Source organism: Papaver somniferum, chromosome 6 (assembly GCF_003573695.1).
Source record: "Papaver somniferum cultivar HN1 chromosome 6, ASM357369v1, whole genome shotgun sequence".
Lineage (NCBI taxonomy): Eukaryota > Viridiplantae > Streptophyta > Magnoliopsida > Ranunculales > Papaveraceae > Papaver > Papaver somniferum.
In genome coordinates, this window is record NC_039363.1 from 10,622,273 (window position 1) to 10,694,361 (window position 72,089).

The window sequence follows — 72,089 nt, forward strand, 5'->3', positions numbered from 1 at the left end:
CCTCCCTTCCACTGTCTGCTGCTGCTCCAAAGCTCACTTCAACACTGAGCCCAATTCACAGTTGAACTGTTGAGCCCAAAGCTCAAATCAGTTCACTGAAACCAAGCCCAGTTCATTGCTTGGCTATAGGTCCAGTTCAATACCAAGCCCAGGTTTGAACCAAAAGTTGAAGCCCATTTCATCATTGGGTGAAGTTAAGCCCAGTCTACTGTGTACATAACTGAGGCCTAGCTCCCAAAAGCCTTTGAGGCCCAGTTCAGCCCAAGCCTAAGTTTAAGGCCAAAGCCTAGTTCACAGTTCATTCCCAAAGAACCCAAAGGCCCAGTTCACATCAAAATACTACCAAGCCCAGATCATTTCAGTATCCAGCCAACTGAGCACAAGGCTCAGTTCATTCCAAAGGCCAAAGGTCAAGCCCATCTTACTTTTACTTTGAAAGCAAAGGCTTAACCAAAAGCCTATTGTTATCAAACCCATTAGTACTCAAAGCCCATTGACTATTCAAAGCCCAATAGCAAATTATAACCCAAAATAGCTAGAACACTTCAAACACACCCAGTCTCTGTGGATCGACCTGTACTTGAACGAGCTACAACTGACGACCGTGCACTTGCGGTATTACTGTAGGCCCGCGTTTTATTACGCTTAATTTCACACACTCCTCCGGGCCCACCAGTTTCTAATTATTTGGGTTTTGGGTTCGTATAAAATTTCATCTCATAAGTTCCAAACTTATATGAGTCACATGTTTATTGTCATAGAAAATAATTCTCAATATCTTGTTTCCTTAAAATTTATTCTAAGATTGAAAAATCAATTTATTCAATTTAGAATGTGATGTAGTTTGGAAAGTGGTAAATAAAGTTCGTTCAACTCGGAGTTGTGTAGATTCAATTTCAGACTTAATAATAGAAAACAATTAAAATAAAGAAAATATATACACAAGGTTTGTCACAATGTCGAGAGATTACTGAGACTCAGGGATTCCACCAAACCTCATACCATGTGGTTCAAAAATCAATTCTTAGACAATTATAGCTCTTGTTTATTGACTCTAATTCTTTGCCATGGTAGATTTTAAAAAGATTAAATGTAAATCACTAGCATGATGCATCAAAAGCACTTAAACCAAGCATACATCATCATATGACTTCACAACTAATTAATAAAAATCATAATACGATTAAATTAATGCAAAAAGTCATAAAAAGAATTAAATATAATTACCACACGTATGAAATATGGCTTCCTCCGTCATCCCAGTGTTGGGGTTTATCTCCTCATATTAATCATGATCTCAAAATATGTATTTGTTGCTCAAAAGATGATTAAAAGAGTGAAAAGTAATAACACAAACTGTTTGCAACAGTGTATTGGTGTTGCAAAACAGCTGTTACAATGGAACTGTTACAGGAAAACTGTTGCTTTGTCGCTGATTTAAGACTGCCCTAAAATAAGACTTCCCTGAACAACTTAACATTCTTCAGCTGTTATACATCGACACTTTTCTGCGACTGTCTACCGAGGGTCAATGTTCTTCAGTTGTTCTTCTTCTTCAACAGCAGCAGCAGCAGCAGAAACAGAGTTTGGTAAAGCTCTGATTTCTTCTTCTCTGGCTCTCCTTAGGTTCCCAAACTCTCGACACCTCTTCTATATGACCCAAGACATCTATTTATATCAAAAATACCGATTAAATCTCTCCCAAATCTTCCAAAATCTCTTTCCTTCTCTTCACGGACAAGTTGCGATAATTTCTTGTTTTAGGATTTCTACGCGTTTCTGAGCTTTCCTTTTTATTCTAAACTCTTCCTTAGATAGATACAAATCTTTGGGAAGGTTTACAGCGTTTTAATCACTCTAAAATTCCCTAAAACGGGTCACACACGTGACTTTCCATATTTTCTTGTTGTGAGAAAACTCCGTCGTTTGAGCCCAATCTAATCGATTTAAACACCCATATCAGATTCCTAGACCCATAAGGAGTCTATCCTATGAAAATCAGAGGTTTAATCGACCTCAAACTCCTCCAAATCATGATTGCCAAAACTGCTCTTTAACTACACTTTTTTCCTCGCCAAAACCTGATTTTTGAATGTTGAAGATGGTTGCCCCTTATCCAGAGTAGGGGTGCGATTAGCAGATGCCTGGAAATGGGATGCCCCTTAGTAATTAGGTTACCCCTTATCCAAAGTGAGGGTCTGAATAGCAAATGTCCTCCCATGAACGCAAAAAACACTTTTCGAGTCAATTTCGCCGCAAAATCTTATTTTTCCAAAAACACCTACAAAGACATAAAAAGCCAAAATAAATACAAAATCGAGCACTAACAATATATACAATTGAGATTATATCAGACACAAAAATGTGTCTATCAAATACCGCCAAACCTATTATTTGCTAGTCCTCGAGCAAAAATAAAATAGAAATAAAATCCTAACTCACTGTCGCAGGCATCGTCGATTGCATTTAGCGTATGCAATAAACATTTAAACCCCTAGGTGTCCCTAGTGGCGGAGTGTTGTCTCCGGAGGGCTTACCAGAGGTATACCCACAAAACCTTTTTACTCCTGACCCTAGCTATCTACACAGAACCTTGGAAGGCACTAAAGAATCTCCTTGGTTGGCATACTTATTGACTACAGGAGGAAGTACCCTGATGCGAAATTCCAATTGCTGTACACGAGTTCGCACTCAAGCATACTAAAATTCATATGAAGTGACAGAGCTCTACTCAAATAGTCGCACTATGGACATCAATATCCGGAGTCAAAACTAATCACATGGATAGATTAAGAAGATGGATATAGAGAAAACAGAGATGGTTTTGATGTTTACTAGGTGAACGGTGTTTCTCATATCTGTCTGAAGGCCTCCGCTAAAATGAACCTATCCTAATGGACTGAGATACTAGTCTGACTAATATCAACACACTGGCATATACAAGGGAACCAATGATTGATAATCCTAACTCTAGGTCAACACAACTGGCATATACAAGGGTTCCAGTGGTCGACTTTATTGAATTTATTCCAGTTGGTCTGATGGCCTGGTCTCTTTTTTTTTTTTTTTTTACTTTTTCAACTCTTTTTTTTTTTGTATCTCAATCACTCTAATTCACCCTAGCATTGGTAACAACTTGAATCGTGAGCCCCACCTAATCACTTAGAGAAACATAGTTTAAAAAACAAAATAAAATAAAAACAGAAGTGAAAAGGACTCAACGAGATATGGTGAAACTATCATGTTATTTCTAACACCTAAGCTCTGTGCTTTTATGAATAGACTCCTTAGATGTTGTCATCTAGTCAGATTGGTTCCTCAACTCCTACAACCAAAATGCTTCCATCCACATAGATTGGTTAGTGCTATCCTTAATAAGCATAAATTTCTAGGCTCTGGAGTTTAATTGTGCAACTAAAAAGTTTCTCCTATACCCCCAAACTTAAATCTAACATTGTCCTCAATGTTGTAAAGATCAAATTAAAAACATGAACAAGGAGAAACTGTTACCATTTGAAGCAAAAGAGATAAGGAAAGATATTACCATGTTGCATGAGAATGGGTTACCTCCCAAGAAGTGCTAAGTTTAATGTCTTCAGCCAGACTAAGAAAGGATTAGTCACCTTATAAAATCATAAAGTAATAGCCGAAATATTTGTGGGTCATCAAAACCAAATAGAGCTATCACAAGTAAAAGGACTCTGCAACATGCCAAGAAAATGAACAAATAAATCACACCCTTGTCTAGTTTCCTGTTTAAGACAGCTACATCTAGTTGTGGTTCAGGTTCAGGATCTATAACTGGGTCCAAATAAAATATTTTCATGGGTTGCATTTCCTCATAGGTTAGATCCAAATGTTCAGGTTTTAGAGTCTGGAAAAACTCAAATAAAAACTTAGAAGCACATAATAATAACCTGAATAATTGAGGATCCTCTAAGTCAATCAGATTTGACTTACACAGCTGACCACAATGAGAGTGGTGATCTTCCTTAAACAAGTATGTCGACCCTAATCTCCTAAAGTACTTAGGTTTAGTCTCAAAACTTAATATTCGACACATTTGAAAATCAAACATTCCCACATTTGGAAGAAAAATATTTGGTGGGAAAACAAAGTCAATCTGGGTATCATAGCCTGGGTAAACCACATCAACCAGAGGATGGGTTTCTAATAACTGAAATTTCTTCTGGACATCACTAGGTTCAGGAAAAAGTGTATGAAGATAATCTTGTAAAATGGTTGAGGCACATATGTCAAGTCCCAAGTGAGGGACCTTTCTAAGAGTTAAATCACATGGAGAATGATAATCACCCCCAAACTTAGAGTTTTCAGTGTCTCTAGAAAGACTAGTCACAACTTCCCTAATTTCAAGGTCATCTAATTCATGAAAATGGTCAATTGATTCTTCTAAGTCGGGTACATCCTCACTCATCTCGACGAGTTCATTTTCTTTTTCTAAGTCTATTATTTCTAAATCGCTAGACTCAAAATATATTCGTTCCTCTAAACCATTATTAACTTCGTAATCAAAAGGAAATACAACATCGTCTAAAACGGGGGTATCTCTAGTCAAATCCTCGTCCTTTTGAATAGGTGAATAATTATTAAAATTATTTTGATTTGAACTAGAAATAATATTATTATTAAGCTCAGTTGGAGTAGCAAATTCCTGATCACTATGCCTATTTATTTCAAGTTCTTCATCAACACTATCCTCATCATAATCATTATAATAACATGAAAATGGTTGAACCTCATTTAAACAAGTAGTGTAACCAATTTATCCTCATTTTCAAGGGTATTATTGGAGACACTATATTGAAAATTAAGATTATTTCGAGCAATTCTTTCGTTCGTCTCAGCTATCAGCTTGAGGGATTCCTCTATAGAAAGTTTTCTTTCGTCATAAACTAAGTTATTCATCTCAGCTATCCTACGTGTCGACTCTTCTAATTTCCTGAGAGACTCTTCTAAACGAGAAATATAAGAATTTTGCTCATATGACCGGTGCGTATGTGGATAGTAATTGGGCTCACCATGGTATGGACCATAATCTTCAAAAGGCTGATGTTCCCAACAACTATTCACACTATGGTCAAAGTAGTAACGTCCATTTTGAAACTCAGTCGGATATTCGTTGTATTGGCTATTGTAATACCAGTTCGACATTCTACTGCAGGGGTGTGAGTTGTCACACAAAATAAAACCCACTGACATGGGATTCGTGGGTGGATAGAGTCTTACCTCCCGTACCATACGGGTGATGAACCGTTGAAGTCGACTCAGGCCACCGACTCCTATGTCAGTGTACGAACCCGAGGGGCCGAGACAGTATCGTAGCTGTCGTCCTTCCCCGCAAACAGTTTATATTTAATTTTTTAACCCTTTCTTAGGGTTTCAAAATAATAATAATGTACAGTCCAAAAATAAAAATGTCCAAAAAGGAAAAGAAAAATTAAAAAAATAAAATCCTATTTACAGTTTCTAAAAATAAACAAAATAACTATATAAAAAATCTTCTTCTTCACTCCTTTCAGATTCCTCTTTTCTTTCCTTCTTTGGCAATGCTTTCCTTTTATAGCAATTTTTCTTTCCTTGTAGCTTCGCTCCAAATCTGAAAAGAATCGAAAAATACCAAAACGCGTAAAAAAGAACAAAAAATAATAGAAATAAAAATAAACCTAAAACAGATCTAAATACAAATCCGCGTCGGCGGCGCCAAAAATTGATGTTTGAATGTTGAAGATGGTTTCCCCTTATCCAGAGAAGGGGTGCGATTAGCAGATGCCTGGAAATGGGATGCCCCTTAATAATTAGGTTACCCCTTATCCAAAGTGAGGGTCTGAATAGCAAATGTCCTCCCATGAACGCAAAAAACACTTTTCGAGCCAATTTCGCCGCAAAATCTTATTTTTCCAAAAACATCTACAAAGACATAAAAAGCCAAAATAAATACAAAATCGAGCACTAACAATATATACAATTGAGATTATATCAGACACAAAAATGTGTCTATCAGAATGCCATTATTTGATAACTACAATAACCACAAATAGTTCATCAAACATACCTCAATTGCTTTTAAAGCTCAATTGGTTATAAACCATTGTTCATTTTTGTGCACCAACAAAGAAATCATCAACCCCATTGCTCATCACATCGTTTAATCTCCCGCAATTTTTATTTCATTGGAAAATAAAAACTTGCTCAAGCAAGTGAATTTTCACCTGTCACAATCATTTACATGTGAGCATTTGAAACCAAAAATAAGCAAAGTATGCACTTACATAATTACTTAAAAATCAACTAAAAAATCAGTACTTCAAGTTTCTCAAATGCATCAATTAAAGATTCAAAATTTATATAGTTATAACATCACATATTTATAACTTTCCATCAAGCATATTATCAAACATATGTAGTGCATTAGTTTGATTGCTAACAATGATATTATTTTTCATTACCAAAACAAGAATATGAAGTACTAGAACCAAAGCATGATTATTTATGTAATTTCTTATATCTATATTCTCTAAACTCAAGTATCACTTCAAATATTTAGACATACATACCTAACGATTTTGGTATCACCACATCTCTCAAACTAAAACTCCAAATGGAAATTTTCAAAAATGGATTTTGTAGATAAGATCCTGATCTAAAAGTTTCATGTTATATGAATTCATATTATCTACAAAAACATTTGAAAAAACGTATTCAATCAGGATTAAATTTCTGCCTGCCAGAATTTTTTCAGATACGTTGTTCAGTTTTCTAAAATCCTTTAAAAAATACTTTTCAGATTCCAAAAATTCTGAAATTTTACGTGGAGAATCCTCATGATATCTAATACACTCGGTTAAAATTTCAAGACCTAATTCAATTTTACGTAGGAGATAAAAATAAAACTCTACAACATGTTATAAATATTCGTTTCACATCAATATTATTTTTCTACGTTAGATATTCATGATATAAAAAATATTATCCATATTACATTCCTCATCAAGATTAGACATAAAATTAACTTTAGGTACTAGGTTACCTAAAATCTCAAGCATCATGTTTAATCGCTAAATAAAAATTTTACCGGTTAGAATTTGTAGAACAAAATAAAACAAAGATATTTATCGCGTTTCAGCAATCGTTTTCATTTTGATTTCCGTAGCAGAATAAAACGTCTTTAAATTGTTGGAGCAATTGCTGAATTATGTCTGCAAAATAATCACAAAAAACAAACTAAACATTCTTATGGCTGAGTCGCGGACTAGGTCGCTTTCTCTAAGACGTTTCGCTGCTCTGCCTAAGATTGTGCAAGTGGTTCTTCAATGTCGCGTCGTCCCCAAGATAAAACAGCCAAGTTCAATCTCTTACACAATCACTCTTGCACGATGAGAGGATGTGAAACTTCTACACCTCATTCTTGCACGTAAACACTTTTAGAAAAATCAAGGATGATCACACACTTGTTTATAAAAATTGAAGAAACACAAATGAAAACTCTTTATAAGAAAAAGGCTCCTAAAACTCTTCTTTTTCTTTTTTTATTTTGTTTTTCCAACAAAAATTCTGATTTATACTAAGAGTTTCAAAGCATTTAAGTGCCATATGAAAATGTTATTATGGTGGAGTTAACACCATTAAAACGGTAAGGACCCTCAAGCTCGTCAACGCTATTAGACTAGTCAAGAGACATTTTAGCCGCTAATGACTCGATTAGTTTAACACGAACACTAATTTATAGGAATTAATCTAACAGAGATATGGATACGAAAATAGTACCCTTGAATAGATCTCGAAAAGTTACGCAGAATAGACTACTCGAACGTGTCAATCGAACACTGGACGAAGAAGATATCGATGGATAAATATGAAGGGCGAAATAGTCTTTTATCCTTTGGACCGACCTTGGCTTCCCTTATCAAACGTGGTTCGTTCCTTAGTGTTTTCCTTGGTCTTATCACCCAAAATCGATCGAAGAAAATCATTTCCTTTTCTTTCTTTCTCTTTCTTCTTCTTCCTTCTGTTTCTTCTTTTCTCTTATTCTTCTCCTTCTGCGAGTGATTTGAGAGTTGTTTGTGAAAGTGATTTGAGAGAATCATTTGATGATTATGAGTAGATGATGAAGGGGATGTTGTAGCTGTGAATTATGATGAAGAACAGTTAGGGTTTGAATCTGGGAAGATCAAAATTAGGATTATAGATTCGATTATTGCTTTGAAGATTTAGAAGATAAGATACAGAGCTATGGATTGATGAAGAATCACGGGTTGGTGTTCAATTAAAGTATTGAAGTGGATCCGGCGATGAAAAGAAGAATTAGGGTTTCTCAAGATGAACTGGAAGTTCGATTTAGTGATGTTTAAGAAGGATTGAAGTTGGGTTTTGAGGAACGGGGTGGAGTTAATTAGATGTTAGAGCTTTAATTTCAGTTTAATTGTGAATTTGAGAATTAGGGTTCTTGAGTTCGATCTCAGAGAAGCTACGGAAGATGAAATTGAGAGTTTAAAGAGAAGATTTGAGATGGGTTTTGATCAGGTATGAAGTATAATTGTTAGTATGAGTTTAATTTTGATTTCAAAACAAATTAAGGTTTCTGTTCTTCCCATAATTAGCAAATTAGGGTTTTGTTATTCATATTTGATATATGTTGAGTCGGTTGGTATTTGAGTTGTTAATAGTTAAAGAATGATGGGGTTGTTATCAGTTGAAATTGTCGATTTGATTTGAATAAAGATAAATTCAATGGTAAGGTTCTAACAAGAAGCAGAGTTCTGAGGTTTGGCTAAGTTATTGGTGTTGGAGTTAAATTAGTGGGGAATTGATTATGAACTGCAGGTGGGTATAGTTGGTTGTTTGAAGTGGTTGAGTTATGGAAGCTGTCTGGTAGTTGTTTGGCTAAGTTACTGCTGTTGGAGTTGTTTTAATTGCAGATGTGTGTGAAATGGTTAGTTGTCATTGTAGTTTAGGTCATATTGAGATACAAAGGAAATGAAGTTACAAAAATAATGGAGGTAGTGACTTGGGTAGCTATGAGATGAATGTTGGGTTGAACACAAGTGGAAATTATGAAGAGATTGTGTTTAGAAACTGAGTTGAATTGTTGTGGAAAATGGAGGTGAGGTCTGTTTGGGGTTTTTATAGCTGTTAGTGTTTAGAGGATATATGAACTCTTACAGGCGAGGTGTGATTGGACTGCAGTGTATAGCTAATGGGTTAAGTTGATATTGTAGGTGGTATGGTTTACTGAATGATAATGGTTGCTTGAATTAATATGGGTGTTACTGTTTAGAAGATAAGGAAGAGGTCATGGTGGTGAGTGAGATGAACTGATGTTGATGTTGTGGGAGAGTTAGCTATGGCAGTGGTGTTGAAGAGAATTGATTGTGTTGAATTGAACCTCTCTAGTGAAAGCTTAAAGCTGCAACTGCAGGTAGGCTTAATCTTTGATTGTAATTGGAATTTGTAGTTAAATTATGAAGTTCCTTTAAATTGAATGTATACTAGTTCTGTAATGGGAGTTTTAGATGTTGTTAGATTAAATTGAAATAGTAATGGAGTAGAAGTTGTAATCGAGTTTAGGTGTGTTGCACAATGAATGTGCTGTAATTGAGTTGACCAGTCTTAAATCGGTTTGACACAGTGGACCTTGACTGAGTTATCTTCTTTGACCGAGTTGACCATTTGACCAGGACATTGACCTTTGACTATATGTTGACTGTTGGTTGACCCTTTAACTGTTATTGACCGTTTGTTGACTTAGGTAGACTGGGCCTTAAGTTAATGGACTTGTTTAGTGGACTTGGGCTTAGGTTTAGTTTTTCCTATTTTGATGTATCGGACCCTAATGGTCTGATTTAGACTTCGATTCTTTCTACATGGTTACAGATTGGAAAATTTGTTGTTTGGTCCTAGGCCCATATAGTTATTTATAGTAGGGTCCAACCGGATTTTATCTTTACCCTAAGGTCCAAAGTTTTTTAAATCAAGAAAATGACTACTATACCTTACAAATAAACACGTGTGAAGCAACAGATTTCTCAGTATTCCATATATGTACTGCTGATCTATAATCTAAAAAACAAATGGATGTTAAATCAAGTAATAAGTCTATGAAAAACAGAATCGATCATTTTTATTTCAGTATTTCAGTATTCCATATACATACACTTGTGGATCAATTTTTTTTTATATAACTATAAAGAATAACAAAATCAAAGCAGTATGTTTCAGTATTCCATATATGTACTGCTGATTCATAATCTAAAAATCACCTGCATGTCAAAAACAAGTAATGAATCTATAAAATTACAGTACTGAAACACTTTTATTTTAGTATTTCATATACGTACTTCTGGATTATACAAAAAAATGATAAAACTATTTAAAAAAAACAAACAAACTAGCAATAAACTTGTATCCCACACTCTCATTTCTCCTTTAATTTCCCATACAAACACCACCTGCAAAAAAAGGTTCAATATTTATTAGGCTATAACATTCGGAAATCGATTTCAGAGAATCCAAAACCAAATCAAAGCAGTATTTTTCAGTATGTCATATATGTACTACTGCATTCATAATCTAAAAATCAACTGCATGTCAAAGAAAAGTCATGAATCTATGAAAAAGCAGAATTGAAACACTTTTGTTTCAGTATTCCATATATGTACTTCCGAATTAAAAAGGAGAAGAAGAAGATATAACTATAAAAATAGCAAAATCAAAGCAGTGATTTTCAGTATACCATATACGTACTGCTGATTCATAACTTAAAAATCAATTTCATGTCAAAAATAAGTAATGAATCTGTTCAAACAGAATTGCACACTTTTATTTCAGTATTCCATATATGTACTTCTGGATCAAACAAAAAAGTAATAAAACTATAAAAAAATAAAAAAATCAAATCAATATTCTTCGGTATGCCATATATGTACTGCAATATTTTTCAATATGTTATATATGTACTTTTGAAACTCTTGTATTTCAGTATTCCATATACGTACTTCTGGATAAAACAAGAAAAAGGCAACAAAATCATAAAAATTAACAAAATTTTCAGTATGCCATCTATATACTTCAGTATTTTTCAGTATGCCATATATGTACTTCTGAAAAGTGAGAAAATCAAAAGCAATATTTTCCAGTATGACGTATATGTACTTCTGAAAAGCTTTTATCTCAGTATTCCATATATGTACTCCTGGATTAAACAATAAAAGTGATAAAATTCTATAAAAAATAATAACAAACCAAAGCAGTAATGAATGTATATATGAAAAATCAGAATCTGAACACTTTTAGTTCAGTATTTCATATATATACTTCTGGATCAGACAAAAAAAAGTGATAATACTATAAAAAAACTAACAAAATCAAAGCACTATTATTCAGTATGTCATATATGTACTGCTGATTCATAATCTAAAAATCAGTTATATGTCAAAAACAACTAAAGAATCTATGGAAAAACAGAATTGAAACACTTTTATTTATGTATTTTGTATGTAATTGTGAATCAAATAAAAAAAGTTTGTAAAGCTAGGTTTTTGTCACTAGTGCAGATACGTACTATCGATTCATACACAAAAACAAACTCAAACAAATCTAAAACCAACAAGATGAAACTGATATAATCAAATCTACTGAAGAAATGAACAAAAAACGTGATTATTCATCTAGATCTGAACTATTTTCATAAAAATAAAATAAACAACCAAGCATTCATAAAACGATTAGATATTAAAAACCCTAAAAGAACAATCAAGCATCCATTATACGAAGATGAAAACGTCAGGAACTCGATCAGATCTTCATGTTTCAGTTGAGAAACAAAAAAAAATGGAGAGAAGATTACTTGGAAACCACGAAAGATATTCGTAAGCAATCTTCATAGAAAAATGAATTGGAGAGAAGATTTCGTAAGAGGCAGTAGCAGAGAAGATGAGAAGGAGAGAATAACGGATCTGAGCATGAAAAGAAAAATGAAAATACCTAGATTATATTTGTGTTATAGTAGAAGGCTATTTCGGGAAATCTGAATATCTACTTAATAGGTTCTGCACGTCTACAGGACCTGGGCTTAACAAATTGGGCTTAACAAATTATGGACCTCCGGTTACTGGGCTTTAGTGGGTGGACCGGCCACTAACTAATACCACTATATTAGTACCTATAGGTAATTCCTACTTACAGATACTCGTAATACTTGGCTAATGGAATGTATTTACAACCTAATTGGATTAGTAACCTCTTAGTTATATTAAAGATAGAGAATGAGATACCATAATGGGCTTAGTACCATTAGATAATTCACTTAGCTTATAACCGGAACTTGTATGAATTATGTTATGAGCCTTGTGTGAGCCTTTTGGATATATTCTTAGAGTTCTTGTGTGATTAACAGTTAGTCTATATTAACAACGATTGATTCAAAGGATGAACCAGTGGATCGTGGACCTCGATGTAGGCGTGGCTTGTCATCAAAAGAGGTGGGAATACATTTGACTCTTTTGTAACCATTATTGTTGCTTTTACAAAAGTTTATGCTTACAAACTCATGCATTGTCTGTCCGTGCTTTGTTTAAATTGCATTATGATAATTCTGTTGATTCTGTGAATCTTTCCACGATTTTGAAAGAACTTGTAATGTTTTGTTTGTCATTATGAATTGTTATGGGAAATGAGAATTTCCACTTGTGGTATATAGGATGCGCTCCTTCACAATTATATCTATATGAATTCTGTTTTTATGCTTAGAGTGGGTCATCATGGTCTTGGTGATACCAATAGCTAATGAGTGTGGTTAGCACGAATATTATACATTGTTTGAAGAAGGAGTTTGTCCATATACATGTTTGCTTATTAGAGTGACTTGGTCACTTTTTAATGTTTGGGAAAAAATTATTGTTTTCCAAATCTTGCCATGATTACTTGAAAGTTAAATGTTATTCCTGCGGGGCACCCCTTTTAGGGATGATGTGCTCACCCATTCGCACTTTCAGTTTCAGAGACAGATCAGAGTTGCGCAGCGAAAGCTTCAAGGGATGTTTTCGTTAATTGGTTAACTTCTATTATGTTTGTTATATTACATATTGTATCTGTAAATCAAATGACTATTGTATATGTATTATTTGAGAGGACTTCTTGTATATATATATATATATATATATATGTTTCAGAACGGGTTATTTTTGGGTTAAGTTTTGTATCGCATTTCTTAATTGAATTCTTAAGTACATGTTTTGGATTCATACTGCCTCTTTATTTAGTTAATCTCTTTAACTAGTCAGTTGCTAGCTTAGGGGGGCTATAGTGTTGGTATCAGAGCTCACTATTAGATCTTACATGGGAAAAGATAGGAATAGCCAGTGCTAGATAGTGTAATAGATTAGTTTAGAACTGGATTGGGTTTGTGAGATAAATCTTAATCACTAAAAGCTATCAATAATTAAAAGATTTATTTGATTGATTGATTCGTTTGTTTGATTTTTTTGTTTATGTAATGAAGTAAAAATTGTAGGGTACACCAATAACTTTAGCTAATAAGGATTTGAGAATAACTGATCTAAAATGTGTGAACACATAAACAATCCTATACTAGAATAATAGTGAAATTAGTATTATTGATAAATTTTGAAAGTCACTTAGAAATTTATTGAATACTTTGACTTATATGTAGGGCCAACAATTTGTGAAATATATAAATGTTAATACTATTTTGGGACTCAATAATATTTGTAAGAGTGTTAGAATAATAGTTCGACCATCAATGTTAATAATAAAAATATTATAATAGTAATTACAGATAATAAAAGTAATATAATTTTTATAAATTATGTTAGCATTTATCAATTAGTATCATATTAAACTTAATCCAATTAAAATTTCAATACAGATATATAACGATAAAAACAATAATTATGATTAAATAGCTATGAAAAATTAATAACGCGTATCTATGATTAAGTTTTGTAAATTAAACTAATAAAAAATTAGAGATGTGTGTTTTGTATTTAAACTAGACTAGGATATGACCCGTGCCGTAACGGCACGGGGCTAGAGTTATTTTTGTGTTTGTAAGATATTTTTTTTTCTTGTAAGACTACCAAGAGCTGAGCGTGGGAAACTTGGGGGAACCGTAATCTTTCTCAAACTGAATACGAAGCTTTGATCGATATTATTAACATCAACTGGATCGGTTTCTTGTTAAATGGTGATTAGGATGTCCACATGGATGTACACTAACATATATACAACAGAAAGTATTTTTTTGGTGATTAAGATATCCAATGTAAGTGTGTACAGTGGGCTATGCACCCGTTTTCATTTATGGTAATTGAGATAAGCATCCATTCATAGTTGTTGCAAATAATACCAACAAACTTGGAAACCTAATGTCCCAAGAGGGAACACATAGAAATTCCAGGTTTGAATAAAAGTAACTTGTCGATTGCATTCCAAATTACAAATGCAGTTCAGTCATCATTTAAATAGATTGTCATTTTGTGCTGAAAATAAAAATTTAGTAAAAAAAATGTCGAAATTCAAAAAGTTGAATCTGAGTTAGGAAGCCTTCTTTCATATCCTTAAAAAGTGTTATATCTACATTAATTTTTGGAACCGCTGACAGTTTTAAAATAAGAACATTGACTTTGTGCTTGTATCGATGTATAATTGGCATGGTTATACATTAGTGGTACTCGAACCGATGGTAAAAAAGTTTAATCGGTTGGGTTAATATAATTTACAGCCAGTCATTTTACGACCATTAAACGTCATCATTCCCTACAATATTCTAGGTTTGAGAGACGTCATATCGTAATATGAAACCTCTGGATAAAGAATGATAACTATACATTTATGGTTTAAACTAACATATGAAAAACGCCCATCTTACAGCGTCACAAAAAAATAAAAATAAATAAATAAATAAAATGTAAACATTAAATCCTACAGCATTCCGTTGGATACTAGTGTTACGAAGCGTCCTTGAATCTTTCTTAGCAGTGAAAAATGACGCGCGTGATGATATTGCATATATCATATGCCAAATATGATTTTCCTTGAAAATTAATAATACAATCTTATTGTCTTAACCAAATAGTGAAAGACTCGTATTAAATAAAATTGCATATCCAAACAAAAGAAATTTCCCCCTCTAATACGCTCTAATACGATACATGTATAATAGAGTTGCTCTTTATCATCATATGCGTTTGAGACCTAATATCAATGGCGTAAATAAGATACCCAATATCAATGGCGTGAAAACTTGCAAATGGAACTGATATTACACATTGACCTAAAACATCCATAATTTTATAATTTGCTAGCATAAAATGAACATGACAAAACAATTGAATATTAAAATATTTTTTATATCAACCTCTATAGAGTGTAAGATATTTGTACCGACTTTGGTTAGTTGGTATCTTCAATGAAATAAAAGAAGCTCAAGAATTAGATGATATCCACATAGTAAAAGATAGGTAATGGATCAAGTATTAGTCATGGTATCTTTAGATGCAAAATGTAGATGGGTTCCTATGCAATAAGATCTCTTAAACCAAGATAATCTTAAAAAAAACTCGATAATTTAGTCATCGCAATCACATATGTGCATATGAACCACATCTTCTAGCAAAAATTAGACTTGTACCTTTCTTGAATACCAAAACTTCTTCACTTGAATCAATGATAAAATGCATGCAATGAAAATTTGTGTAGTCCAGACACATATAGATATAGTGACGCATCCCACAATTTTTTTTTGTTGTATTATTGTATTGCTCCCTAAACCGCTTTCTTCATTGCTTAAAAACAATCTCCTGAAATCAGAAAATGAAAGATTATAGGTGAGTTTCAATAAGCCAGTTTTGCGTTGCTTGTTTTGAGGCTTCTTAAATTTCAGTATTAGCAAGATGGTTGACTATGTATAAAGAATTAAAGATGATCTTCTAAGAGAATAACTATTTTTATATGTCAACTGCATATAACCATTATTTGATTATCTGTGAAGAATTTAAGATAAACAAATACTCACTTTGTAAACCATCAAAAGGTTATAAATATGAAAAAATGTAATTTCAAGTTTCACATGATACAAAAAATTTGAAGAATAACATACATACTTAATCAAGAAACTTTAATCCATTTTATTCTTATGTACACGACCCTAATCCAACAAAGACTATGAACTCTCTAACAATTGTAGCAATACAGTTAAAAAATGTTATTTACCGACCCAAGTTAAGTGCATAACAATGGAACCATCGTTTTCTTCGTCATTTATTTTCATTCCATGTAAATCTTCTGATTTTCGCCCGAAAAAGTTAAAGTCTAATTGAAAAATTCCCTGTCCAAAGAAAAATAAAAAATTTAGTGTAAAAAAATATAAATTAAATGGTATGGTATTAAAAAGAACCTAGCATAAGAATATAATGAGTAGATGGCAATCATATCTGATCAGTATCTTTTGACTGCAAATGAAAAAACAAAATCGAGATAAATCGAGATAACAAAATACAATATTAATGAAAAGTAACAAAGAGAAATTAAACTGCATAAATGACACAAATATTAGGCGCGAGGCACCATGAATCCGTTGATGTTAAACAAAAAATTAAAGAGAAAAGTTAACAAAAACTATCTCAATCAAGCAAAGCAACGGAGAATCATACCTTGAGAATAGAGTTGTGCAAAGGATGAAAAGCTAATAAAAATTAACAAAAATTAAAGAGAAAAGCTAACATAAGAATAAAATGAATAGATAGCAATCATATCTGATCAGTATCTTTTGACTGCAAATGAAAAAACAAAATCGAGATAACAAAAGACAATATCAATGAAAAGTAACAAAGAGAAATTAAACTGCATAAATGACACAAATATTAGGCACGAGGCACCATGAATTCATTGATGTTAAACAAAAAATTAAAGAGAAAAGTTAACAAAAATTATCTCAATCAAGCAAAGCAATAGAGAATCATACCTTGAGAATAGAGTTGTGCAAAGGATGAAAAGATAACAAAAATTAAAGAGAAAAGCTAACAGAAATTATCTCAATCAACCAAAACAACAGAGAATCATACCTAGAGAATAGAATTGTGCAAAGGATAAATACAGTTGTTAAATTAGGATAAAAGAAACACGTTGACATTAAATGTGAGAAATAACTCCAAAATAAATGACATTAAAAATCTAAATTCATTGTCTTAAGTAAAATTAATTTAGAATAAAAGAAACGGTTTGACATTAAATGGGAGGAATAACTCCCAAATAAATGACACTAAAAATCTAAATTCATTGTCTTATGCATGAAGAATTTAAGATAAACAAATACTCACTTTGTAAACCATCAAAAGGTTATAAATATGAAGAAATGTAATTTCAAGTTTCACATGATACAAAAAATTTGAAGAATAACATCCATACATAATCAAGAAACTTTAATCCATTTGATACGAACATGTACACGACTCTAATCCAACAAAGAGTATGAACTCTCTAACAGCAGTAGCAATACAATTAAAAAATGTTATTTACCGACCCAAGTTAAGTACATAACAATGGAACCATCGTTTTCGTCGTCATTTATTTTCACTCCATGTAAATCCTCTGATTTTGGTCCGAAGAAGTCAAATTCTAATTGGAATAAAAATTAAAGAGAAATGCTAACATAAATTATCTCAATCAACCAAAACAACAGGGAATCATACCTTGAGAATAAAGTTGCGCAAAGGACGAATATAGTTGTTAATTTAGAATAAAAGAAACGGGTTGACATTAAATGAAAGGAATAACTCCCAAATAAATAACATTAAAAATCTAAATTCATTGTCTTAAGTAAAATTAATACGTGAATTAATCTGGACCCTTCTTTATATGCCTAAAATGTGAATTAATATGTATCTCAATCTGGACCATCTTTTATGTGTCCAAACTGTAGATCTTCGTCCAAAGAGAAAAACAACATTGTCCCTTATAATATAGATAGTTAATATAATACTTATTGGGCGGACTTAAAAAAAGCGAGGACATAATATATAAAATAAAAGACTCAACTTATTAGTAATCTTGTACCGAATTATCTTTAGTCTAACAAATTATGCTATAAATATTTAAAAAGGCTATTTAGTTTTTGGTACTTACATTTTGTAATATTCTTATTTGGTCTAATTTTTGTCCAACTTAGTGGTTGGTACTTGAAAATAACGTTGACCCTTGTTGACCGTTGGTGACCAAGCATTAATTAATTTTCTGTAATGTATTATATAGTTTACAAGTATACCACTGATGTGGGCCTGGGATCTAACGATTCTAAAAGATTCCAAAACTACCTACGGTCCAGATGCAAGAGATCCACACTAAATTAGTTGAATTAATTGTATATTACACCACCCATATTACACGCATCTGATTACCTTCATCCAGACCATCACACTAAGTTGTTTCTTCAACTGGTTTTCTTCGCGTCCTTTCTTCCATGCATCACCATTAATCATTAACAAAGCTATAGACAGTTTATTCACCACCATGTTCTGCTCTTTCTTATTTCAAGTCATAATCATCACTAGAAACTAGCTACAAGTTTTCTTTATCCCCCAATTAATTCCCCACCAACTAAAATAAGAAAATCACCTATGTAAATGAGAACAAAGAGATCTTGCAGACCAAAAACACTATCACCAGTTCACCACAACTCAGTAGAGATGTATAAAGAAATGGATGATAATTAATTTGGGGATCTGAAAATTCCCAATTATTTGACAAGAGAAGAAGTAATTAGAATAAAATTAAGAATATTCCAACAAATGGAAAGGCTTTATAAAGATCGTTGGTGTTTTTATTTGAAGAATTTACGGTTAATAGGTGGAAGTGGTGATAAAGATCAATGTCAGGGGTGGTGGTTAGGGCTGAACAGAAACCGAACCGATAACCGTAACCGCACCGATAACCGCATAACCGAACCGTAACCGCACCGAACCGATAATCCAACGGTCGGTGACGGTTTTCATTTTAATAACCGTTAGATCTGTGGTTCGGTGTACGGTTTTACCCATAACCGCAAGATAACCGCACCGAAAAACCGATTAATAGGGACCGTCGATTAGTTTTTATCTTGATTAATCCTAGCCGTCTAGATTAAAGCCTACACCATATATATTTCGGAACCCTAATTTTTTCAGAAGTTTTCATCTCGTTCTCTTCTTCAGTTCTTCTCGGCTCTCGCTGGTCTGAAACCCCAGTCGCCTCCACCACCAGTAGAACCACCACTTTGATCTTTTAAACCACCTCCATCAAGAGCACCACCACCTCCTTAGCTCTATCTAGTAAGTAAATAGATCCCCTGTTCTATTTCTCATTCTCGTTTCGATTGATTTGTTTGTTTTTCAATTTCTAGGGTTTTTTTTTTAATTATTCTTCTGTTAGGACTTAGAGTTTCTTTCTTCGAAATGGTTTGCTTGTTGTTTTTTGTTTATCATCTTTTGTCAATTCTTATTTTTCTGATTACAGTCATGGGTTTTTTATTTTAGGTTTTGGTTGAGTTGAGGGGACGAACTCAAGAAGGAGTCTGAAAGCTATTATCATTCAGTTTGAGTTAAGGGAAGGAAGGAGTCTGAATCTCTGATTACAGGTAACTACTAACTAGTTATCTACTCATGATGAAGGAGCTGTTTGTTAGGTTTTATTTATAGTTTTTGTTAGTAGTCTTGTCCAGTAGGAGAAGAAGTTGAATCTAGCTAGGGTTATATTTAAGATTTTGCATTGGAGTCCAAGAGGAGAGATCAAAGTTGGGTTCATGATTACTGGTTTGATTTTTGTCTCTGCATTCATTTAGTTGCAGAGGGTCGCTTTTGTTTTGTTGATCTTTCTTTTACTAGCTCCATTGTTATTAGTACTAGTAGTTCTGTCTTTGATTGAAACTATCTTGCATTTTCAGTATCTTTTAATTTTATTTCTTATATCTGTTGTGATTGAATGCAAGTAAAAGACTAAAGCAACAGCTGTGCAGTTGGAATTTGAGAAAGACCATGGATCTGTAATTTCATTGGATTTAGGAATATGTTTTTAGGATGAACCCAACCTTGATACCAATGGGTGCAGCTTCAATTAGAAATTGATTCAAATTATGGTAATCAAGTTACTTTCATTATCAAGTTCAGAACTAACTTGATTGTTTTAAGAAATATGAATGCTTGTATTAAGAAGTAAGAACTAACTTGTTTACCTTTGGTTGTTTGGCAGGGTAATGATTGGATCAAGTTCAGTTTCATTATCAAGCTGCAAGATGGCAAGTGCATCTCCCTCTCCATCCCCTGCAGCTGGGTCTACTGATGTGACACTGTCAATAACACCTCAAGTTGATGCTACAAATCAAGAAACACAAGCTATAGAGCAGGCTACACAGGACCCTACACCTGAGGTTGTACCGAAGAAGAAGGGGAAAACTAGATCAAAAGTTTGGAATGACTTTGTAAGGCTCAGTGAAGAACAAGCTCAGTGTAAGCATTGTAAGAAGAAATTGCAAGCACATAGCAGAGGAAATGGCACTTCCAGCATGAAGACACATTTAGGCACATGCCCTTAGAATCCCAACAAGAAGCAGAAGGGTCAGAAGAATTTGATGTTTCCACCTCCAAGACCAGGACAATCATCACAACTGGTTGCTGTAAGTTATGACAAGGATATGTGTAGAAGAAGATTGGCTGAGTTTGTCATCATAGATGAACTTCCATTTAGAATTGTAGAAGGAGAAGGGTTTAGAAGATACAGTGAACAGTTGGAGCCTAGATTCAAGGTGCCAAGCAGGATGACAATTTACAGAGATATTTTAATCATCTACAAAGATGAGAAAGAGAAGTTGAAGAAATACTTCAAGGAAAGTAAACAAAGAGTCTCTCTCACAACTGATACATGGACTTCTCCAAACAACTTCAATTATATGTGTGTGACAGTGCACTTCATTGATATCCATTGGAAGCTTCAAAAGAGGATCATTCTGTTTTGCTTGATCAAGGGTCATACTGGAGTGGATATTGGGAAAATGCTTGAGAAATGTTTGCTGGATTGGGGGCTAGAAGATCTTTTTGGTGTCACTTTGGACAATGTCAGTGAAAATAGTGTGGCAATTGAGTATCTTGAAACAAGTGTCATCAATTGGACCGGAGCAAAAGTGAGATCTCAGTACATGCAGGTATAATTACTTTTCTTGGCTCTATTCTTTATAATGTACTTGTTGCTTTGTGCTTGTTGTATATCTTTGTGCTTGCAACTGATTCTTTCATTCTGTTATTGTTTGATGAACTAGCTAGAAAATAATTCTTTGATGAACTGTCTGTGCTTTTATTGTTTCATTCCTGCCAGGTAAGGTGTGCTGCCATGTTTTTGCGCTTGTTGTCAAAGATGCTGTGCTGTTGTATCACAAGTCCATTGGAAGGATCAGATCAGTTATCAAGTTTGTTACCGGCTCTCCCTCTAGGTTGGCCAAATTCAAGGAATGTGCTGCTCTCGAGAAGATTGATTGTAAGAAGATGGTTTTCCTAGATGTGAAGACCAGGTGGAATGCTATGTATCTGATGCTTGATGCTGCCATTCCTTATGAAAAAGTCTTTAAGAGGTTAGAAAGAGAAGATAGGAGCTTTCGAGATAAGTATATTTTCAAAGAATCTGAATGTGAAGCTTTGCCTAATACTGATGCTGATATTGTTGTAATTGATAATGAAGAATATTATCATAGTTCATCTAGTGAATCTGAATGTGAATTAGATGTGTCTAAAAAGAATAATACTAAGAAAAAGAACAAACCTCATCGTCATCATGCTCCATATGTTGCAGACTGGTCATATGCTAGGTGTCTTGTTAAGTGTTTGAAAATCTTCTTTGATGTTACTGTTAGGTTCTCAGCTTCAGTTCAGGTTACTTCACATGAATTTCTTTGGCAGTTGGCATTGATACATGAACAGTTGGTTCGTCTTAGAGCTATAGGAAACCGAGATCCTCATATTTCTAAGATGGCAGAAATGATGTTTAAAAAGTACAACGCATATTGGGGGGATTATGAAGATATGAACTCTGTGATGTATTTTGCTAAGTTGCTTGATCCTCGAGAGAAAGAATCTGGTTTGAAATTTGATCTTGAATGTTTGTATGAGCAAGATGATTTTAGGGTTACGACTGTTTTGAAAGCTGTGAAACAAGATATGGGAAAACTTTATGATGAGTACAACAACATGTATTCAAATGCCAATGCAGAGGAAGGTGACATCATTACTTACTGTTGATCATCATTAGTTCATTACTAATATTGGTTATTTTTTTTATCATCATTACTTACTATTGATTGTTCTCATGTCTTAGGTACTGGCTCAACATCTGCTGCTGGTGTTGATGACATGGTTGTTTGTGTGCAAGAAGAGAACATTGAGGATATGCTTGAGTCGAGGAAGAAAAGGCGAAGAATGAATGTTCACAATACTCATCCAAAGTCAGAGCTTGAAAGGTATTTGCTTGATGACTGTGAAGCATCTACCAAGGAGTTTGATATTCTAGCATGGTGGCAGGCTAATAGTACCAAGTATAAGGTATTTGCTTAATCAACTCTTTTAATAAATTTCTTAAACTAGCATGGTGGCAGGCTAATAGTACCACGATCTTGGTGATGCCTCATTTTCTTAAACTCTTTTAATAAATTTCTCCATTTGTCAGTACACATACTTGGTGATCTCAAATTTATTAATAATCTTGTTTCTGCTCTTTTCTTTGGAGGTCTCATTTCATGATCAGACCCACTACTGTCAGCTAAAACCATTTGCTGTTGTGGTTGTTTAAGGTACTATCACTAATGGCAAAGGATATTTTAGCAATACCAGTGTCCTCCGTTGCTTCGGAATCTGCATTCAGTACTGGAAAACGCATTCTTACTCCATGGAGAAGCTCGCTATCTGCCAGGACAGTTGAAGCACTTCTCTGTACGCAAAGTTGGTTGCAGAAACCTATCTCTCTTGATTTCCTATGTGATTACGTACCTGATGACAATTCCAACATTGAAGATGGTAATGGAATCCCTTCTCTTTTGACCTGAAATTTGAATGAGTGTATCTTCTTTGCATTCTTGTTGTTTTTCTTCTTATCTGTTAGTTTCTCTTATCTTATTTCTTCTTGTTTTTCTTGTTGCAGAAATTTTGGGGAAGGATGAAGATTAAGGAGATTGGCTTGAGAGATGGATGGACTGCAGTCTTTTAGCTTTGGTTAACTTGAGAAATGAAGATCAAATGGATGACTGCAGTCTTTTTATGTTATTGGCAACATCGTTTTCTTTTAACTTTCGTTTCATCAGACTTTGGTTATCTTTTAGAATTAAGACTTTGGCTAACTTGTTTGTGAACTTCAACTTTGGTTATCTGTAGACTAAACTTGTTTGTGAACTTCAACTTTGGTTATCTGTAGACTAAAGAGTAAACCTATACAGGTGCAGGGTATAGGTGAAAACCGAACCGAACCGAACCGTAACCGAACAGTACCGGTGCGGTTAAAAACCGAACCGAATACCGAACAATTCGGCTACGGTTTCAATTGTGATAACCGCACCGAACACGGTTAGTTGAACGGTTTTACCTATAACCGCACCGAACCGAACCGTGTGCAGCACTAGTGGTGGTGTTGGTAAACTAGGGTTCGTGGATGGGAGAACCTTTTTGATTCGATGTTTGTATCTGTTTGTGTAAACACAGGCGTAGCAATAGGATTCTGAAAGTTTGAACAAGGATAAGAAGATTGGAGACAGACAAATGATGGCGGTACCGGTGCTGATGGGATTGGAGAAGATGACTAGATGAGAAAATGGGTAGCGGTGGTGATGGGTTCGGAGAAGATGAGAAAACGGGTTCTCAAATTTTTGGGTACATGTTGGGAAAGTGGAGGGTATAATTGTAAACTTATTTAGAAATTTCAATTTATTTTCTATTTTATTTAATTATTGTATTCTTTTAATAGATTTTAATCGAAAGTCAATATTATATTTAACTGAGTCAACCGAAGTCAACGTTATTCCCAAGTACCAAACCCTAAGTTGGACAAATGTTAGACCAAATATTAAAGTTGGACAAAATGTACGTACCAAAAACCAATTAACCCTATTTAAAATGAAACAAATACATATGAAGTAGTAATAATAGTACTCGGATGTTTAGTGTAAGATTATAATTAAAAAAAATAAATTCATATATGAATATGATACTTTATATTAATAGCAAAACCTAAAGACTATTAGGACATATTAAAATTTTATGCAGACACAAATGAAAGTCATATTAGATTACCAACGTCAATATTTAATAAGATATAATATACGGATTCAATCTAAATAAATAAAATCGATTATGCCAAATCTTTATGTGAATGTAAAATTATATTAGAAGATTAAGGCATATTGTACCAACTGGACTATCAAATTAAGAGTAATAATGAGAATAATAATACAGTTGATAAAAGTATTTGAGTAATTAAATTAGTAGGAAATTTATGATAGATAATATTTGGAAAATTTATATACGGTATTACAGTAAAGTTAAAATTATCAGATATTATAAATTGACGTGAACTTGAATCGGGATCACTTATATTAGTAAAATAAATAAATAAGTAAATAAATAATTCAGATGATTAAATTGTTTAAAATGCTGTGAATTGTGTATATAATTTATAAAGTAAATTTGTTTAAGCCAAATCAGTTATAATAGAATTTAGAAATTAGTTAGTCATAATAAGTTAGCACTTAAATAAACCAGCACTGGGGAGTAGTGAAGGTTGTGTCTCTGTTCGTAGGAAGGCATTGTTGGGCTTGGCCAACCTTGACAGGGCAACTGCGTTCAGAGATGACCGATCATAGAAGTTTGGTTAACTCTTTAGGATACCGATAGATATAATTTCACTTAGCAAGATTTGTAGATTCTTCCTTGAAGTTAGAGACAGATATTTTATAAAATAGAAATTAGTCTAAGAAAAATTAGACTTCTTTATTTAATAAAATTTAAATCGGTGTAGTTGAACCTGAAGCCACAAATTTTAGTAGTAGAAAGCCATATAGGTTTGTGTTTGGTTTCATGTTTTTTGCGCTTAGACAAGTGATGGCATTATTCTATAAGGTGGGGAGTTTTTTTCAGGACTAGAAGGATGGTTGATTTTCGAGAACGAAAATGAATAAGGTGGGGAGAATGTAAGAACCCTCAAGCTCGTCAACGCTATTAGACTAATCAAGAGACATTTTAACCGCTAATGACTCGATTAGTTTAATACGAACACTAATTTATATAAATTAATCTAACAACTATCTAGATATGAAAATAGTACCGTTGAATAGATCTCGAAAAGTTACGCAGAATAGACTACTCGAACATGTCAATCGAACACTGGACGAAGAAGATATCGATGGATAAATATGAAGGGCGAAATAGTCTTTTATCCTTTGGACCGACCTTGGCTTCCCTTATCAAACGTGGTTCGTTCCTTAGTGTTTTCCTTGGTCTTATCTCCCAAAATCGATCGAAGAAAATCATTTCCTTTCCTTTCTTTCTCTGTCTTCTTTCTCATTTCTTCTTCTTCCTTATGTTTCTTCTTTTCTCTTATTCTTCTCCTTCTGCGAGTGATTTGAGAGTTGTTTGTGAAAGTGATTTGAGAGAATCATTTGATGATTATGAGTAGATGATGAAGGGGATGTTGTAGCTGTGAATTATGATGAAGAACAGTTAGGGTTTGAATCTGGGAAGATCAAAATTAGCATTATAGATTTGATTTGCTTTGAAGATTTAGAAGATAAGATACAGAGCTATGGCTTGATGAAGAATCACGGGTTGGTGTTCAATTAAAGTGTTGAAGTGGATCCGGCGATGAATAGAAGAATTAGGGTTTCTCAAGATGAACTGGAAGTTCGATTTAGTGATGTTTAAGAAGGATTGAAGTTGGCTTTTGAGGAACCGGGTGGAGTTAATTAGATGTTGGAGCTTTAATTTCAGTTTAATTGTGAATTTGAGAATTAGGGTTCTTGAGTCTCGATCTCAGAGAAGCTACGGAAGATGAAATTGAGAGTTTAAAGAGAATATTTGAGATGGGTTTTGATCATGTATGAAGTATAATTGTTAGTATGAGTTTAATTTTGATTTCAAAACAAATTAAGGTTTCTGTTCTTCCCATAATTAGCAAATTAGGGTTTTTTTATTCATATTTGATATATGTTGAATCGGTTGGTATTTGAGTTGTTAATAGTTAAAGAATGATGGGGTTCCTATCAGTTGAAGTTGTCGATTTGATTTGAAGAAGATAAATTCAATGGTAAGGTTCTAACAAGAAGCAGAGTTCTGGGGTTTGGCTAAGTTATTGGTGTTGGAGTTAAATTAGTGGGGAATTGATTATGAACTGCAGGTGGGTATAGTTGGTTGTTTGAAGCGGTTGAGTTATGGAAGATGTCTGGTATTGATACTGCTGTTGGAGTTGTTGTAATTGCAGATGTATGTGAAATGGTTAGCTGTCATTGTAGTTTAGGTCATGTTGAGATACAAAAGAAATGAAGTTAGAAATATAATAGAGGTAATGACTTGGGTATCTATGAGATGAATGTTGGGTTGAACACAAGTGGCAATTATGAAGATATTGTGTTTAGAAACTGAGTTGAATTGTTGTGGCAATTATGAAGATATATGAACTCCTACTGGCGAGGTGTGATTGGACTGCAGTGTATAACTAATGGGTTAAGTTGATATTCCAGGTGGTATGGTTTACTGAATGATAATGGTTGCTTGAATTGATATGGGTGTTACTGTTTAGAAGATAAGGAAGAGGTCATGGTGGTGAGTGAGATGAACTGATGTTGATGTTGTGGGAGAGTTAGCTCTGGCAGTGGTGTTGAAGATAATTGGTTGTGTTGAATTGAACCTCTCTAGTGAAAGCTTAAAGCTGCAACTGCAGGTAGGCTTAATCTTTGATTGTAATTGGAATTTGTAGTTAAATTATGAAGTTCTGTTAAATTGAATGTATACTAGTTCTGTAATGGGAGTTTTAGATGTTGTTAGATTAAATTGAAATGGTAATAGAGTAGAAGTTGTAATCGAGTTTAGGTGTGTTACACAATGAATGTGCTGTAATTGAGTTGACCAGTCTTAAATCGGTTTGACACAGTGGACCTTGACTGAGTTATCTTCTTTGACCGAGCTGACCATTTGACCAGGACATTGACCTTTGACTAGATGTTGACTGTTAGTTGGCCCTTTAACTGTTATCGACTGTTAGTTGACTCAGGTAGACGGGGCCTTAAGTTAATGGACTTGTTTAGTGGACTTGGGCTTAGGTTTAGTTTTTCCTATTTTGATGTATCAGACCCTAATGGTCTGATTTAGCCTTTGATTCCTTCTACATGGTTATAGATACTCGTAAGACTTGGCTAATGGACTGTATTTACAACCTAATTGGATTAGTAAACTCTTAGTTATGTTAAAGATAGAGAATAAGATACCATAATGGCCTTAGAACCATTAGATAGTTCACTTAGCTTATAACTGAAACTTGTATGAATTATGTTATGAGCCTTGCGTGAGCCTTTTGGCTATATTCTTAGAGTTCTTGTGTGATTAACATTTAGTCTATATTAACAACGATCGATTCGAAGGATGAACCAGTGGATCGTGGACCTCGAGGTAGGCGTGGCTTGTCATCAAAAGAGGTGGGAATACATTTGATTCTTTTGTAACCATTATTGTTGCTTTTACAAAAGTTTATGCTTACAAACTCATGCATTGTCTGTCCATGCTTTGTTTAAATTGCATTATGATAATTCTGTTGATTCTGTGAATCTTTCCACAATTTGGAAAGGATTTGTAATGTTTTGTTTGTCATTATGAATTATTATGGGACATGAGATTTTCCACTTGTGGTATATAGGATGCGCTCCTTCACAATTATATCTACATGAATTCTGTTTTTATGCTTAGAGTGGGTCATCATGATCTCGGTGATATCAATAGCTAATGAGTGTGGTTAGCACGAATAATATACATTGTTTGAAGAAGGAGTTTGTCCATATACATGTTTGTTTATTAAAGTGATTTGGTCACTTTTTAATGTTTGGGAAAACATTATTGTTTTCTAAATCTTGCCATGATTACTTGAAAGTTAAATGTTATTCCTGCGGGGCACCCCTTTTAGGGTTGATGTGCTCACCCATTCCCATTTTCAGTTTCAGAGACAGATCAGAGTTGCGCAGCGAAAGCTTCAAGGGTTGTTTTCGTTAGTTGGTTAACTTTTATTATGTTTATTATATTACATATTGTATCTGTATATCAAATGACTATTATATATGTATTATTTGAGAGGACTTCTTGTATATATATATTAGTTATGGTTAAGTTTTGTATCGCATTTCTTAATTGAATGTTTAAGTACATATTTTAGATTCTTAGAGCAACCACAGTCATGAAACGGACCAAATACCAAAAGCCAGACTAAAAACCAAAAATTTTTGGTATTTTGGGTGACCCAAGCGCAGTGGGATAACACCAAATTTGGTGAAGCGTAACTTACACTAACGCCCGATGCCAGACGTCACTTATACTCACGTCTGTTGATGAAGCGGATTTTTATTATGCGTTTGAATGAAACGGAGGTATAATGCCCGCTTGATTGAGGCGCAAGTATAACTAACGCCGGATATGGGACGGCGATGGAAAGTGCGTCTACTGGGACGGAGATGAAAAGTGCGTATCACTCGTACGGAGATATAAAGTGCGTATGTTTCGGGCGTTAATGGATTATGCGTCTGGGTGAGACGTTTATAGAAGAAGCGTCTGAGTGGAACGTTTGTAATACCTGCGTCTATGTGGGACGTTTGTAATACGTTCGTGTGAGAGGGACGGTTGTAATACGAGCGTCTGAGTGGGACGTCTGTAATACATGCGTCTGAATCAAGCGTTTGTAATACGTGCGTCTGAGTGAGGCGTGCACGGAAAATCCGTCTGGATATAGACGTGATTATCTCTTCTTCTCCTCCTCCTTTTACATAAACAGTTTTTACAGAATAAAAAAAAAAGACGAAAACAGACGAAAAATCTAGGGCAAAACCTAAATCGAATGTGACGGAAATTTGATTGGGTGCGGGGAAACGAGTTCTTGCGAAAGAAACGAGTAATCTTATTCGTTAATTGGGTGCGGGGAAATTTGATTGAAGATTAAAGGTATGATTTGTTTTTGGGTAATTTGTTTTTGGTTGGATTGAAGATTAAAGGTATGATTAATTAGGCTGTTTTTGGGTGGAATGAGTGGATTGCATGTTGATTTCATTAAGCATAACCGTGTTTGTTTGATTTCATTAACCATATAACATGAGGTTACTGTTACTGTTCTTTGTTTGATTATGTTTGATTATGTATAGAATGATTTGAGTGATAGAATATGAATAATTTGTTTGTTTGATTATGTATGAATAATTTTACTGATAGAATACAAAGGGGAGATACAAAATGTTGTTGTTGATCTTCACTGATAGAATAATTTTACTGATAGACTAAGTTCACTGAAATCCATTAAACATGAATTGTTGTTGCTCACAAAGCGGAGATACAAAATGTTAAACAGTTGTATTATAAAGACGGTGTCTAGATTTTTTCTGTAAATTTTTTTGATCTTCTATACTGTAAGTAAATAAAATATAATCTTGGGGTTTATTTACTGTAAATTTTTTGGATTTTCTATACTGTAAATTTTGATCTTCTATAATATAGAATAGAACTTTTTATGGATGCTGTAAACTCAGAAAAAACAATTACTAACTTGTATTTATATCGTGCTCAGATGTTGAGCAGAATAACGTCGAGATTTGCACAAGGAAAAAAGATGAATAATAAGAAACGCAAAGGTAAAGGTCCAATGGAGCCTGAAATAGACCCTAATGTTGGAGATTTGGAAGTTCCAGATACCGGGTTCGATGAAGATAGCGAAGATGAAACAACACCGTCCGTGGTATCCCTAGATAACTACAATTGCCTGGAAGATAGTGACAAACACGCTTCTACAGATATTACATATTCAAGCGATCCAAAATTCAGGTACCAACATCGTGGTTCACTCTTTTCGGTCATTGTTTATTATAAGGAGATAACAAAACATAGTCCAAAAATTAAATACATTATCGACAAGGCAGGATGGGGACGTTTATTAGCCATGGAAATAGGAGAAGCATCACACCCAGTGATTGATTATCTTGTTGAACGTTGGTGGGATACAACGCATACTTTTCACTTCCCTTTTGGTGAAATGGGATTCACGCCGCTTGATTGGGTAGTGTTGACAGGATTAAGTATTGGAATTGGGGATGATGTTCCGTATAACCCAGTCAAGTACAAATTTGATTATGTCCGTGAGCATGTTTTTCCAGAAATAGAAGAACCCTTAGATTATGAAGATCCCCCAATCTCTGGAAAAAAACGCCCCCCGACACAGTGGATTTCAGATGCAATCACAATTAAATTTTTGACTACGTATTTCAAAGAAGATATCTTGGTTGCAGCTAATTTGGATGACAAACTAGCAGAAAAAGTGGCGAGGGCCTTTTTTATGTATGTTTTGGGAAATTTTTTCTTTTCCAATGCAAAGAACTACATTGATGCGGCTTGGTTAGCTGCTTTTGAGGATCTAAATGCAGTTGATATGTATGACTGGGGTGGTCCTGCTTTTGCAAAATTGTATGTGGCACTCAACGCATCTGGTAGGGGACAGAAGTCATTATCTGGGCCGTTCCAAATATTAGAGGTAAATTATTATTTATTTTTATTTCATTTAAATGTATATTTTTTGGCAGTTGATTTATTTGGTTGGTTATGATGGAGTAGTTTTGGGGATATGAATATCTGGGCATATGTAGACCGTGCGACCCAACTAGTGAAGAAAAATGGCCAAGAACTTCCCGGTGGAAAGCGAAGAAAAAGACTATCGATATTGTTCACTATAGGAATGCGCTTAATCAGTTGACTGCAGACATCGTGACATGGAGACCGTGGGAATCCGCCATTGGTGTTCTTGACTCTGATGTTGGTCGCAGGGCTGTGGAGCTTTCAAACAAAAGGGTTATATTTACTTGGATTGGCAAGGTCAGTTAGTACTTTTTTTTATATGAACATTATTACTTCAAAGTTATCATTTTATCCTCAGTTGAAGAACTTATTTTCTCTGATTACTGGTAATTTGACAGAATATGTGGTACCTAGGAGAACGATCTTGGAGGCAAAATCATCCTACTTTTGAAATTCCTAGAAATCCACCATTTAAAATTGGCGAGGTCAGTCATGAGAAAGCAAAACTTGTGAAAGAAGCTGGATGGGTAGATGCAAATATGTTTGTGAAAGCTGTTTCATATAATATGTATCTGCGATATTGGCGACATGTAACTAACTTCCATCAATTCGTGACCAAAGTCGATTGGGTAGTTGAATTACACGGGGTTGATGGTGACCGTGTTAAACACCTTATTCAACGACCTGCTCAGCATGTACCTATTCCACCACCACAACAATTATCATACGTAAGTACATCCCGTCATTATATTAAAATATATGGTAATCTCATTTCTTAATTATTTTTTTTTAAACGACAGCCTGAAGCTTATAATCTAGTTCAAGAACATGCCGATTTTAATCGTGCGTTTCGCGAGTTTGTATTATATGAAACGGAAGACAGGATGATACGTTTAAAGGCAAAAGATGAAGTAATACGAGGCCTTGCAGCTCGTAACAATTACCTGGAGGATCAGATGCAATTCCGTATGCAACAAACGCCGCGTCCCCCTATTGGATTCGGCAGTTTTTCTGAAACTATCCCACCAGCGGTGTGGGCTCCAGTGAGTCAAGCATCAACAATGTCGTCTGTTAACCCCCATCCGAGAATGACGTTTATCCCACCACGGCAAACACCATCGCATACTCCTACTGATGAATAAGTAACTTTTTAGCCTCCACTTTGGATATGTACTTTTTAGCCTCCACTTTGGATACTCCTACAAAGTGCGTATGTTATCTCTATATAGGGTTACTTTTTAGCCTCCATTTTCAGACTCCATTTTCATTCTGACATGTTGATTTCTTTTCAGCCTCCGTTTCGGTACTTGTAGTTTAATTAGTGTTATTTCTTTTTAAGCCTTCATTTTCAATCGGTCAGTGTCGCTTCTTTTTAGCTATAGTCTTAGTCTTTGCAGTGTCAATTCTTTTCACTCGCATTTTCAATCTGCAATGCCATAAGTGTCTATCATGTGTCTATAAAACCAATACTACATATCTCGGTGAATACAAACCAACACTGCAAATATTCTTCTTCTTCGAACTCTCCCAATCACTTCTCAAACTATACATTCCAATGGAATACTGTGACAATAACGCTGAATCTTCTTCTTCTTCGGACTCTGAATTTTCTTCTACTTCTTCTTCTGCGATCTCTGATAACAGCTTTTACTCATCAGATGAAGATGCGGTTGCATTGAGCCGAAATAATCTAGCAGTTAGTTTGGGAACTGCCATTACAAGTATGACATGGTCTCATACTCGTATAAAAATACCAAGAAATCGTGAAGCCGGAGATATACTTCTCTGGAATGACTACTTTTCTGACAACCCCACCTACCCAGCTAACATATTTCGGAGGAGATTCAGAATGCGGCGAGAATTGTTCAACCGAATATTGGCAGATGTGGTGTCTAGAAATCCTTATTTTGCTCAAAAAAGAGATGCTTGTGGCATTCTTGGATTATCCCCTCATCAGAAAGTAACTGCAGCAATCCGAATGTTAGCTTATGGATGTGCAGCAGATGCAATAGATGAGTATTTACGCATTGGAGAAACCACCGTTTTAGAAGCAACCCGTCGGTTTTGCAAGACGATTGTGGTATTATATGGGAAAGAATATTTACGCTCACCAACTGCGGGTGATGTTGAACTGTTGCTGAAAGAAAACAAAGACATGGGATTTCCTGGGATGCTGGGGAGCGTGGATTGTATGCATTGGAAATGGGATAGATGTCCGTCAGCAGAATCAGGAGTATACACCGCGTATAAAGGGAGTGAAAGTATTGTGCTAGAGGCAGTGGTGTCACATGATCTCTGGTTTTGGCATGCGTTTTTTGGTATGCCCGGCTCCTGCAATGATATTAATGTAATGAATCGTTCTTATATTTTTCGAAAACTTATCAACGGGAAAACACCACCGGTGAACTTTGAAGTAAACGGGCATGCATATGATATGGGATATTATCTCGGTGATGGCATTTATCCACAGATTGCTACTATTGTGATGGCCATTAAACAACCAGATACACCGAAAAAATATAAATTTTCATCGATGCAAGAGGGAGCACGGAAAGATGTAGAGCGTGGATTTGGTGTACTGCAACAACAATTTGCCATTGTCAAACAACCTGCACGAATGTGGAACCCGGATGTGCTTGCCTATATAATGAAAACGGTTATTATTTTACATAATATGATAGTGGAGGATGAGCGTCTTCCCGGTGATTGGCCACATGAATATGACTCACGTAGCAGGTCGGCACCGGTGAATATATCGAGGGTAGGTACTGAGGAACTTTCCAGAATGAGAGCTGCACATCGGCGTCATGCTATACACAATAAAGAAACACATTTTCGCTTGCGTCAAGATTTAATCGAACACATATGGTCAAATTTTGGAGATAATTATTAAGTTGGGATGGAAATATGTTGTATCGTATTTCTTCATCGGAAAATATGTTGTAACGTTGCTTACTAATGTACTATTTATCATATAAAAATTAAAATTCACTAAAATTGACTAAAACTCACTAATTTTTTTATTAATGATAAATATTAAGGTTCAACTAATTCGGTCATGCTTTAAGATTGGTTTCTTTTGCGTTGTAGTATTTCCATCTTTCGAAGTTCGAAGTACTCTCTTGTTACAGTGTCCAATGTAGAGACATCCTTCAACATTATGGCCAAGTCATCGTCCGCTTCTTTCTTTAAATCGAGTTTTTCTTGCCTAGCTTGTTTCGCCGCAAACTTTGCCGCAGACTTAGCTTGTATCGCCGCAAACTTTGCCGCAGACTTAGCTTGTATTGCTTCAAACTCAGCTTGTCTCTGTCCCATCTTCATTAGTGATTGTGCTTTGTAATGTTCATTGAAACTTTGCTGCTCCTTAATTATATCCTCTAGCATTTCCTCCTGGGCATTGGATTTTGCTCTCCCTGTTTTCTTTAGTTGTTTCGGTGCTTTCTTCCCCAACTGACGCTTACGTGTGTTCTCTATATCTCCAATATCTAGATCATCACTGGACTCGCCTGGAATTGTTTCCTCAATATCAGCGTTTTCCTCACCACTCTGAGAATCTTCCATTTCTTGGCCTGAATCAAACACAAACGTCGACCGTCCTGAATATTTGATACTATCTTTTAGAATTTCGTAGCACTCTTCGTGCTTAAATTTTTTGTTACCATTACTTTCTTTGAATCGCTTTCTTATCTCTTCAACCTGTTATTATTTTCAATACTCATCAGTTCCAATTACATGTATATAATTATTAAGGGTGCAAAAATTGACGATTACTTACCCTCGAGACTTCATTCCATCCGCTATGATATTCACCATCAACTTCCAACACTTTTGCAGAATAAAGTGAAACCTGTCTACTGATTCCCTGAAATCGACTCTGGATAGAAGTCCAAGTACGTTTTGGTTTACAAGGCAGGGCTTCTTCCAACTTATCTTTGATCCGACTCCATAATACTCTTTCTGGTTGATCGGTTCCGGTAGCAGAATCTTGAGATATGGCTAAATGGATTCTACATATCATTGTATCTTCTTCTGTTGTAAAATTGGGACCTCGTGGTGCCATATTTCTATATTTCTTGAAATAGAAATTATAAATGATAAGATTATGCAGAAATAAATTTGTCAAATGCTATATATAGATATACGAAAGAGCCGTTGCAATCTATCAAACGGTCGGAAAATCAGAAAACCAAAATCAGAATTCCAAAATATAACCGTTGACGCACGTAATACATGCGCCTGGTAACGGACGCTCGTAATACATGCGCTCCGAACAAACGCTCATAATACGAGCGTCCGTCCCAGACGCTCGTAAAACATGCGCCCACTCCAGACGGTCCTAATATATGCGCCCATCCCAGACGCTTCTAAAACATGCGCCCACTCCATACGGTCGTAATATATGCGCCTCACTCATACGCCCATAAAACATGCGTCTCACTCATACGCCCATAAAACATGCGTCACACACAGACGTTAATAATACGTCCGTCTCCCGCATACGGTCATAATACATGCGCCCGGAGCAGGCGCTTTTAGTAACTGCGTCCAAACCAGGCGTTTTTAATAACTGCGTCTGCTATGGGGCGTAGGTTTTATCTACGTATGGCCCGGCGGTGTTTATAATAACGCCTAACTCAAACGCTCTATATACATCCGCCCCATTATCATACGTTATTTATAAGTACGCCCGATGTGGAGCGTCCACTATACTTCCGTCTGAAATCATACGCCCACTATACTTCCGTCCCACTATAATCATTTTAGTCTCGGTTGGCGACCACATTTGGTCGCAAACCCTAATTAACTGGACTAAATATGGTTTTAGTCAGTACCACTGCGGCTGAATTTGGGACCAAATTTGGGTATAGTCCCCAAATTTGGTCATGACTGTGGTTGCTCTTAGTGCCTCTTTATTTAGGTAATCTCTTGGATTAGTCAGCTGCTAGGTTAGGGGGCGCTACAAAAACCACAAATATATAACGGTCAAAATTAATGCAAAATTAATTTTCTTTTATTGAAAACATTATGAAGATGTTAAGTAACATCATTAACTCAATCAAGAAGAAAATTAACTCAAAATAAATTTATTCTTGAAGATGAAGAATAATTTTCATATTCAAACCTTTTTAATGAGATACTAATTTATTGAAATTAATTAATGTTTTTAAAACATATATTCCCAACAATCTCCCAAGTAAATTTGTATTTTGTTGCATTGGATCAGTGGATATTAAGCAACTTTGAATTCCATTTTTAGCGGTTTCAATTGTTAGATTGTAATTGAGTAAGCATCTAAGAAAGGAAGATAAAACTTAGAAATATGGAACATTATAGTATTAGTTTACACTGGTCATTGTTATGCAATTTTTTGTGCAAGTATATGAATAACGAAATGTATAAGATAGCCAATCACTGGCATAGAAAAGTGTAAAAAATATGTAAAAAAAAAGGATTCTTTGCATCACAAAATGTAAATATTCATGAATTTTTGAACTTCTCTCTACAAATGTATGTTCCAATGCAAAAGTTCATTCTCTTTTGTATTTTTATTATTTTTTATACTTCCCCATTTCTAATGACCAGCTCTTATCTTGTGCACAGGATAACAAAAGCTATATAATTTGATGGCTTATGGGCGACGGGTTTTATCAGATTTTGGATATTTATTAATTGTTTTCTAATGATTTGTTTTCCTGGCGGTGGCTCTTTCTCCTGGTGGTGCAAATATTGACACATATCTTCTTTTATTCTGTTGCAACACAATCTCCAAGTACCACTGCTTTAAGTCCCACTTCATCAACCATATCTTCTCCAACACCGGCTCCCGCTCAAGATACTCCAACAGGAAGTTTTCCGGTTGCCTTTCCTTTAGTCCCTTTACCTTCTCTTTTCTTCTAGTGGCGTGATCAAATAAGATGGGGATGTTACTGCTTTAGACTTTAGTGTTGTCTTTCTTTTTCTTAACTCAGTATTGACTGATATAAATGTCATGGTTGTGATATTTGTCATTCATTTTGGCACACTACCCTCGTACTTGTTTGAAGGCATTCATTACCTTTCTTATCATGAAGCTTTTGTTAACTGAATGAATGAATGAAACCTCTATACAAATGAAAAGGGAAACAAACGCTTCCCGGTAAAAGCTCCGTGGATCAAGATGACCAGAACTAGTAACTTTGGTTTTTTTAGTTTTTCATTTCTCGTGTTTGCTTGGTTTTACCAAATTCTAAGATGTTGGAAGACACTTAAAAGGCGAAATTTTAATTAGAATCACCTCAATGTCCCTTATTTTACTCTCGTTCTATGGAAGTTGAATTCTCTTATACTAGAAACTAGGATGAAAAACGCGAGGGTTTGGTTTTTCCAAATTCAAAACCATTCGATCGAGAACATGATGAGTAAGAAAAATTCCAGTGTTATCTTTTTCGTTTGAACTATTCTCTCTGCTCCAATACTACTCAAAATTGTGTTTTCAGCAGAAAAAGAATAATAATATGTTCCACTTTGTTGGCTCAGGACCTCAAGTATTCCTAGGTGCGTTGTTTAATTGTTTGGTGCTTTATCCAGCGACCATGAGATGAGATATTATACGCACCCCAGCTCTTGTCGACAGTTGACATGGAAAAGCTTTAATCAGGTGAGGATGGTTTAACAAAAGAACGTTTTGATCCATATCTTTTTACCCAGTTCTTCTCTGTAGCTGCTATTAACCAATAGATTCCTCATGTATCCCAGAAGTGTAACTTTCCGGATTCGGCAAGTTGTTTGCCAATCGGAGTGGAATTAGTGGATCATATTGACACTTGGGAGAAGGGTGTCAATGAAATTCATTGGAACAGAAACCAGCTTACTTGTGCTAATGTATTGGATAAGTGCCTATTTGCTCATATTTGAGCCAAAATCAAGGCCGATTGATCCACAAGTACACTTGTTACCGTTTGCTTAAGGCTTGTGCCTATATTCTCTAAGTCATTTGACTGAGACCGTGACATTCATTCTTTGTTTCCCTTTTGGATTATGTAACTATTTTTTTTTTTTTTTTGCAATTTCTCATTTACTAAAAATCTTCTCTTTTCAAATCAATCTTCAGTCAACTTTCTCTTTCTTTGTAAATAAATCTATACATGTTAAGTTTAGGAACACATTTCGATCAAGCCTTTCCAGTCCCTAGTTAGTAGTTCTCCAAGTCATTCCCCAATGATTCACGAACGTATCCGAACTGACCAAATCCGAATAATACTTTCGAAGTATTTGAATTTTAAACCTAGTTTCCGGATTATATGAACCTCACAAATTATTCACGAACATTTCCGAAATGACCGAATCCAAATGGTATTCCCGAACTAGAACTTTGTTTGATTTTTTTATATACTTCCTATTTAAATACAATTATCCCGTTAAAATTTTCTATTGGTAGTTGTTTAATCAGTGTTTATGTGTTCATTTTTGTTTAAAAATCTATAAACTAGTTTTTTAATACATTTATGCGATTAAATTGTTTACTTCTTGTTAAGTAATCATGCTAAAATGTTTTGTTCCATCTTATAAATCATATACAAATAAAATTAGTCTCGTAATAAGGTTATAATACTTATCAATTTATCATATATGTAAGCCGAATTTTAAGTGCCGAATTCACATTTATAAACCAAATGTGCACCATGTACGCCGTTTCGAACTACTGTCCGAACAACGAACAATTGACCGAATTCGTATAATTCGCATCCGTATACCGTCACGAACTACTACCGGTTGCTAAATAGGTTCCAGTCTAATGGTAACGGTTTTTGTTCTTGATGTCATTAGCAGATTATGGTATGATGTGATTTTCATATTGCCGATGGTAATGGAAATGATTAAGCCTAGCCTATGGCCTGTGAACAGCTAGGCCAACAATTACGGCGCCTGTTGGGTGTTCTAGACTTCTAGTAACTGTAAGAATGCCTGTAAAGATAAGAGTGAAGCATGGATGCATGGTTTAATGAAGATGATGGCAGTGCGTTATGATGATGATGATCATGACTTGAGCTTAATTAGACAACACATGACATCCCCACTCTCTTTCTCTCATCATTTTTTTTTATCCTTTCTGATTAGACCTTTCAAAATTAGACCTTTCAAAACAAAAGAGAAGTTGTTAAAGAAAAGAAAAAAGAGAGAGGACAGATGTAGAGAACTGGAAATGTAGAGCATTGCATTATAAACACGTATACGCTCATTGGAATTCGATCTTCAACTGTCTATTTTTGTTTTTAATGGTAAAGCACAGAGAGAAAGAAACAGTGGGTTGTGTCAGCTTCAGTTTCGTAGTCTGAAGACGGAAGGGTAGAGAGAAGAATAAAAAATTAAGCTGATATACCAGAAATGAAACCCTAATTTGACTCCTCCCCAAACTTTTATGATAATAAGAAAACGAAACACATAATCAATAAGCATCATCAAGACAAACAGATCTTGCTAATTAGTAACCGACCAGTATGAGCAATGGCTCGTTAACAATTCTGACTCCCACAATCATGTCATCTAAATTTCCCCGTTTAACACATTAAAACGACAACATAACTAAACATCATTAACATTATTAATTTGAAAAAAGAAAAAACTAAACCTGAAATGGTGAAAGATAGGATGAAAAGATTAATTAAAAAAAGACTCAAACTAATTAAAAATTAAGTCACTAGCTAGCCCTACATATAGAAAGAAAGAGATAAGAGGAGGTAAAAATGTCTCCTGATGAAAATTGCCCCAATTTTAGTACCTTTCACTCACTAGCTCCTTGGCTTGATCATCATCATCATCATGCACCCTTTAGCTGTAGTGTTATGAAGTTTTTGTTGAGTATCAGTTTCCTTTGTCAAGTGTTAGGTGTTTCAGTGAATGATTTATAGCTAGGGTTTCTTACCAAGAGTGTGCTTGTTGTTATGCATCCAAACTTTAAGAACATGTCTCTTTACACAAGTTTCATTACAAAACTGTTGAACAGCAGCTTCATCATGTTTTTGTATTCTCCAACCTAATTTCTCAGCAAAACTCAACATCTTATCTTTTTGTTCTTGACTAAATTTCGTTCTGAATCTTTTCCTTGATGATAATCCACCACTACTTGTAGGGTGTGAGTTATCTTCATCTTGATCATCTCTACTAGTGTTATTCCCTCCACCACCAGATGTTGATGGTAAAGCTAATGGACGAGCGGGTACGTGTAAGTAAGTACCGCTATCACCATGACCCGGTGCACGATAACTACTGTAAGGTGTAAAGCTTGGATGGTGATGAAAACCTTCGCCTTCAATTTCTTTTCTATGAAAATTCCTATGACAACCGCAAGCTGCACACTTCAGTGCATCTAGTGAACCTTCTTCACCTGCTGCCATAAATTCTCCACATCCATCTACTGCGTGTCCTCCTATATTTACTGCATGATTCTTTAAACACTCCCTGTATCTACAAGCTGATTTACGTGTAGACACTGCTACTACTTCTCCGGTTGCCACCATTTTTGTTGGTCGAGATGATTCGTAGCTCGTTGGTGAAACTCCAAACTTTTCATCTCCCAGCTCCTCGTCAAAATCCATTTTTCTCTTCTCCACGACTGGTTAAATTCTCTCTTTAGCTAGAGTCTAAAAAATGAAGACGATAAGATGGAAACAGAAACCCTAACTTTGTTATGTTTAAATTTCTGTGATTTGGATCAGGTGAAGAAGAAGATAAGGGATAACGGAGGAGAGTGTGGACAACATCAATTCTCCTCCTGCAACAACAACAATTTTTTTTTTTTTTTTTTTTTTAAATAGACTAAAATTTAAGAATATATATAACTTCCCTGAAAACCCTAAAAATGAGATTTTCAGTTTCTGAAACTTTTATCAATCTGTTTCTCTCTCTCTAAAAAAAAAACCCTTCAAGCTCAGACAAAGAACAAACAAATAATAATACAAAATTAAGAAAAAAAAAGAGTTTACTTGAACAGTTGAACAAAGCTAAAAAATATTTGACTGGCTATAACCGGTACACGACTTATCTAAATCCAACTCTTTCTCTCTCACAACCTCACTGTGTTGTTGTTGCTGCTTTTAACTGTTGGTTTACTTTAAAGTATGAAAGTGAAAAATACAGAAAAACAGAGAAGTGAAAATCTGAAAATAAATCTTGGAAGTGTATATGGAGTAATGAAAATGTACAGTACATTTCTGAAAAATCAGCAGACGCAATAAATCAGAAGAATCTCTGCAAGCATGTGGAATCAAAAGAAAAGAAAAAAGTGAAATGATAGTGGGTGGTGAGAGAGTGACGTATTTGGATGTAAAGTATAAACGTACAAAAGGTATGATGGGAATATGGGAGATATTATATTAATATTTTGGTGTTGTTTCAACATTTGTATGCAGCAGGGAAAGGCTAGGAAATTCAGACCAAAAGAGAGGAGTAAATGAGCCTGGTCCATATACTCGGGCATTGGATTGACCTTTACTTTATTCACCTTTAGTTTGCATAGTCTTCCCAAATCAAAATTTCTACATATTTTTATTAAGTTGAAATTCGCAGTTGCTTGAAACGGGTGGTTCTCATTTACGTATGGAAAGCTGTTATCAGTAGAACCAAGGGCTATGGACCGAGGCTCTAATTCGTAAGGAAAGACTTTGATCAAGTTTGATCAAATAAGGTGTAGTGGAGAGGTTCCTTTTCACCAAAATTCATCCATGCAGTCGTTTGGGTAAAAGAGTGTCCAACAGTCGAGACTAATAAATATTATCAGTTTTGAAAGAAAACTCCTAATATAAATTCGCTTCTAACTTCTGTTTTTTTAGAAGTCGAAGTTAGAAGCGAAACTATTCGATTTCTAGAAGTCGTTTTGAAATTTGATAGCCAAACTAACTTCCGGCTTTTCGATTTCTAGAAGTCGAAAGCTATTTCTGTTATGCTATCCAAAGTCCAAACAATTTTTTAGCTTTTCTATTTATCTAAAGTACTTGGATAAATGTACGACACACGGTTATGATTTTGGGATTTTGGCCCTTTTAACTCAGGGTGAGCTGGCGATGATTTTATTATTTTTTTAAAAAGGTTGACAAATTGTTTGGCTAGTCATGATTGACTTCAATAGGGTAGGGATCACAATTCAAAGAGAAATTGGAGCTCAGCTTGTTGTTAGGCTCCCAACTAGTTTCTTATGTAACAATTCTTTTGATAACGATTAAATACTAATTTTTTATTTATCTAAAACTCTTCAAAACGGGTTGGATACCAATTTTATTATTAAAAACACCTAAATATCTACTCGGGATGCATATAATCAGAAAACCACTCCTCCACCTCATCTCTCACTAAATTTGAAAATGAATTTAGCACTCATTCCACATCCCATGCTCTTAGGTTGAGTCTAATGGAAAAGAGAAATGATGAGTTCATTAGTGTCGCCACTTCAGGTAAGAGGATGGTCTAAGTGTAGTGGTAAGGGAGGGAAAGAAGACCCTCGCTGAAAAATATATTATTCACTTTATAAATTTTTTAAAGATATATTTTATTTAATAGTGGACCCAAAATCTGTTAATAATATATTTTATTCGATTTTTTACCGAAAAGTTAATGAGAGATGATTTGATCCTTGCTTTTTATTTTTTTCTTGCAAGGATTATTTTCTCGCTCTTATCTAAATCCCTTCCAATGTTTCCTGCTTTCAAACAGAGCGAATGGAAATTTGTATATATACCAAGGTTTTTAGGGAAAATATTGTTAGAGCAAACATGATCTAGCAGCATGTAAGCCATATATTTTGGCTACTTTTGACGTGAGCAAGCTCCAAAGTTAACCACGGTTATGTTTCCCTCTTTTGGCATTCGATTTTTTGTTTGCCGTTCTTTTAGTTGCAGTAATTTTAGTGATTACAAGATTCTTTTTTCTGTTTTTAATTGGATATGGATTAATACGGTTAACATTATACCAGTTTCCTCAACTTTCACTAGTAAAGAAAAACCGTTTTCTCTCTTTTTGTCTCCTCTCTCACCAAATTAGAGTCATTAGAACTTCCATTTTATACTAGATCTTGAATCCTTGATCATCAGAGGAACCAAATAGTTATCTATCCTCAACTTTGTAAAGCAAATCATGAAAAACCATAACAAACATGTGTCAACATAAATCTCCAAAATCAAACAAGTTTGATAAACCACTACCACCGATATGATGATTAGAATGTTTCTGGTGGTGATGGTGTTTGAGGTGTGAATTTGATGACAATGACCTTGCTGCTTCTCCTTTAGAAGTCTATCTAACCCTACACCGTTTCACAATATTGATCAGTACCCGACTACTGTGTCACAAAATCAATGGGTACCTAAACATTGTTTGAATACAAGAGCAAGATTACCACCAAAAGGAAATTATCAAACTTTTCATCATGAGCCTTGCGTTCATTGGAGTAGAAAATTAGTATTTCGTTCATACTTTTTTTTTATCAACAAAACAATGTAATTTTATATTGAGGAGAAAAGAATGAAAGAATTACAAACCCAGAACTGTTTTATAGATAACAGTTGAAAACAATGTTTCAGGAAGAAATTATCTCCTAACTAATTCTTCCCATTTGAAGACTAATTCTTCGAATCTAACATTCTTAAGACTATGAGATTAGTGAGACCAATACAAAATGATTGATTTTATGTTTAAGATAATACTATGCACCCCCTCCTCCCTAGCCCCTTCACAGAACATACGTTGATTTCGCTCTTTCCACAAGGTCCAGCAAACTGCAAACGGCAGAACTTCCCATATGTAGTTACCATTATCAGAAAAGATTTTCTTGCTAAAACCCTTGTAAAGGTCCTTTATATCTCCACACTGTACCCAGCTAACTCCAAATTCATTGAACAATCTATTCCATATCTCAGACGCAACCTTGCAGTGAATGAACAAGTGATCTATGGACTCTAAATCTATTTTACACATACAACAGCGATTAACCAAAGTTCTTCCCCTTTTAGCTAGATTGTCTTGAGTTAAGATGGAATTATGATGTACCAGCCATGTGAAGAAACACACTTTAGGTGGTACATTATTAGTCCACACAACTGTATAAGGGAAATCAAAAGAAGAATCATGGTTGAATAAAGCCGAGTAGCAAGAGCTTACCGTGAAGATACCGTCTTTCGTCCATTTCCAATGCCTTGCGTCCTCTTCCAAAGTGGGAGTGAAAAAATGAAGCTGATTTGTAAGAGCTGACGCTTCTATAATCTCATTGTCTGTCAGCCTCCTCCTCAAGTCTAGGTTCTAATTAACTTGCCCATTTGTATTTATCGAGTAAACTTTGCTCACTAGGTGTTGTTTTTTCCTAGAGACACTGTATAGATTTGGAAAAGTAGCTTGAAAGTCCCCCTCACCCATCCAATGGTCTTTCCAAAAAAGGGTTCTATTTCCTTTGCCCTGTTTGAACTTTGACATCCTGTTGCACACACCTCGCCAAATGTTATTTCCATAGGTAGTCTTTGGGATCTTGGTATCCCACCCCAAAACAGCAGCACCGTACTTCTCATATATTAAGATTCTCCAAAGCGCTCTTTGTTCCACAGAATATCTCCATAACCACTTACATAACAGAGAGTCATTCATGGTGATTAAGTCTCTAATACCAAGCCCTCCCTTGTCTTTTTCGGTGCACACCTTTCTCCAAGCCACCAAGGGGTACTTCTTAGCTTTTGAAGTTCCTTTCCACAGGAAGTTTCGCATAATACCGTTTAGTCTTTTCGCCACAAATTTTGGCATTGAGTAAACCGACATCATGAAGATTGCAATTGCACTAAGAACGAATTTGATTAATATTAATCTTCCTCCGTATGTCAAGCATCTGCCCATCCACCCTTGAAGTCTTGCCTCAAAATTTTCAATGACAGCATCTCAAATTCTTCTACATCTGTATGAGGCCCCGGCTGGCATTCCCAAGTAAGGTATAGGGAAATATGTGATAGTGCACCCTAAACTCGAAACTACAGGCTGTTGACAATGAGTTTCCCCCATTCCAACAGCAGTGCTCTTGGCATCATTGATACTTAAACCCGAGCACAGACGAAATCAAATAAGGGAGGCACTAATGTAGTGAATTTGTTGAACAGAATCCGATGAAAATACTAGGGTATCATCCGCAAATAGTAAGTGATACACTTGAGTTCCATTGTGGCGAACACGAAAACCCTCATATAAACCATTTCCTTCCAGTTTGAAGATCATTTTGCTGAAAGCCTCCATGACCATAGTAAAGAGGAAAGGTGACAAAGGGTCGCCTTGACGCAACCCTCTAGAGCATTTGAACATGTCTCCTGGACTCCCATTCAATAAAATTGAAAAACGCGGAGTTGATACACAAGTCTGAATCCATCTTCTCCACTTTATCCCAAAACCCATTCTTTGCATCACCTTGTCCAAAAAATCCCAGCTCACCTTATCGTAAGCTTTCTCAACATCTAGCTTGAAGACCCACCTGGATTCTTAGACTTTAACCTTGAATCAATGCACTCATTTGCCATCAAAATACTGTCAAAAATCTGTCTCTCCACAAAAGCAGCTTGAGTTTCCGAAATTATTTTTGGAAGAACTAGCTTCAGCCGGGAGGATAAAACATGGGTCACAATCTTGTATGAAGTATTAATCAAACTGATCGGCCTAAAGTCTTTGAAATCTTCGACTGTAGTCCTTTTAGGGATAAGAAGAATGAAAGTATTATTTGCTCTCTAATCCATAAAGTTTTTTCCTCGAAGAATTTCACGAACCTCATGTAGTCCACCTTGATGATATCCCAGAAGTGAACATAGAACTCTACGGGAAAGCCATCTGGTCCCGGGGCTCTGTTCTTACCCATTTGGTTGATAGCCATCTTGACGTCTTCTTCGGTGATTGGACGTTCTAGACTTCGACAATTCTCCATATCGAGAGTAGTGAACTACAATTCCTCCATGAAAGGTCTATTATGATCTTCTTCCTTGTACAACTCCTCATAGAAATGTTTCAAGTGATGTGATATTCTCCGCTTGTCCTGTGTTAACTCACCATCCACTTTTAAGCACCCTATGTGATTTAGTCTTCTTCTTCCATTTGCAAATTTATGAAAATAACTTGAATTTTTGTCTCCATCTTGAAGCCAATGATCTTTAGCTTTTTTCTTCTTTCTTTTATCTTCCAGTAAAGCCCACCCACAATAATCAGAATTCAAATTTACTCTCAAAATCCTGTCCTCTGTTGTTGTTGTACCCTCCGCGTCCTTGTCATCCAAGTTTTTAATTTTTACTAACAATTCTTGCATAACCTGATCCACCCTCCCAAAAATTTCTTTGTTCCAAGTGTTCAAAAGATCTTTAATAGCCATTAGTTTTTTGCAAAATCTGAACCCTGGATTACCCATAAAATTAAGATTTTCCCACCATTCCTTCATCAAATTTGGAAGTTCTTCATCCTCCAGCCACATTAGCTCGAACTTTTTCGGCCTTGGACCACTGTCGCCCATTTCCGTAGATAATAAGAGAGGAATATGATCTGACACAGGCCTCGGCTTTGCAATTTGATTAGAACCTGGGAAGTAGTTGTCCCACTTTGAGTTCAGCAAGAATCTATCGATCCGAGTGCAAGTAGGAGGGTCCTGAAAATTAGACCAAGTGTACTTTGCCCCACATAATGGTAAATCAACAAGGTTAAAATCTGACATGAACTGGTTGAAATTCCGCATAGCACGAGATAGAGTTCCCTGTCTATTTTTTTCTTCAAGAGTTGATATTACATTCCAGTCGCCACCAAGACACCCCGGAATATCCCAAATTCCCAACACTTCTCCTATTTCCCTCCAAAGAATACGCCTTTCTTTTCGATCATTAGGAGCGTAAACAGAAGATACAAAGAACTCAAAATTGTTTGCATTACATCTAAACATACACGAGAGAGAAAGAAAATACCATGTAAACTGTCCACCATATCAAATTTATCTCCATCCCACATAATACATATCCCTCCTTTAGTGCCTTAAGATGGTTTGAAGCAAAATTTTGCGCTTGGCTTGTTCCAGATTTCCTTCCTTATCATTTCTGTCATATCTTCCAATTTTTTTTCTTGAAGCAACACTATGTCAGCATTCCATTTTGAGAGGACGTAGTTAACAACAATTCTCTTATTCACATCACCTAAACGCCTTAGATTCCAAGAAATAATTTTGTTCGTCATTTCAAACGACTTCCCTTAGATCTCGCCCTCCGTTCCTCCATGGATCCGATGGAGTAAGATAATTTAGCAGACTAGACAAACGGGATTTCTCCCTGGCAGCTCTAGGAGTCAAAACAATTTCGATTTCGCCATAAATCTCGTCTTGGGAGCCAAAATCTTCCTCTTCGTCACTCACTTCAGAATCTCCTTCTTTGTCCTGTAAAAGCAATTGAACTCCTTCTAAAGACTCATCTGATATTCCTCCTCCCACAAAACCCTTCTATTTTCTAGTGAAATTAGTTGAATTTTCCTTGAGAAACGCTTCTTTAAGAGCATTCATAATACTATCATGAATTGCATCTTCTTTTCCCTTGACCGGTACCCCCATAAGACCTCCAACAACCTTAAAAGCCCTGCAAAGTTGTTCCTTTTGCCGTTTGAAATTTGCATCTCCCTCTATAAGCTGAAGTTGTTGTCTTAAGGATTCTTCATTTGAAGATTTTCACCTTTTGGGGCTTCTAATTCGAAAAAAACTTCGTTTTCTTCTTCTTCCTCCTCGGAAGTTGATGCCCAAAAATCATCATCATTTGAGAAATTAGGGTGTCTCTGAGCAATAGGGATAACATCTAGGGGTTCATGAAATTGATCTTGGTTTTCTACCCTAGCAACTAGCATCATCTGTTCATTGCAATCCCTAAAAACATCCCCCTCTAATTCTGTATGTTTTTTATTTGCGAAAAAAGAATTATCAACACCATATGAACTAAAATCAGAGAAAGGGAGTTGAGATCTATCGAAATAAATTGAACCACCTTGCTCAAGATGGGCTTTTACAGAAATCTGTTGTACCGTGTCAAGATGGACTTGGTCTTCATCTACCAAAGGGCACTTGTTTTTGTTTTGTGTTATCCGATCTTGGAGTTTGTCTGTCGAACTTACTCTTTGTCAGCTATAAGATTGTCTGTCGACGATGCTCTGCCGTCAGCTACAATTACCCAATGTTTCTTCGACCCCTTGGATGTAGTTACGACCCCAGAGGCTGCCCCATCCTCCCCCATTTGTGTGGTTCTAGTGGTGCCAACGTCTCCATCTTATGTGTTCTTCTTGTTTTCCTTATTGTTGTTTCTCTTTCTCAATTTATTTCTCTTTTTCCTTGCCTTTTTTTCTCATGGTACGCATGTGACCGAGTTCTTTTATTTAGCTGATGGTCCTTCTGGCTCTTCCTCTTATCTATGTTTTCCTGAGTAATCACATCACCGTCCCCTTTTTGGGCTACTAGTTGACTAGGCTGATGACCCTCATTCATGCCGTAAACCTTCTTTCCTATGTCAAACTCTCTTTCCCACATGGAATGTACTATACGCCTTATCTTTATTCAGAACAACTTTATTGTGAATAACTTCTTTGCCCTTATCTTCCCCGTTACCAGAGTGGTATGCCGGTTTTAAATCAAGTACTACAATTCCCACCGTGAAAATCAAACTCTCCTCATTCAATGTCACAATGTGTGGCAAATCATTGATACTGCTTTTGCAATTAATAAGAACCTTAATTCCTCCAAGCTCATTAAAGTGGATCTCAATGATTGAGACATGTTTTTTTGAGAATTACTTCCACTGTATTTTTGGACCATAAGTGAAAAGGTACTCCAAGCAGAGATATCCATACCTTTTTGTCATTAATGGAGGAATTGATAGCATTTACTGATGGCCACCATCGGGAGAACTTGATTTCACCACTTAAGAAAGCAATGAATTTTTGGTTAATCAATATATCATGATCGTTAACTGATTTAATGAACAATACCCCCATATTCTCAGAAAAAGTACTGATCTTAAACTGTTCTTGAATATGGAAAGTCGCTTTAATACGATCTTCCACCATCCTCCACTCTAACAATTTTGGTTCCACGGTACAAATGATAACTTCATCTCAATGATCAAAAGTTCTTTCTCTCCCTTCATACGAGATTTGTGGACCTTCTCTTGTTGCAACTGTTACATATGAAATATTCCCACCTACTCCTTTGATTTTGATATTTCCTCCATGAGTATTCTGACTCCGCAACTCTGGCCATCCATTGTTAAGCTTCAAAGATTCAATTTTTTTTAGCCGCTCCCCGCTGATGAAAATCCTCATATTTGTTAAAACCCATTTACAACAGACCTATAAAATTCCTCCATCCATCCTGTCTATAACCTTCCGGGATCACCAGGTGATGAACCTTTTCACGACTATTACCGGTAAACCAATCAAGAGCAATATATTTCCCCCTGCTATTTCTTCTCTCAATCAATAATAGAGCAGATCCATGGCCTAAAGGAAATCTCCATTGATACGGCTTGTTTGTGCTTTGACCTCTAGATTTTGCTTCCCTGATTGTATTGAGAAGCCATAATGCTCCCTCGAATGGAATAACACAAGAGTTTGTATATCCATTTGATCTCTCGATAATTGTAACTTTGGGATTAATCTCTTTCTAGAACATACATACTTCAAAATTCTTATCCCCCACTTGAGCATAATATATTGACATCCCTTAACCTTACCACAGATCGAACGCTCCAATAGAAAAGTGGAGATTTACCACCATGAATCCCACTGACCAAGTACCCTCGGACCTAAGGGGAAGGATCGATACCAGACCCGTCCTTAGTCGCCGGAAGGAGTCAATCAGCACACTCCAAAAAGACTCAAAACCAAGGGGAAAGAACAACACCGCTGCCCCGTCCTTGGATGCCGGAGTTTCTAGGAGGCTGGATTCATGAAAAATTAAGAGGTATTTCGTGGGTGGTATTCGTCTGTGATATTCCTCCCTTCATACATGATATTTCAAATATACCTTGTTTTGTAGCCAAAGAAGCAAATATCCTCGCCTTTGAGAAATTTTAAAGAACCTTAGGAGATGAAGGAGGAACACACAACTTGATCGAATATGATGCAGCTTTTATTGTTTGATCAAATAAGGAAGCACGATCCCAAGTTATAGCAAGTATCTAATGAGGTGGTCAGCTACCTTTGCATATGCTGGACCAAGCCTTTTCTCGTTCATACTTCGATAAGACCTTAAATTTGTTAATGAGTTACGTACATTCATCTTCTCTTTTCCCGTATCTTTCTTTTCTGCTTGTAATTCGTCCTAGGCTATTAACCTGAAACTGTAATCATTTATGTATTCTCTGTGTAAAATACGTTAGCTAAAAAAAACGGTGAAATAAACAGTCAACATCCAAAATTAGGGAAGATAACTCTGGTTAACATAAGAGTTTGTGGATGCCAAATGCCTGGCTTACATGCTAGCTAGAACAAAATAATATCCGGTTTTTAGTCACTTTCATCCCATTTTTTTACTCCACTAGACTCAGCCTTAGAGCCAGGAAAGATGTAAACACATTGAAAATTCAGGTCAAGGAAACTTCAAAAATTTGATTCAATTAGTACATAATCTAGAATCGATTAGATCGTGGTCTAATTACAATGAAGCCAATATTAAGATTGAAAAAATTATCCAAGTTTTATGTTTAAGCTCAGTTAATTAATATATAAAACCCTATCTGACACCCTCATGCTGAACTTAGTTGGTGTGTACAGTTGATGATCAGAGAAAAGGAAAAGAAAAAAAGAGAGAGAGAGAGGGGTAAAGCAGAGGGATAAAGAGGTAAATGAAGTTGAAGACGTAGTGAGAAGAATTGTGTCGGCAATTAAGGCAGCTGTGGGATGATACTGGTCCATCGCCAACATTCGTCGTGTGACGCTAAAAACGCGAGCTTTTAATGTGTTTTCTTCATTTTTCGTGTCCGCAAAAGCCAGACCAAACTCTTTCTTTTTTTCCTTGCTTTTCTTACCATCACATTTTTACTGGTTTGAAACATGGTTGTTTTTCAATCTTGGTTTATCTCAGGGAACAAGTTTGTCCATTCTCTGACAGGACATGCATGGGCAACCACGGCACGGTGTGGGCCTGTGGGGTAAGGGAACCGGTATATACCACTCTACCGGATCCGGATTCATTTACATTCCTAAGATCCTGAGGCAAATGTTCCATAACAATCCAAATGAAAAATCTGCAGATAAATGTATAGCTTTTGCGACGTAAATTTACAGATCCATTAGGGAACAAGCCAAGTCTGATTCTGAACCAGAAGGTCCGATAGATATCCTTGGGTTACGGACCATAGAGTCTTTAATGATCCCTGGGACATCAAATCACTCCCCACCGTCCTTGATTATTGAAAAATCAAGAAGGAATATATTAGTATATTTTAAATCATCTCCCATGAAAATCAGAGCATTTTGATTATTTTGTTGTAACAAACGCTTAATTGTATAACCATATTTTCAGCAGAAACGACGGATCATTAAACGCCTGTATTACTGGATTGTGTCTTGTACGGCGTTTTAGTTACAGATCATACGTGGTCGCTAGTGGAAATGCCAAGTGTGTGTTATATTAGTGTTCGTTACAAAATGCTCCTTCCAAAAAAAATCAGCTCCATAGTAAGTCAGTTGTTTTCTTTGGAATATTTACTTCAAAAATGATGATGAAGCGACGGAAAACACGCGCAATCAATATTCGCATTATCAGGAAAATAAAGATTGAATGAATAAGTAATGTGAGAACAAATAAAGAAAGACGACGATGTGTATTGAAGCCTATCGCCATTATGCAAATGCTCAACAAATCATACATAGTGAAAGTGCATGAATCGATCATGATTTATAAAGGGGATACCAGTTCTACTCAGTGCTGATCCCATTTTATATAGGACAAAAAGATCCCACCGATCCTGATTGTTGGATCGATAGAATGGTATCAACACTTAATAGGACTGGTATCCCTTTTATAAATCGTGGAATTGATCTAGATAACATCACTAACTAAAGACACTGAATATAGATATATGAAGAAGGTAATGTAAGTGCAGAAAGTCAAGTTGATGTTGATTTACATGGTTACCTATGTCCAAAGGGTGTTGAGAGGTTTCACAATGGATTATATTAATTAAAGAGCTTAATTCAAATGACTTTGAGTGAAGGATAGAGATCGGGTTACATGGTTGTTGTTCATACTTAATATTCACTCTCTCTTTCTCCTAAAAGTTTCCTATAAGTATGAAATAATCGATCCATCGTTTGGTGGAGTTCTATATTTATAGATCATTGGGTGGGTCCCTCGATACAGCTGTCATCGACTATCTTGATCTATGTGCCCATCCCGTTGAGGAGCGCGATGATATCCTAAAGATTTCCAGCGGCATGAACTTAACTCTTTGGTACACCTTTCTTTTGTCAACACATATTTTGCCACGTATGAGCTTTCACTTTGCATTTAATATGGGTGGTTGGATAATCCCGCGTGAAAATACTAGGGGTACCAAAATACACCACCAACTTTTTCGTAGGAAATCTGTATGGAAAAACACAACACAACTCCGAGAGTTAAAACTCAATCAAGGAAAGTGTCTAGAGTTATATCTCTATCTCTCTTGCAATTAGAACGTTTACATAATTGGATCCGTGAACCTAATCACAAAGAGAGTTCCTGGACGATACTAAAGACCAATGTTCAAGGATCAATAAATTCGTATCCAACAAACTAGGTTGGACGTATCTACTCTGATTGATCAACGCACAACCTGTGATATTTCAATTATAAAGATAACAATACAATGAGGAAAAAGAAATAACACAGACACCAGAAATTCTGTTAACGAGGAAACCGCAAATGCAGGATAATCCTGGGACCTAGTCCGGATTGAACACCAAACTGTATTAATCCGCTAAAAAGACCTACTACCAATTAACTTCGATCTGGATTGTAGTTGAGCCCGAACTCAGTCTGCCACTGATTTAGGTACAGTCCCGCTCCTTACGCCTCTTGAATCCAAGCAGGACTCCTCACAATTGGTTACCTTAGACGACGTCACACAACTAAGAGTTGCTTCAACTAAATGGAAGACTTTAAACCAAATCTGCCTCCTACAGATTAAACCTTTATAATTGATTTACTGATTTACAATCGAAACGGATGATCAGTTCAAACGTAAGATCCAGGAGATAGAAATCGATAGCAACTAGACAGAAGTATGGTTATCCTCAAAATCCGAACTTATGCAACCTGAAGTGCAGCGTAGATTATTATTCACCTCACAAGTATACAATTTGTGGAATCACAAAGTTTGAGACAAAAGAACTTTGCGATTTATATCTATCTTGTTCAAGTGATAAATCAACAATCGAACAAGATCAGGATTCTCAAGTTATCAAGATAAAAGATAATTGGACCTGACTTCACGAATCCCAATGAATTTTTTGATAGTCGTTAAACCCTAAAAGGGTTTTTGACAAGGACGACTCTTGATACAACTAGGACACACCAAAAAGTAGTGTCAGGATTCAAAGATCCCAGTTGCCAAGATTTCCCCTTATATAGACTTCAAAAAATAGGTTGTTTTAGGTTTAAGCTAAGATAGCTCTGGAACCAAGCAAACAATATTCACCGTTAAATGAAAACTTTGAATATTATTCACACAAACAAGATACACACTCTGGTTAGGTAAACTATAACCGAACCGTGTACAAAGACTATGTTCAACATGGTTAGCCGAAACTAGTCGGTTTAATTTAAAAGCTTAACACTCATTTACATGAACACAAACACATTGATATTGAGTCACAATCGTGAGATCAAATAAGTCCAGTGTTAATTAGATAATTGATCAAATGCAAATCATCTCGTAGAAATAATTTAATCGCATTTGAATACAATCGACGTAAGTTGTAAATGCACAAAGTCCAATAATTGAGTCGTTCGTGAACCGGCTGAGTCATGGTACACGGACCGTTTTGCAAACTTATGAGCAAAACCGAGTTCCGGAGTTGACAGAACTTTTTCAGTTCACGTACCGGTTTGCAAAATATGGTGCAAAACTGAGGTCCGGAGTTGTCATAACTTTTCCAGTTTGCGGACCGGTTTGGAAACCTTAAGACTTGGCCGGTTCCGGAGTTCGAAGAACCTTTTCAGTTTGCGTACCGGTTTGGGTACTAAACTAGTTCAAGAACATGGAATTGTATTGATTCGCATACCGGTTTTGATACTTAAACCCGGTTCCCTTACCACAGTTCCAAAATGGTTTGTATACGAATGTACATACATATCCGTATCACAAAACAAACATACTTTCCTATGATGTTCATACGAATATGCGTATCACACAAATATGTAAGTCTATATTTAACTACTCTGGTACGTGTACGAATACATGTAATACGGCGTCATACATATAAGAGTTATCTCAGTTGGTAAGACTGATAACACTATCTTGTATTAATCTCAGTTTGTAAGACTGATAACACCGTTAGATAAAATCTTTGAATCTTATTCACACAAACAAGATATACACTCTGGTTAGATAAACCGTAACCGAACCGTATACAAAGACTATGTTCAACATGGTTAGCCGAAACTAGCCGGTTTGAACTTAAAATATTAACACTAATTTCCATGAATACAAAGACATTGATCTTGAGTGACAATCATGTGATCAAATAAGTCTAGTGTTAATTAGAGAATTAATCAAATGCACGATTCAAAACATTTCCGAATAACATCAATAACACATATCACTGTTCCAGGCTATTTTCGAATGATAAAACTTGAATCATGATTTTGATTGCGAACAATAAATTATCCTTAACCGAAATTCATCAAGTATGAACAACGTTCGTTAATCTTAGTCATATTTCGAGGACTAATTACAAGATGAATCTTGACTCGAAATTCTTGATATACTTATGACAGTCTAAATAGTTGTTCGACATCGTCTCACAGATAGAAAGTTGAATATAACCTGATAAATAGGTGGTTCAGTCTTTACTAACCTTTTGTTGAACAAGTTCTCCAAAAGCTTCGGTTTATCTTCGCCTTCAAACGGTAGAACACAATGATGACTGTTGTGATGTCCGTTTCTCAACTACAGTTCTATCCTAGTCCGAGACTTAACTAATTATAGACTAGAAATCAAGATATAGTTTTGACAACTAAATTTGACAACAAGCTAGAGATTGCAATACTTGTGAGGTCGACCGAGCAATGCTCTAACACTAACCATAGTTGTATATTCTGATATGTTAATCTCAAGTCAAGTTTTTCATCTAACGGTGATTATTGAATGCTTGATTCCAAAGCTACCTTAGGTTAAATCTAAAGAAACCTTGATATATAAAGTCTATTTAAGGAGAACCACAAACAACTGGGATCTTTGAATCCCTGACACTATTCTTGTGTGTCCTAGTTGTAAACTAGAATCTTCATCTCCTTTAAAATTTTTTAGGTATAGCGACTAAAAACAATTCACATAGGGATTAGCGAAGTCAGGTCCAACTACCGTTTATCTTGATAGTTCACGAACTCTTATATTGCTACCGATTGTTGAGCCTTTAGCTCCGACAGGCGAGATAGATAGAAATCGCAAAGTACTTCATCGCATACTTTGTGATTCCACATATATTCGTTGATAACGATTCTTTGTTGAAATCGTATTAGGTGAGGTGAATAATATTAATAATCTAGGGTGCTCGTCGGGAGTCGTAAGTACCGGATTTTGAGGTTTGCTAGAATTTGTCTATTACATTCGATTTTCTACGCCACCTTAATCTTTGATCAGAACGGAAATCACATATATGTTTATCTGAGGGAGGCATATTGGTTCTAAAGTCTCAAATTGAGTTGAAGCAACTCTTAGGATGTAAAGGACGTCAGCTAAAGGAATCAATTGCGTAGACTCTTGTGAGATTCAAGAGGCGTAAGGATGGGGACTGTAAATGAATCGCTGGGACGGTAGGTTCGGTCTCAACTACATTTCAGTCCGAAGTTTGGATAGTAGGATAGTGTCTGTAGTGGCTTAGTACAGTTTGGTGTTCAAATATGGACTCGGTCCCGGGCTTTTCTGCATTTGCGGTTTCCTCGTTAACAAAAATTTTGTTGTCTCTGTTATTTGTTTTTCTGCATTACATTGTTTATCTTTGTAAATGAAATATCACAGGTTGTACGTAAATCAATAAAATTATATACGTCTGTCATAATTGTTGGATACGACTTGATTAATCTTGGGAGTTTATCTTTGGAATCATCCAAGAACTTTCACGATATAATCAGGTTCGCAGACTTGTGTCTGAATACATATTGATTGTGAGAGAATGATATATAAACTTTTCATATAATTCCTGATTGAGATTCATTAAGCTGTAACCCTCAGAATTGTATTTCAATTTATTCCATACAGGTTGCCTAAGAAAAGTTGGTGGTGTATTTTGGTACCCCTGCATTTTCACCTAGTATGGATGTTAAAGAAATTTTAATTTTTACTTTATTATCACAAGTATTCCAAGGTTGTTCAACCAATTAATTGTGTTTTTTTTTTTTCTAAATCTGGTTGTGTGTGCTCTTTTTGGATTGTATTTCTACCTACTTCTAGCATAAGCTATATATGGTTGAGGATTAGCTATATATGGTTTTGAATGTTTTATTTCTTAAAATTGTTAAATTTAATTTAAATTAGAAAAAAAGAAAACATTTATGATTTATGATGCATCATAATCGCAACCCCAAAATTGATTGCTACGTTATTAGTAACTTTTTGATTCCATCCAACAAAAGTTTTGTTGATTGTTACAAAACTCACCGCACAATACAAATGCTTATATGTTGTTTTCATTTATCCTCGCGATATTTGTTGTTTATTTTTGAAACAAAGTCATCTAAATATATGAGGCCAATGGCTCCTGAAAGGAAGATGGAGAGAATTATTGTCTCGTTTAGTGCTTACCTAAAAAGGAAGTATGTGAACAAGGCACAACTGATTCATATCTTCAATGAAATCATTTCACTAGATTTTATGTGATTATGTCCATGGGTTAAACTGGAGGACGTTCTTAAGTTTAATGATTCTAGGGAACAATAAAATTCATAAGTTTAATGATTCCAAAGAACAATGAAATCCCAACGGACTATAAGAATGCGCATGCATGAGTTGATAGAAAGATCAGACAAGCATATTAATGATTATTTTCATTTGCATTTTTTCAAGAAAGTAGGGCATATGAGATCGAATCTTGCTCTTTATTGTTAAATGTCAACAAAGAACATATTTTTCATGTAGGCAAAACTTGTTGTTTTGAAAAATATACTAGTATTTGGTATGGTAGTGCTAGCCACCAGGTTTAAAGCCTATGGGACATACATGATTATTTGTCACAAAGCGAAATGAGAAGAACGAAGTTTTGTAAAAAGACTCACCTTGTGGCGCGAGATTCTCACAAAAACCTAGGATTGTTTACTCTCTTGTAGTATACGTTATAACATTCCGCTGTTTAGTTACCTTGGTAGTTTCAAAAGTACTTAAAACACATCATTTGTGTATTGTTAAATATTATTTATCTCTGCAAGGATTAAGAGATAAACATATATACATAAGCATATGATAGTATTTTGTCTTTTAAATCAAATGAATCTAAACCACGGAGCGCATTTGCAATTAGATTGAAATGCTCACTTATGAACCGAAACAATCAGGTGGATATGGAATACACGTCTAAATGATTATTTGATTGGGAAGGGATAAAAAAGCAAGTTTTTCCATGCATACTCACAAATTAAGATAGTTCTTTGGTTGGAGTTATAGTTATCTGTTTCGATGGTATGGACATGGTATGTATTCTTAGTGAAATAAGAGATCTTGTAAGATGCTTGAATTTCGAATTTGAGATGAAAATCTGGCGAAAAATCAATCTAACACATAGTTTGTGGTATATTATTCTACCTAGTTTGATCATGTCCAAAGTAGTCAGGTAGTTTAACGAGAACATGCATCCTGCTCGCACTACTCCCATGATTAGTTGAGGTTCAAATGTAAGTAAGTAACCATTTCGTCCAAAGAAATTTGACGAGCATGAGTTGGGAGATGGATCTCCCTTATTTAAGTATGGACATACCAAATGCATTGTACGTTGTACTTAACATAATGTACTCGACCAACTATTTAATCCTCAATGCACTTATTAGCTAGATATAACTCAGCGACGATGCAACATTTGGAATTGTATACTGGATGTAATCATATACTTAAAAGGAACCATCGATATCAATTTGTTTTATCTCCAAATACATAAAAAGAACCGCTAATTTAAAAATTGTTGATTATGAAGGAACAATAATCTTTTGTCCCACGGAAGTAATCAAGGGGACATGATAGACTCAGTTACCAAGTCATTACCTATATTCACTTTTGAAAAGCACATGAAAACATTAACTGTCTGGAAACTTTCCTGAATGGAATCATAAGAAGATGCTGACATCGTGGGCAGGTCCAAAGATATGATGTCGACATATTTTACCTCAAAATGTGAAGCTGTGTTTTACTTTTTTTCCCTTCAATCGATATTAGTTTTTTCCACAGAGTTTTCTTTTCCCTTGTCTAAGGTTTTATCCCAGTGGCTCTTTATTAGGTTTTATCCCACTGAATTTTAGTATTCTTTTTCCTTAATTAGTTCAGGTTTCGTCTCTCCAAGCTCTCCTGACAAAGTTTTAACGAGGCAATTGATTTAGACGACGAGAAAATACATCTTAAAAACTACACTTAAAACAGTTTACGTGAAAGCACTAGATGTGAAGGCACGCCCTACTGGTGGATAACACAAGAAGGAGTGTCATAGACTCATAGTAATTTCGGCCGATATGCGTGCAACCCAATTAGCTAGTTACAGTTCTCCGGCCCATTACATGTACATACAAAAATATATTCAATTAGCTAGGGGTGAGCATTTTATCCGTCATCCGCGGATTTAACCAGGACCAATCGTACTTGTGCAGATGGATGTCCGGACCGTTCGCTAATGGGTTGGACGCGGATGAGATTTTTGAAATCCAACAAATTATGGATTGGATCCGGATGCAATCTTGAAAATCCGTTGGATATCCATACCCGTTAGATTAAGTATATTTATATAATTTTTAGAAAATATATGGGATAGTTTTGGATTTTTAAAGTGTTTGTTTGGAGTGTTTTCCGTGGCACTTCTATATTTATATATATATATATATATATATAATGTGTAGGTTCTATAAGAAGTCATCTACAGTAGCAACTCTTTTAATTAATACTCGATTATTTAATAAACTCTCTTAAATAATATTTTTTGCCGATCCAGAGTCGGGGACAACGTCCCAAATTAATAATTCGCTAAAACTATAAGATAATACATTTTTGATTACCTATGTAGATCCCATATGAAATATAAATTAATAATAAATATTTAATACATTAAAGATTTGTGAAGACTTTTTGAAAAATGATTTAATTGTCTTCTGTTTTTTTTTCTAAAATCAATATCGTATTGATTTCATCTCTAATTTTTCTTATCATTATGAGAATTTTTGACGTTGTTTGCTCATAGCTCAGCAAGAAATTATTCAACGTGATCGCCACTTTAATAGCCTCGTTTCGTGAAGGGGGCTCTATTGTAGAACTTTCATCATCTTCTTCCACATCTTTATCATTTCCCATAACCATTTCTCATAACGCTCTCGATAATTTCTTCATCAGTCAACAACTATGTAACTTCATTTTCTTCCGGATAATTTAGGACATCTTTGACATTCATTGAATTGTGAAAGCCCAACTTCTCGATCAAATTTTGCAAGTCTTAAGTGATTTCACTGTCTGTATGTTCATCCAAATTGTCTAAACTTGTGTTATCTGTTGATCGAAGTTTACAATGACGAAAGCAGTTTGCAAGTGTATTTGTATGAACATCGATAGTCCATGCTAAAATTGCTAGATTCATTGCATCTAACACATTTATTTTACCTGGATTTGACGCTCCTAATTCATAATCTTCCAAAAGACCTCTATAAAATCGACGATTATAATGCATTTTAAAAGCTCGTATAATACCCCTGCGTCACAAAGTTGAATTTTTGAAGTTGTATTTGGTGGCCAAAAGAAGAAAAAAAATCAACATTTTTGAAGTTGTGTTCGGTTAATTAATATCTCACTTAATTAATAAAATTTTAATAGTCCCGACAACATTAATTTATAGAGTCTTTACCGTAGTTGCTTTAGTTTTTCATTATAAACTTTAACTAACATAAGTTCATTCGATTATCCAAACCCAAATAGTTCATCCGAGCATTCACTGGATGCGGAGGCCAAATTTGAAATCCGTACAGAATTGGATTGGATGTGGATGAGGTGAAAACCGGTCCACACCGGCCCTCCTCACCCCTACAATTAGCTAGTTATGATTGTTCATTAAGATCCCCTTTCTTTACCTGCATTTCTGCTTTAACATTTTCTATATAGAAAATTTTGCTAACACCCTTTGTCTCCTCGGCACATTGATGTAAAATTTTTTTAACTAGCTAAGAATGGAAACATACAAGACCCACAGGCTGAACATGCTAAAAAGATAACCCTTACAAGAACTTTAGAAAGAAGAAAAACAACCCATACCAACCCCATTACAGAAGCAAAGAAGTTTAAACAGAACTTTAAAAGAAGCAAATAAGAAGTTTCAAGCATACGAACTTTAAACAGAACAGAGTATTGAAGTTATCAATGCTCCTTCAAACCATACATATGCATATCAACAAATAATTTATAATCTGGCAGATAGAGGTTTCTTGAATTTCGTCTGCATTTCAATTAGTGCTTCGAAGATCTTCATCGAGGAAGCAGGCAAACCAAGAATCAAATTTATGCCTTTGTTATCCTTTCCATGGGATAAGAACAACACCCATACCACTACTATTAACTTGGTTGGGTTTTCGATAACCAATGTTAACTTAGTCGGGCCTGCGAAAAAAGGTTCTCCCCATCCGAAATCTATACTACTTAACCTTAGACTAGACCAAGAACTTAAATATGTTGTAGAACTGTGATGTTGGAAGCTTTTTGGATCTTCTAAGAAATCTATGGTGGATTTTACGTAATCATCTGTAACCATCTTAATCGATCTTTGAATTTTCTCTATTGTCGATGACAGTGGGCTGTCTAGCATCTCACTCGCGCTACATTGACAACTCATATTCGTGATTGCATTGCCAAAGTAATCTTTTGGTAATTTTGGGTCTAGAATAGACCGCGCATCAACCGGAAAGTATAGCCTTACTTGCTGATCAGGATGAAGTCTTAACGATTGAGTTCGAACTCTCCACATCAAAGCAGTGAGTACTTCGAAACTAGTACACCTTTTTAGAACCCCATCCCCCATAGCTTTTTTCTTAAGTTGTTGTAGAATCTCAGGGTCAAAAACGAAGGACTTGTAAATGAGCATTTCTTGTTCGAAGGTGGCCTTCGTGTTGGATATATCTACGATGTCTTCATGTCCATGAGTGAATTCTACCTTAGGTGGGTTTCGTGCTTTGAGTAGAGTTCGATCTAAGAACGGTGGGTTTGTTAACGGTAATCCTCGTGTAACTTCACCCCATTCAGAAACTCCATTCCACTGATTCCATCCATGAGAGCGTGATTCATACTTACTCCAAGAACTAACCCTCCACACTTGAATTTGGTCACCTTCAAAAACATGCATGTGTGCAGTAAAAATATTAAGAACAAAAATGCTCGATCATTCTAAAATTAAAATAAATTTTCTAAACAAGAACTGCATCATGTAAACTACCTGAGCCAAATAAAGAGGATTTTGTAGTATGTTTTTCTGATCAAGAATATAAACAAGTTTCTCATAAGTATCAGGATCAGGAGTCGAGAAGTCACCGATTTCGTCCAACGTAATGTTGGCCTCTGCCTCAACGAAAAGAGCACCTTCACCTGTGCAATTAACCATAAACTTACCATTTTCAATCATTGTGATGCGTCCAGCCATGGGATAGTAGTCAACAAGTACTTTTGCTAAACCATCTGTTGGAAGTATTAGTCCCACATTGTTGGGCAATCTAAGATCCTGCGGTTTATAATCCTTTAGGGCCTCTCCACTCATAGCCAATTGGTTTTGAGTTGGATGCCCGTATTCTAACATGGTATCGGAGCGTGTTGGAATTATTAGTCCCACATTGTTGGGCAATCTAAGATCTTGCGGTTTATAATCCTTTAGGGCCTCTCCACTCATAGCCAATTGGTTTTGAGTTGGATGCCCGTATTCTAACACCATCTCTAATGGCTTCTGCTGGATCCAATCTTCCAACGTCGAATGGTTTGTTAAAACAGTAAATAGTGTTAAGCATATTCATATTCATCGTGTCGAAGTTAGACAAGAAATACAAATCCTTAGGTGTCTCCTCTGCTGGAGGAACCATTGTTTCTCTTTTAGTCTTGATGATACGTTCACCGTTGAAAGTTGTTTTATTCCTTACTTCCTCCATTAGAACAACAATGAAAATGTTGAGTACTATCCTAAGTTGGAGTAATGATGATAATCAAATGCAGAAAAAGAGCATCTGCATATATATAAAGGAAACTGACGCAAATCATGACAACAAAAAATAACCCATTGGTGAAGCCGTGAAGGACAAAATGAAATTAACTGGATTGATAGTATTATTATTATGATTGTGTATAATTTATTATTTTCTTGTAACTAGTAAACCTTATTTTTTCTTGTTGAAGGTATTGTAATTAATAAACTAACAACTGCCAGATGGGAAATTGGATGGCTCTAGCTGTTTTCAAGAGTCAACTTCTGGGCTCATATCATAAATTAAAGAGAGGTGCTCGGAAACATGAAGGCCAATTATTCTTATTTTTTTATTTAATTTGATTTTTAATACCGGAGTTAAATTTTATTAATTAATAGTTAATACTAATAGTATAGTATTAACATTAATGATGTTATAGATCGAGAAACTAAACTCCACCAAAACCAAAACCGACTAATAGGATACAAAGGATCACTGTCAACTTAGAGGGCCGGTTGATCCCACCAAAAATTTGAATCGATTTTGATGGAGTTCAGTTTTCTCGGTATGTTTAGGACTTTTTTAATACTAACTAATAGTAAATAAACATGAAAGATATTTATTGAGGTGATTGTGTTGTCTTAAGGTCTTACAAAGAGAAGCCTGGCATTTAAAGTGGATGCGCAGGTTAAACTTAACAGAAGATATAAAGTCAAGACAACTAACAGTAACAACAGAGCAACAAAAGAAAATAGCCTCACTAACACTCTGCTTACACACGAGATATACTCTCCAATACACCCCCTCAAGCTGATGTTGGTGTAATAAAAAGCATCAGGTTGTCACGGAGTCCAGAGAACATAGGATGAGTCATACCCTTTGTGAAGATATCAGCAAGTTGTAGTGCAGAGGGAATGTAGGTGAATTGCACAGTACCAGCTTCAAGTAGATCACGCACATACTGGTAGTCAACTTCAATATGTTTGGTGCGTGCATGAAAAATAGGATTTGCAGCTAGAGAACGAGCGCCATTGTTATCACAATACAGAATGAATGGAGTTGACAGCGGCAGATGCAGTTCTTTAAGGAGTGTAGAGAGACGCGTCACTTCAGATACTAACAGGGATAGGGCATTATACTCAGCATCGGTGCTGGACTTGGACACAGTAGGATGTTTCTTGGATGTCCAAGAAATCAGAGAGGTACCCAGAAAAACACAGTAACCAGCTGTAGATTTGCATGAGTCAGGGAAGCCATCCCAATCTGAGTCAGAGTAGACAGATAAGATAGTAATGTCGCCTGCAGCAAGTGATATACCTGAGCCAAGAGAGTGCTTGATGTAGCGCAAAATCCTCTTTACAATCAGCATATGAGAGGAAGTTGGAGCATGCATGAATTGAGAGGCATAGTTAACACCAAAGGTGATATCTGTCCTAGCGAGAGTTAGGTATTGGAGAGCTCTTACAATGCTTTTGTAGTCCTTTGGATCCTTTAGTGGTTCACTATCATGTGATGAAACTCTTGGGACATGTGCAACTGGAGCGGAGCAGGGTTTGCAGTCAAGCATGTCTTCTTTGGTAAGTAAATCCAAAGAATACTTGGATTGAGTAAGGCGCAAAGTCTGATGATCTGCATACTGTTTGGCCTCAATACCAAGATAGTAGTGCAACTCACCTAAGTCTTTCATATCAAAGGTTGTATTCAACTTGGCAATGAAAGAATAGAGAAGAGCATCTGAGCTTCCCACCAAGATGATATCATCAACATACAACAAGAGAAAGAGAGCATCAGCACCACAGAAGTACAAGAACAGAGAGTGATCAGAGCATGACATAGTGAAGCCTTGTTGTAGAAGAAAATGACTAAACTTGTGAAAAAAGCCCTGGGTGCCTGTTTGAGGCCATAGAGAGATTTGGTAAGTTTGCGCACATGATTAGGTTTATCCTTGTCAACATAGCCCTGTGGTTGTTCCATGTAGATGGCTTCAGACAAATCTCCATGTAAGAAGGCATTGGAAACATCCAATTGCCTTATCTTCCATCCCTTAGTGAGATCAACTGTGAGTATGGTCCTAATAATGGTAAATTTGACTACAGGACTGAAAGTCTCAGTGTAGTCAAGTCCATCTATTTGGTGATACCCCTTAGCCACCAAACTAGATTTGCACCTCTCAATTGTACCATCAGACCTTACCTTCACTTTGTACACCCATCTGCATCCAAGGACATTCATTGAAGGATGATATGGTACAAGAACCCATGTGTTGTTGAGGATAAGTGCAGCATATTCTTTGTCCATGGACTCTACCTATCTAAGATCTTTCTGTGCTGTTTTGAAAGTTTTTGATTCATCCAAAGAAAGGACTGAAGAAGTGAAGGCCATAGGTATAGAATGACTTGTTGAGAAGTATGTCACAAACTCAGGAAGATACTTTGGCTTATGAACACCCAGATGAGATCTTGTTATCATTGGATGAGTAGGAGGAACCATGACTTGTTCAACTACAAGAACCTCTTCAGTTGGTGTTAAGAGGTCAGTGACAACTTCAGTTGTTGGAGAATCAGGGACTTCTGGCAAGTCAAGAATGAGGTCTTGTGGTGTAGGTGATGGACCTGGAAGTATAACCTGATTGGGATACATTTATCCAAGGGGAAATGGTGGTGTTTGTGGAGAGAAAAATTGTGCGAAGTTAAAGGTGGTGGGAGTGGATAAAGTCACAGCAGAGTCTGAAATGATTGTAAATGTTTTGGTACATGTGCAAAGTGGAAAAGTGGTTTCATAAATTACCACATTCCTAGATATGTATACCTTCTGAGTAGCATTTTCAAAATATTTGTAGCCCTTCTGTAGTTGGCTATACCTAATAAAACAATAGAAGTGCACAAAGCAGATTTAGGATTAAGCTTTTCCTTTCTATATTGACCCAGAAATGGAAAACAAGCACAACCAAATACCCTCAAAGAGGAAATATCAGGAAGCTTAGCAAATGGCACCTCAAATGGTGTTTTGAAGGCAAGAAGTTTAGAAGGAGTCATGTTGATCATAAAGGTTGATGTAAGGAAGGAGTCTACCCAGAACTCCTTAGGCATACAAGCTACAACGGCAATGGTGTTTCCAACCTCTGTGATATGTCTGATCTTTCTTTCAGCAGCACCATTTTGCTGTGGAGTTTTTGGACAAGAACAGTAAATCACAATCTCAGAGGCATCAAGGAAGGATCTAAAATCTCCTTTGAAAAGACGAGGGTACCCAAATATACCTCAATCTAAAACTTTTTCACCTATAAGTCCTTTCTTCGAAAGTGATTGTCTATGGACTGAGTCGAGACAATATAACTAATAGGTTCACTCTTCCTGTGATCGTCTATGGATACGAGATCGAGACAATACGATAACAAGATAACTTGTGTGATTGACTATGGATACAAGATCGAGACAATACAACAACGAAGTATGTTTGTTTGACAAAAGGTTCGGACTTAATCAAACACAATAGGATTACTATCAAGTAAATAGGAATTAACGTTTGTGTATTTTACTTCTAATTATAATCTTATAGTTGCGGAAATAGAAAAGTAAAAGACACAACAAGATTTTGTTAACAAGGAAATCACAAATTAAGAAAAACCCAGGGACCTTGTACAGAATTGAATACTCTTAGGATTAATCCTCTATACAAAATCAAACCAACTTCGTATAGTTGAGACCAAGCAACTAAACCTATGGTTCACCTAGTTCCGTATGTATTCCCACGTCTCCAACTTGTAATAAGTCACGTACTTGGAATAATTCCTTTGGTTCGTATTCCAAACAGTAAAGGAACAACAAATCTATTTGGTAACAACTCTTTTCAACCAAGTGATGTGAGTTCGACAAAAGGCTCTTCCTTTTATCCCAACAAACTCCTTTGTCAGGTCTTTAGATCTATCTAATAACAACTACCAAAGTAGTTGTCAAGATTTTGCAATCAATACTTTGAATCACAAAGAATTGTATTGATGTTGATCTACTCAACTAATCAATCCAATCTACCACAAGGATAAACCGATTATAGTTAGATCCTCTTTAACCGAAACAAGTATTATACACACCAAAGATTATGAATCCAAATCAGAAATATTCTTCGTCTTCAAATCTTCTTAGATCTTCAATAAACACCTGCACACAATCAACTTGAATCTCTTGTTTCAATCGTGCACAGAACGGAGTCTGTTAACAATGGATTATCACAAGACGTCTTTAGATCTACAAACAGTCTAAAGATCCCCATCGAAATGTCGATCTAGTTTGAATGAATCTTATATCAGAAGAGAAGATTCTCAAGCATAAACAAACTAGGTGCAATCAAAGTTCAACAACCGTTAGTCAATCAAATCAATCGAACACTAATAATAAACCGCAATTATCTAGTTTCCCACCAACTGTACTAATAGAGATTCTCAATCCCAAAGAAGTCTTTAAATCGAGCGGTCGTAAGAGATTTATCCTAATTATGTTACTTTCCTCTCCGAACAGGCGGCTCCACCAGTAACAAGACAACTAGGTAGTTTTGTTGTCTCTGAGGATTAGTTCGCTCGAAATGCAAACATTGATATTTATAGACAAAGGAAGTTTAGACACCAAGGAATTTCCAAAACCGAAAATATTCTCAAGATATGCAATATATTCCAAACAAGATGAAGTACATGAATCCCAGCTTCGACAATGTTGGTGATGGTCCCCGAATATCACAATGAATAAGTTGGAGAGGAGCAGTTGAAGTTTTTTCTGAGGTAAAAAATGGTAATCTCTTGCTCTTCCCAATCTGGAAGGAGTGACAAAGAGTACTTGAATCATCCTGTGTGATCTTAATAAGAGAAGCAAACCTCAAGCTCCTTGAGAATAGGGTTGGATGGATGACCCAATCTCTTGTGCCATAAAGTGGAAGTGGCCTGAACACTAACATTGCCTGAGGAGATACACAAGATGTAGAGATAATATGATATATATTGCCATCTTTTGGACCTTCAGAGACTACATGTTAAGTATGCAGTTCCTTAATTGAGTAACCCCAAGGAGAGAACTCAACATAGCAGAAGTTATCACTGGTTAATTTCCCAACTGGAACAAGATTTTGTTTCAATTCTGGCACATACAAGACATCTTTGAGTGCAATATGTGAGTCAGGGGTCTGCAAGACAGTATCACCAACTTTAGCAACAGGTAAAAGCTTTACATTACCCACTAAAACTCTTTTTTAACCATTATAAGGCAAAGGGTTTTGAATAATGGATGCATTGTTTGTCATGTGGCTAGTGGCAGCTGAGTCAGACAACCAATGCACAGGAGAAGCATAGGTATGAGTTGGGACTTGAATGGAGCTGTTGACCTGAGGTTTTGAACGATTATGTTTAGGGCCATTGGACTTAATGTACCTGTAAGGAAAAATATAAGTAGAATGACATGTTGTGTTGCAGATTTGACACACAAAGGTGGAATAATCTGGTGGGATATAGGGTGGGAGGTTCCTGCATCGTTTGAATTAAAGGTATTTTTGGTAAAAAAAAATGCGGAAGACGTGATGTTATCAAGAGCCAAAACAGCCTCAGTTTGCTGGTTTTTGAGCCATTGCTCATGTTGAATAAGTCGAGATTTCAGCTCATTAAAAGACAAAGTAACATCTCTATTCTGAAACGAGATAACAAAATCATCATAGTCACGACCCAAACCATTCAAAACATGCATAACTAAATCAGAGTCTTGTACTTTCTCTCCAATAGCCGATAAAGAGTTAGAAATATCTTTGATTCGCTGTAGATAATCAACAATAGAATCTAACCCTCGTTTCATGTTATACAATTGATTACGAAGCATAGATTTGCGAGCTACAAATTGATTAGAAAAAGATTTAGCTAAGTAGTCCCAGACCTGTTGAGATGTAGTTTGTCCAAGAATATCCTTCGAAACAGAGGGACTGAAGGTTGCGTTCAAGCATCTAATCACAAATCGATCCAATTTTCGCCAAAGAGCAAGATCTAGATTTGGTTTGTCAACACCCTCAACAGTGATTGTTGCAGGAGGTATAGGTATAGTTCCATCAATGAATCCATAGAGATCTGTACTCATAAGGATAGATTCCATCTGAAATTTCCATAACAAGTAATCGGTATCATCCAGTGTTGAAGAAACATAGTTTGAGACATTCGAAAAAGGGATACATGTAGGAAAATTATACTTGAAATTGGTGTTTGTATCAGTCATGATTAATTGAGTATGGTGTTCTTCAGTAGAAGAAATGGTTGATTCAATGATTATGAAGACAATAAATTTGGGTGGCGGTTCAAGGAACGAAACCTAAAAACCTGATACCATGAAAGATATTTATTGAAGTGATTGTGTTGTCTTAAGGTATTACAAAGAGAATCCTGGCATTTATAGTGGATGCGCGGGTTAAACTTAATAGAAACCTAATTAACAGATATAAAGTCGAGACAACTAACAGTAACAGCAGAGCAACAAAAGAAAATAGCCTCACTAACACTCTGCTTACACACGAGATATACTCTCCAATAAAACCCTTTTGTACACCAACTAAACCAAGGCCAAATTTTGCAATCGCCTCTGGTACATGATTTGTGTTTCTAGGCACATGACATTACACCAAAACGATCATTTTGGAATGCTTATATTCATGATATGAATTTTAGCAATGCAAATAATTTAAGTTCATTGAGATATATAAACCAAATCATGTTGCAATTACTTAGATTTTAGTGTTTTGAAATTTAAAACTAAAGGGGTAGTCAAACAAGAGTTCTATGGACTTTCAAAGATTTATAATTTGAGTGATTCTCAAAGATTCTCTGAAAATCTAGAGATTTCTAGTGATTCTCTGAGAGTATTTTAGAGAATCTTTGTGATTTGCAGAGACAAAAAAATAAGACTTGTAGAGACAAAAAAATAAGATTTGTAGAGACAAAAAAAAATGAGACTTATAGGAAGTTTATGTGATTTGTAGAGACAAAAACGTGTATAATATCTCCTGATTAATTCCAAACATCTACCAAATTTTTTTTATTATTCAGGTTACAATAATTATAAAAGTACCATGATACCTAATTAATGAAATATGTGTCCATTGTCAAGACAAATCTTATTGTTGTCCTCTGCCTAAATTTTCATTTTATTTCACCCGTCCCACAATTTATTTGCTATGCTATCACGCCACTGGTTTTCTATGCGGAGTTTTATTACTGTACGAGTGACACATAAGTTTATTACTACAAAAGGAAAAAAAAAGATGATTCACTCCCAAAACCAGAAAATCTCCAAATTTTCAAGTCTCCCAAAATATCACCTCTTGAGGAGAGATTTTTACCATGCCTATTTTCAAGAAAAAGTCTCTCCAAATCCCTTAAAACAACAAATCAGTGACTTTTTAATTCTCTTTCGAATAACAAGAGTGTTGGAGTGACTCGTATGAAATCCTAATCCAATAACATAGAGTTTCAGAGAATTTGAATGAATTGAGAAAAAGTCTCTAACGAATAACAAGAGTCAATAAAAGACTCTCCAAAAGTCTTTATAGACTAATAGTAGATTTGCGAACTCCCAAAGAGTCATCCAAAATCTCATTTAACTACCCCTTATAAAACATCAACATGTTTTCGTTTATTTGTCTTTTTCTAAATCCGAAATCCGCCCTATCCAATTCATTCGTCCGCTCACCGGTAAATGTCGAATCCGATTGGACATGGTTTAAAATCTCAAATCAGTCATTTAGACGGATTGAATGCGCGTGATACCAAATCCGCCTCCACCCTCCGGTTGCTCCCCCTGAGTTTAATAAGACGAACGTGAACCATAATGGAATATTAAACTCAATTATAATGATCCATTCTGCGTACGTGTTTGGAACCTATCACTGTTTGTAATGTATATAATTCATTTGTTGACCTGTACTAATCATACATGCACCTATATGACCCGGAAGAAAGTTTAATAAGACGCACGTACGTTAACTACGAGCGGCTTTGAAAATTCAATTAATGATGCAGTAGAGGTTTTGGAAAATCATGCATAATCCGCTTCATCCATTTGAACTATTCAAGAATCAAGACTAGAATATTAAAAAAATCTAGGGAAAATTTCAAGGGCACATGACATGAATCAGCTTAGTTGTGTTAACGTATTGTCTAAATGCCTATTTGCTCGAATTTTGGCCAAATATGAGGCTGATTGATCCATCAATACTGGTTATTGTTGAGTTAGGCTCTGTCAAAAGTTCCTTGGCCGTAGGCCTGTCAATAGATATTCGTTATCCGTTAGCCGAATCCGATTACCTGGTTTCCGTTAGGTTTAGTTCCGTTATCCGTTAGTCGTAACCGATAATGTAGTGGTTAAGTTTATCCTACCGTAACGGTAGTGGTTGGGCTATTTCTGTTAGCCTTATTTCCGTTATCCACTAACGTGTGACTAGCGCGTGTAAATTCTTATACTCCGAGAGAAAACTTACCTATCCATTCTCTTCCTCGTTCATATTTTTACTCCCGAGAGAAAACTTATCTATCCCAGTACCACCATCATCTCTTCTTCATCTATTTCGTCTCATAATCCCAGTAACACCATCATCTCCTAATATATCCTGTCTAGTTATTTTTCTTTCTGAAATTCAATTTTGTACTAATTAAGATTTTGAAGCTTAATTTAGGGTTTTGGAATTGATTTGTGAAACTAGGATTTGGTGGAGAGTTTGGTTTGATTTAGTGGAGAGTTGGGTTTGATTATGAATTCGAGAACACATATTTTGAATTGATGATGTTGATTTCGAATTAGGGAGGAAGAAGAAGTTGCTGCTGTAGATGTTCATGTGGGTTACAAAAATTGATGAATATATGAGGTTTCAGAAGAAATCAGAGATGAGTTTGTTTTCAATTCGATTTTACAACAAGAAATTGAGAAAACAAGAAAGAAATTGCTTGTGTCGGAATCAAATCTAGATCGATTTTTACATGGAAAATGATTTTGTTGTTATGCTTGATTAATGGCAAAGATGATTCAAATGGGTCTGTTGTGGTTTAATGATGTTAGGTGAATGGTTACAGGGATACGGAGGTGCTAATTGTAGTTGCAGTTCCATGAAATTGTGGTATTGATAAACTGAAATGGTTGTGAAGAATATTCACTGAAGATGGTGGTGCGGCTGTAGAGTTTGATAACGGAAATTATCGGAAAAATATCTGTTATCCGATAAGTCCAACATAACGGTAATGGAATTGAATTTTAGATTTCCGTTGGAACTTAACGGATATCGGTTAACCGATAATTTTAATGGCAACGGCAGCGGCAGAGCCAATATCTGTTACATTTAATGCTGTTGACAGTCCTACTTGGCCGTTTAGTCGAAACCCGTGGATGTGTATTCTGACTCTCGTTTTCATTTTTGCCTGGATGATTTCCTAATATTCTTAATCTTACAAAACAAATGAGCAAAAATTATTCATTTTACTCATCCTCACGTTATTTGGAAAGTTCATATATAAAATGATGTTCTTCTTTTTTTCTTTTTTGAAGCACATATAAAATAAAATAAAATAATGGTGTAACATTTCTTGTAGCTCAAACCAATAAGTTTATTTGCTCGAAGGTAACAAACTACAAAGGCAATCATACTTTAAA

At 35.6% G+C, this 72,089-nt stretch overlaps 6 protein-coding genes across 6 annotated transcripts; 2 read left to right on the top strand and 4 right to left on the bottom strand.

Annotated features, from left to right (window-relative positions):
* Positions 1–31,304: 31,304 nt before the first annotated feature.
* Positions 31,305–32,120, top strand: LOC113285426. Its single transcript, XM_026534309.1, has 2 exons — positions 31,305–31,570; positions 31,643–32,120. The coding sequence occupies exons 1-2, from the start codon at positions 31,382–31,384 to the stop codon at positions 31,982–31,984; spliced, it is 531 nt and encodes a 176-aa protein (XP_026390094.1). The 5' UTR covers positions 31,305–31,381; the 3' UTR covers positions 31,985–32,120.
* Positions 32,121–32,565: 445 nt separating this feature from the next.
* On the top strand, positions 32,566–33,735 carry LOC113290461. The gene is made up of 2 exons (XM_026540063.1): positions 32,566–32,962; positions 33,068–33,735. Exons 1-2 carry the CDS (start codon positions 32,566–32,568, stop codon positions 33,733–33,735), a joined length of 1,065 nt encoding a protein of 354 aa, XP_026395848.1.
* Positions 33,736–33,905: 170 nt separating this feature from the next.
* LOC113290462 lies at positions 33,906–35,699 on the bottom strand. The gene is made up of 3 exons (XM_026540064.1): positions 35,675–35,699; positions 34,618–34,914; positions 33,906–34,538 (listed from the first exon to the last, which is right to left on the bottom strand). Exons 2-3 carry the CDS (start codon positions 34,900–34,902, stop codon positions 33,906–33,908), a joined length of 918 nt encoding a protein of 305 aa, XP_026395849.1. The 5' UTR covers positions 34,903–34,914; positions 35,675–35,699.
* Positions 35,700–39,274: 3,575 nt separating this feature from the next.
* On the bottom strand, positions 39,275–40,995 carry LOC113286899 (zinc-finger homeodomain protein 2-like). Its single transcript, XM_026535541.1, has 2 exons — positions 39,745–40,995; positions 39,275–39,654 (listed from the first exon to the last, which is right to left on the bottom strand). Exons 1-2 carry the CDS (start codon positions 40,415–40,417, stop codon positions 39,611–39,613), a joined length of 717 nt encoding a protein of 238 aa, XP_026391326.1. The 5' UTR covers positions 40,418–40,995; the 3' UTR covers positions 39,275–39,610.
* A 4,776-nt stretch (positions 40,996–45,771) lies between these two features.
* LOC113290463 lies at positions 45,772–48,076 on the bottom strand. Its single transcript, XM_026540066.1, has 2 exons — positions 47,958–48,076; positions 45,772–46,744 (listed from the first exon to the last, which is right to left on the bottom strand). The coding sequence occupies exons 1-2, from the start codon at positions 48,074–48,076 to the stop codon at positions 45,772–45,774; spliced, it is 1,092 nt and encodes a 363-aa protein (XP_026395851.1).
* Positions 48,077–60,674: 12,598 nt separating this feature from the next.
* LOC113290464 (omega-hydroxypalmitate O-feruloyl transferase-like) lies at positions 60,675–62,334 on the bottom strand. The gene is made up of 3 exons (XM_026540067.1): positions 62,187–62,334; positions 61,701–61,849; positions 60,675–61,523 (listed from the first exon to the last, which is right to left on the bottom strand). The coding sequence occupies exons 1-3, from the start codon at positions 62,332–62,334 to the stop codon at positions 60,675–60,677; spliced, it is 1,146 nt and encodes a 381-aa protein (XP_026395852.1).
* Positions 62,335–72,089: the final 9,755 nt, after the last annotated feature.

Bases quoted from the DNA above. Each gene is read 5' to 3' on its own strand.
- LOC113285426 (XM_026534309.1), top strand. From the start codon at position 31,382: ATGTTTGTGAAAGCTGTTTCATATAATATGTATCTGCGATATTGGCGA. The intron at 31,571-31,642 runs GTAAGTACATCC...TTTAAACGACAG, and splicing joins CACCACAACAATTATCATAC to CCTGAAGCTTATAATCTAGT.
- LOC113290461 (XM_026540063.1), top strand. From the start codon at position 32,566: ATGACATGGTCTCATACTCGTATAAAAATACCAAGAAATCGTGAAGCC. The intron at 32,963-33,067 runs GTGATGTTGAAC...GTCCGTCAGCAG, and splicing joins TTTACGCTCACCAACTGCGG to AATCAGGAGTATACACCGCG.
- LOC113290462 (XM_026540064.1), bottom strand. From the start codon at position 34,902: ATGGCACCACGAGGTCCCAATTTTACAACAGAAGAAGATACAATGATA. The intron at 34,539-34,617 runs GTAAGTAATCGT...AAATAATAACAG, and splicing joins GATGGAATGAAGTCTCGAGG to GTTGAAGAGATAAGAAAGCG.
- LOC113286899 (XM_026535541.1), bottom strand. From the start codon at position 40,417: ATGGATTTTGACGAGGAGCTGGGAGATGAAAAGTTTGGAGTTTCACCA. The intron at 39,655-39,744 runs GTAAGAAACCCT...ATAACACTACAG, and splicing joins TAACAACAAGCACACTCTTG to CTAAAGGGTGCATGATGATG.
- LOC113290463 (XM_026540066.1), bottom strand. From the start codon at position 48,076: ATGGGGGAGGATGGGGCAGCCTCTGGGGTCGTAACTACATCCAAGGGG. The intron at 46,745-47,957 runs GTAAGTTCGACA...GTGTATGTTTAG, and splicing joins AATCTTATAGCTGACAAAGA to ATGTAATGCAAACAATTTTG.
- LOC113290464 (XM_026540067.1), bottom strand. From the start codon at position 62,334: ATGGTTCCTCCAGCAGAGGAGACACCTAAGGATTTGTATTTCTTGTCT. The intron at 61,850-62,186 runs GTGTTAGAATAC...TTAATTGCACAG, and splicing joins AGCAGAAGCCATTAGAGATG to GTGAAGGTGCTCTTTTCGTT. The intron at 61,524-61,700 runs GTAGTTTACATG...GGATGGAATCAG, and splicing joins ATCCTCTTTATTTGGCTCAG to TGGAATGGAGTTTCTGAATG.